The following is a 70,618-nucleotide window of genomic DNA, read 5'->3' on the forward strand; positions in this document are numbered from 1 at the left end:
TATTAATATTACAGTAAGTTTAAATGTGCTTCACTCGTCAGGACAGCCTCTTCAGTGACTTCGTAGACACCCTCACAGAGTACGAGACCAAATCATGCTCGCTACTCCCATCATGAACGGTAAGGACATGGTGGCTGTCATGATGACGGTCAACAAGATTGGCGCTCCTCATTTCACTGCTCAGGATGAAGAGGTAGCATTCACTCATATCACTCTCTGTGATATAGCGAGTACAGCGCTTTGTGTTTATGCTCAGCAATAAGTCGGAGTCTCAGTGAGGATGCCAATTTGAAGCATAAAACGATGCCAGAAGGATTAATTATATGCATTGTGCTTCCCACAGATACTTTTAATCTCACATCCCCAGTGAATGTTTTCACTGAATATTAATACAGTAAAAGCATTTTGATTAAACAGACTTCTACAGAACAGCTGAAGTAAATCGAGCTCTGTGTCTTGTTGACGATGAAGAAATATCTCAACTTTGCCAATCTTGTGCTTCGAGGTTTTCACCTGAGCTACCTGCACAACTGTGAAACCAGAAGAGGACAGGTGGGATTTCTGGGAGATTGAGATTTAAGACACTGACCTGTAAACACTGCCGCTCCATGATCTTGTCATTTTTCCTCACATCTGCATTGCAGGTGTTGTTCTGGTCTGCCAGCAAAGTGTTTTACGAGTTCACTGACATTGAACGACAGTTCCACAAGGCCCTGTATACAATTCAGCTTTGCATCACAGGAATAAATAAAATTTAAATTTTTAAAAAAAAAGTTGTAAATATTATTTCAAAGTATTACTGTTTTTTTTTTATTTTTTATACTGTGTTTCAAATAAATACACCCTTGATTAACATAAGAGACAGTGTTTTTAAAATGTATTTAATACATCTTTTATAACTTTTAATGCATATGTGACCCTGGACCACAAAACCAGTCTTAAGTCACTCGGGTATACTTGTAGCAATAGCCAAAAATACATTGTATGGGTCAAAATTATTGATCTTTTATGCCAAAAATCATTAGGATATTAAGTAAAGATCATGTTCCATGAAGATATTTTGTAAATTTCCTACTGTAAATATATCAAAATGTAATTTTTGATCAGTAATATGCATTGCTATGAACTTCATTTGCACTACTTTAAAGGCGATTTTCTCAGTATTTAGATTTATTATTATTTTTTTTTTTGCAACCTCAGATTCCAGAGATTCAAATAGTTGTATCTCGGCCAAATACTGTCTTATCCTAATAAGCCATACATCAATGGAACACTTATTTATTCAGCTTTCAGATGATGTATAAATCTCAATTTCGAAAAATTTACCCTTATGACTGGTTTTGTGGTCCAGGGTCACATATATATATTTGATTTTTCTAGACTACCTAGAAAGTAAAAATGGGATCCATTTAAAGAAAAGTGCTGGATGGTTCTTTTCAGACACACATGCATTGTTGTTACAATAACCCTCCAGCTGACCAGTGGGCATTAGTAAGTGGACTTCCCACCTACGTTGCAGAGAACGGCCTGGTGGGAGTCTAGACCTCCATTCTCCTCTCCTGACGCCAAAGTAGTCAGACAAGTTGGAAGCTATTATGGTTTCTAATGTTCCTGTCATGTGCACAGCGAGGGGGAATAGAATGTGCTCCCACACTGAAATGATGGATAATTGTAATTTTGTGAACAGTAATTAATCAGAAAGCAATGCCCCTTCTCAGTGAGCATGACTGCTGCTTTCTCTTCGCTGCTATCTTACAGATCTGTAACATCATGAACGCAGCTGAAGACGAATTATTTGACTTTCAAGTGAGCTCACCTTAACTTACACACCTATGAAAGCCATGTATAATAATAATAATTAATGCAATTTAATTAGCAGTGTTTCAAAAATAAAAGCTGTACACCTCAGCTTTTTGTATATATACAATATTTAATTGAAATTTTCCCAAAATGTATTTTGGTTAAAGTTTGTTTTTGTCCTGCCAGAAAGAGCCTCTGGATGAATCTGGATGGACAATAAAGAATGTACTCTCTTTGCCCATCGTAAACAAAGAGAAAATTGTTGGTGTGGCCACATTCTATATAAGGAAAAATGGAAAGCCTTTTGATGACATGGACGAAACACTAATGGAGGTATTTGAGGCCACAGTATAGACCAGTAGTGTGTCATAGCTAAATATATAGTAATGGATAGATCAGCAGACTCTGCATTATTTATGTTTGAACATTTCACCGAGAACATTTCATAGTGTAGTGAAAGTTTACCCTGGTTTCAATGTTTTCTGCTGGGTTGGTTGGATTCAACTAAACTGCTAAGCCAAATCTCTAAAGTCTCTAAAAAAAGTACTTTGTACAAATGTGTCTGTTTTATCATAGTGCTACAGTCCACAGAGACTTTGTTGAGTTCAATTAGGTTCCCTGTGGAGATGTGATGCTTGTTTAGTTTTCCCATTAATTTCCTCCTGATTTGACTAGCAGAATGTTTTAATCCTGTTCTCTTGTTATTTCAGTCAGATAAAGACTCATATCTTTTTATTTTGGTATGAATCTGAGGATGAATCCCATCCTAAATGTGAACTTAAATGTAAATATGAATCTGATTCTGAAGCTGATTCTCAGCCCACAGTAAATGTGAAATCTGAATGAAAATATGAATCTAAACTTGAATCTTAACCTCCAGTATTTGTGAACCTTGAATGTAAATCTGAATCTGAATCTCAACCTGTAGTAAATGTGAACCTGTATGAGAAGTGTGAATCTAAACCTGAATCTCAACTTACAGTAATGAACCTGAATGTAAATGTGAATCTAAATCTAAACCGGAATCTCAATCTACATTAAAGGTGAACCTGAACACAAATCTGAACCTAATTGTAAACTTAAATATAAATGGGAATCTGAACCTGAATCTCAACCTACAGCAATTATGAACCTGAATGTAAATGTGAATCTAAACCTAAACATGAATCTGAATCTCAACCTGAATGTAAAGGTGAATCTAAACCGGAATCTCGATCTACATTAAATGTGAACCTGAACACGAATCTGAACCTTGAATGTAAATGGGACCTCTCAATCACAAAAATGTGAACTGAACAAAAACTGAACCTAATGTAAAATTGAATGTAAAACGGATCTTAACCTACAGAATCTGAACCTGAATGAAATCTCAAACCTAAACAGCAATCTGAACCTGAATTGTAAACCTGAATGTAAAGTGAATCTAAACGGAACCTAAACATTAAATGTGAACCTGAACACGAATCTGAACCTATTTGTGAATGTAAATAAAGGTGAAACTAATGTCAACCTGAATTCTGAACCTGAATATAAAAGTGAATCTGAACCTAAACATGAATCTGAACCTATTTGTGAACATGAATGTAAATGCGAATCTAAACCTGAATCTGTTTCAGTCGCTCACTCAGTTCCTGGGCTGGTCAGTGCTGAATACAGACACGTATAACAAGATGAACAAGCTGGAAAATCGCAAGGACATCTTTCAGGACATAGTCATGTACCACATCAAGTGCAGGAAAGATGTGATTCAGTATATATCTTGGTGGGTTTCTCCATATTGACAGGGCTTAGTCCCTAGTATGCACTAATTAAAATGAATTACACTACATTGGTAAAGCTGGTAATAGCAGGATATCCTGTGGTAAGAAGTATTTTGATCATGTGGAAAAGCAGTGCTGTCATATATGACAGTATGACTGATTGCCTGGTTAAAATGGGTTGTATGAGCATAGAAAAGGAGTCACGGAATATCAGCCTTGTAAAATTGATTTTTTTTTTATGTTCAGAACACACGTGAGGTGTATGACAAAGAACCTGATGAATGTGACGAGGATGAGCTGGATGATATTCTGGTAAAACACAAAAAAAATTCATGCATAGTTTAAAGTCTAGTTGTTTTATAGCTGTGTGTGTTCAGATGTGCTGTCTCTCTCTACAGTACGACACACTGCCAGACTCAGACAATCTTTGAGTTTCACTTCTGTGACTTTAAGTTCAGTGAGTTGGATCTGGTGAAGTGTGGCATCAAGATGTACTATGAACTCAGTGTCGTAGACAAGTTCCATATTCCACGTGATGTGAGTGATAATGGCAACTCAAATCCTGTTGGTATATTTTGACTATATACTGTATCTAGCTAAAGAAAATTTAAGAGGTTATGATTGTTCTGGGATGATGTTTGCTTACTTTACAAGACAAAACAAGCCACATTAATATTCCTGGGGCCAGATTCACAAGAAAAAAAAATGCAAAATACAAATAAAATTCTTCTTAATGCTATTTTCTTTCTAATTTCCAACTTAAAGTTAAGAATATTTCCAAGGAACATTTCTTAAAAATGTTCTTTTCTTATAAGATTGCTCTGAAGTCAAAACCTAAGAAGAATTTGAATACATGGGGGAAAAAAAAACTCATTGTAATACTTACAGTGCATTGTAATAATTGAAACCTTTAACTTGCCTTAAATACCCAAAGGTAAAATGACAAGTCAAGTCAAATTTATAGCAGTGTTTGTTTCAAAGCAGCTTCAGATTCAAATGGCCAATAATACAGTTTATATTTTGAGATGATACAAGGAATCAAGCAGTTGAGAAATGCTATATAGTATATATCGCCCTATGTACAGTATGCGGATATAGCTGGACACACTTGGATATCCAATATTATATAAACAGTTATATAAACAACAATATAGTTACATTTTGCAATGAAAGAAAAAAAAACAATTGAGTTTTGCTATACTATACAGTATATCTCTTCACGTGACTATACTATATAAATGTGGAAAGAGTTTCATACTTTGATGTAACACTAGTGAGCGATAATATAAATAATGACATTTCTCCCTTAGGAAGATTTAGGTGAATCTTCCCTTGGTCTCTAGATGGCTTGGGTCCCTCCTTCAATGAATTTTTACCCATTTTATCATTTTTAAAACGAGATATAATTCGTGTCTACATTACAAACGGGATATGCACCAAAGTTTAATTTTTAAAGTTATCATCAATGATTTATGTACATTCGTCCTACCAAGCATCACTACCTACTGCTGCTACAATGTGTGTGTTTCAGTGCACTCTCTTTAAGATATTTTATTGCACACTGTACAGACAAAGTAAATACAATATTTGCTATGCCTTGTAAGACTTAGCTGAAATTGATTTCTCTCTAGGCCCTGGTGCGCTTTGTACTCGGTCAGTAAAGGTTACAGGAAGATCACCTACACAACTAGAGGCATGGCTTCAATGTGGGCCAGACCATGTTTACACTGCTCATGGTAAGAGAAAAACCTCTCAGAATGATGTTTCAGACATTTCAATTCTACGCGCTGTTAAGGGAACCTAAAAATCTCATCTCAACCACTCTCCAAATCTGTTCTCGCTTCAGAGACAACACCTAATCTTGCTCAGCAAAGGCTAGTGAAGCACTAGCTATGAATACATTTACTAGTTAATTTAATAAAAAATCAACAAACCAGCCATTTAATAAATTTGCCCCTCTTTAGTGGGTGCTAGAGTTGTGGGACTTTTTTACAGAATATGTTTAATGATACAGCCCATCTCCAACACGCATTCTCTGAAATGGCAGACGGCCCCATCTAATTAATCAGCCGAGTGTAAACCTGCTCCTGGTGAAGTCATGTGTAATCACAGTGAGCTGGCCGAGTGTTGGAGGGCTGGAAGAAATGCAGGCCAGGCTGCTAATGAGCCTTTCTCAGCACTACTCCCATGCTTCACTGAGCCTAATGAGCACTCACTAGTCAGCCTCTTGCTCTACAAGAGTAGGGGGTGTGTCTTAAGGAGGCTCCGCCTTGAAGCCTATTAAACCTGCTCTATTGTGTCTCAGACAGGTGACCTGAAGCGCTACTATACGGACCTGGAGACGATGGCGATGGTGACTGCTGGGCTCTGTCATGATATTGACCACCGCGGCACTAACAACCCCTACCAGATGAAGTATGCACTCATTACAGTCAATGTCCCACTGCTCTTACTAAAGAAAAATGTGTATGTATTACAATATATAGAAATACAGTGTGGAGAGATTCTCATTTTTATGTCACCAACATCCACTATCAGGGGTATCATGCACCAGTGGGTCACTATGCAAGATAAGATGAGACTAAAAAACACATTCTTCTAAATCAATATAACTTAGTAGTACTTTATTTAGATGTCAGACAAGTTTTGTGGCAGAATTTTTGTTTAGCGTGCAAACAGATGGGTACAAACCCTGACCTAACATGCGAGGAAAATTGCAACTTGACAGCTACTGAGCAACATTTTCACAGTATGCAAAGACATTTTGAAAAAAAAAATTTTATTTTGTGCTCCACTGAGAAAATAAGTGCCATGCATTGAAATGAAACGAGAGGGGGTAGAGGATGGCGTAAGTTATCATGCCTACAATAATCATGTAATTCAGTGTTCAAAGATGCATTTTTATTTGCATTCAAAATACACCCTAATGAACGATCTAAGGAGCCAACGTTTACATTTGAATTATTTCAGTCGTTAAATTTATGCAAACTGCATAGCACATTGCATTATGCCTATTTGCATTCATTTTTACTGAAAGTCTGTGACCTTCTAGGTTTTAAAGGGGTCATGTCCACACCCTCCTAAAACGCCTCTTTTAAACATGCCCCCACATGTCTACATCACGATGTGGGAAGATTTGCATGATGGCGCCCAAATGTTCACACAAGTGTAACCTTTGATTCTTGCTGTTGCCGCCGCCGCCATGTTGTGGAGACGCTGTTTCATTGTGAAAGTGAAAATACTTTGTTGGCCTTCCAAAAGTGGACACAACTAAAAAATCAGTGGTTAAGTTGCATTTACAACAGTTCAACCCAAATATTCAGATGTGTGCAGCACATTTTATGGAGGACTGTTACCTGATCCTGGGAGACTAAACTACAATGCCGGCTGTTTTGACTCACAGTCTGTAAGTATGTTTATATATGTAAAGGATTTGCCACTGATGATTCAAACACGAGTTTTGAGCAGTGTAGAGTAGCGGTTGTTGTTTGTCGTTTCTCCAATCACAAATGCAGACATGGTTTAATGTTTACGTAGCACGATGCAATGCAACGCATAACAACACAGTAAAAGTCATTATAATCAGTAATTATGTCCCCACTGGATGCAACAAATGGCTTGTTTGTAATGGGTTTTATTGTTATTGTCTTCTTACGCTGTTGTCACTGTATGGCAAGGGGCATAACGGCTCCGTCACATGCTTGAGGCATTCGGCCAATCACAAAGCACTGGATAGCTGGCCAATCACAGCAGACCTCGCTTTTTCAGACTGATGAGCTTTGTAAAAAAACTACGCGTTTCAGAAAGACAGGGCATAGAGGAGAAACAATAATGTACAGTTTGTGGAAAATAATGTGTTTTTTGAACCTTAAACCACATAAACATTTCATTAGACCAAATACACAAAATTAGCAACATCATATGCCCCCTTTAAGATTCCATTTCTGTGATGAATTTGCCAGGTCTGGGAATCCACTGGCAAAGCTGCATGGTTCCTCCATTCTCGAGAGGCACCATCTGGAGTTTGGAAAAGCTCTGCTTAGAGATGAGGTAATGCTGAAAAGTAATTCCATTTCTGAGCAATTTTCATCATTACATTTTTGAACTCTGCAGACCACTGAGAATGTGCATCTAGTTGATAAGCCCATAAATAACTGCCTCCTCACTCACAGCAAGCAGTTTCCTCGCTGAAATAAATTGTTTTCCAAGGCCTTAAATATCTACCAGAATCTGAATGGAAGACAGCACGAAACCGTCATCTATTTGATGGACATAGCTATCATCGCAACAGACTTGGCCTTGTATTTCAAGTAAGAATTGTATTTTGTGTGGGATGTACTTGGCTTTTGTGAATCATTTATTCAGAGTTAGTCTTGCAGTCAGAGCTGCATAAGCATGATTAACATGAATTTAATCATGATGTGCCTCTCAGGAAAAGGACCGTGTTTCAGAAGATCGTTGATCAGACCTACGAGAGCTGGGACAGTTGGACCAAATACATGATGTACGAAACAACTAGGAAAAAGATTGTCATGTAAGTGCTGTGCAAAAATAACCTGTTAAATAACTAATATCACCTATAATAGCTGTTTGCTCAATCAGCTGCTTTATATACTACAGAAGATAATATGCAGCGGCTTGAATTTGGTGCCTTTTAAGGTTCATAAATATTAATTCACGGCATGGTGTTTTGGTTTTCCACACCGCAGGGCTATGATGATGACTGCCTGCGATTTGTCAGCTATTGCCAAGCCATGGGAGATTCAGAGCAAGGTTAGATATTCCTAATGCATAATGCAATGTCACATGCAAGGCCTGAGTATTCAAACATGTAGGGCAGCCAAGGGTGTGACTGCATAGGAAAATGAAATTGCTGGGCTCTCAGCCGGCATAATGGGTCTGAAACCCCATTCATATGATAATGTATCCATGGATGGGTTGTTTACATGCATTGTTTAACACTCATTATTATATGCGTTTCACAGCAGATGGTAATGTACTGTAGATCATCTTACATGCGTTAGATTTTATCCTGCCGGATGTCATGCATTTTTAAAAAAAATCAACATTCTTCTTTTAGATGTTTTTTTTGGTAATGTTGTTATTATATTCGTGGAAGTAGGTCCAAGAACAATGATCGAGCCAAATTTTATAGTTGCAAATGGGACATGTGCCAGCTCTGTCTCAGTGGGAATTGTTATGTAGTGATTTCTGCTTCGTTTAAGTCATTAATGGTCCCTAATGCACAGTTAATATATTTGAAATCTAGTTACATGTCAAATCCATATTCGCATATCTCCAAATGCATCTATAAAGACTGACTGTGTCCTGTAGGTGGCGTTGTCCGTCGCTGCAGAATTCTGGGACAGGGTGACCTGGAGAGGACAGTGCTGGAGCAGCAGCCTATTGTGAGAAAGCGACTGGAATGAAGGGGCGGGAGGGGGCTGAGAGAAAGGGAATAAGAATGAAAAGTTCCCATGGGTCATGTCGTGATGTACTGCCTATTATGTGGTGCAGTGAATCAGAAAGAGCGGTCACAATGGCCCAGTCAAACAGACCGCTCCCAAACTCCCCATTTTCCTTAGCTGTGATTGAAAATGCAAGAATATAGGCCTATTGTCAACTTTTCAAAAGTGTCTTCGAACTTTCTACTTTAGTTGCATGGCCCTTCATGCATTATATCATTTAGCTTTAAATATTCACAGTATGTAAATGTAATATAAATGAATGTGTGAGGACAAAAGAACCTCTCAGTCAGTTGTACCCTGGAGTAATGTAATGCTTAATGCGTTTCGTGATGTTGATAACAAAGAATGGAATATATTTTAGTTTGCTCTTTGCTTTTCGTAACAATAATCCCATTCAAATCTATATGTTAGATTAAAAGTAGCCAGAATACATTACTTAAAATATTACAAATGTAATTTATAATGAATGTTACTAATTTGTAAGCAATCTGCTGGGAATCGGTAGGTTGTGGTTTCATTTTTGAGAGTGAGTTAAGAACAATGCTGTTTCCTTTCCAGCCCATGATGGACCGGAACAAAGCGGACGAACTTCCCAAACTGCAGTGTGGTTTTATTGATTTCGTCTGTTCTTTTGTTTACAAGGTGAGGTCCTCCATTTCGATTAGTAAACAAAACGACATATGGGACTTCATTGATCTACACTTCTAAATGTTCACAGGATCCAGACGAGAGTCCATCAGGAAGCAGATACATAATCATCAGCATAAATGCACAATGCTGGTCTTGATCAGATGTCTGTATACTTGAGTTTTATTGACCGTGAACGTCAGAATGCAGGCCTGCTGGCAGTAGAGAAGGGCTGGAGGAGACATGGATTCACATAGGATTCTATTTTCTACCAATTCAAATCATTCATACATTTCAAAACTTGATTTTCTGAATGTTACTTAAGAATGTAATTTTGTTGGAACAAAAAGAGGTGTGCAATATGTTTTGTCTGCTACTTTTTGCACGAATCAAACAAAATTATGTCTGTTGTACGTAGCCTAATAGACTGAAGTTAGAATGCATTTACGTTTAGTCATTCTGCAGACGCTTTTATCCAAAACGACTTGCAATTGGGGGAAACATAAAGTGATTCTTCTTAAAGAGGCAAACAGACACAGGAAGTGCTTGTAAAACCAAGTTTTAGACATTGTTCAAATAAGTACAAGCTAGAATGCCAAGGAAAATAGTTCCAAACAAACCCAAAGCGCAACTTGCTTTGATTCAGCCATTTTTTTTTCAGATAGTTGGAATAAGGATTCAGTGATTCAATCAATAAGACAGGGATTTGCTGCCACCTGCTGGTGGTTTTAGCTTCATATTTAAAGTATCATTTCATTTTTTTTTAATCATTTCATATTTTAATAATCAAAATGTTATTTTTAAAACATTAATCTCATAACATTATTTATGCAGTTGTAATTTCAGTGTAAATGCATTCATGCCAACTCAGAGCTGCATTAATCTTTAAAATAAAAAATGCAATAATACAATATCTAGCATGTCTTAGAAGATCTTTATTTCCTAAACATAATGCCCACAATACTCCCACTTTACTCACGTCCAACCCTTCTTGCAGGAGTTCTCTCTTCTCCACTCAGAGATCACGCTTATGCTAGAGCGAACAGGAAGGAGTGGAACGCTCTGAAGGAAATTCATGAGGCCAAGGTAGCCAAGCTGGAAGAGGCTAAAAAAGCTAAAGAGGAAGCAAATGGTGTCAGCTCAGCTGCTAAACAAGGTAGATAGTGGCTGAAATGGTGTCTCTCAGTCTCTTAAAGCAATAGTTCACGATAAAATGTGGAACACAATTGATTTGCTCTTTTACATAAAGTGGGTGTAAAATGGCACTGTAGAATCATAAAAGTCCACATCTACTGAGGAGGACAAGATTCTCAGGAGTAATATTTAAACACTTACTTCACCCCAAAAAAATGAAAATGAGCAGCAAATTTACTCACCCTCAGGCCATCCAAGTTTGTTTCTTCATGGGAACAGATTTGGAGAAATTTAGCATTACATCACTTGCTCAGCAATGGCTCCTCTGCACTTAATGGATGCCGTCAGAATGAGAGTCCAAACAGCTGATAAAAACATCACAATAATCCACAAGTAATCCACAACACTCCAGTCTATAAATTAACATATGGCAAAGCTTTTCACTTCACAAGATGTGGAGTATTTCTATAAAATCTGTTGAAGCAGCAAACTCATCTACATCTTGGCTGGCCCGAGGGTGAATACATTTTCAGCAAAATTCCAATTTTTTATTTATTTTTTATATAACTGTTCCTTTATTCTTGGCACAAATTTACGGTTTGACTTCATATGGACTAATTTTGTGCTTTTGTCCTTATTTGTCCTTTTGCTTTGAATGTATGGAAAAAAGCAGCGTGAACATTCTTCAAAATTTCACCTTTTGTATTTCACAGAAGAAAACAACAGTTCTGGAAGGATTTCCGTAAACAATTTTGTAAAGAATAAATATATATGTATTTAAAATGTATGAACTGTTCGATTAAGGATGCACATTACAAACAATTGACATGTCATTTATTTTCTTTTCCATATCCAAATTCTCTTTCCTTACAGGAAACACGGTCCCAGCCCCATCCCAGTCCAAGACCTGTTTCATTTCCTAGACGTCAAACTGCACAACAACAGACAGTAAGAATGTATGACAATGTACCAATCATTTGGATCGCTTCTATTATTTCTCTCCACATGATGACCTGTTACAATTATTTGCACTCGTCTTAAAACCTTTTAGTGTGATTATTGCAATGACTCAGTGGTGACACCAGATTTTGTAAAGTTATACTTTAGTGATAATGGCTGAAAATATACAGAATAGAGCGTTCTTACATGCTAAACTTGTACATAAGTGTATAGTGTGAATACATTTGGAAAGTCCACGTTACATTGTTTTCATTATTTATATGTAGAAATAAATATAAAAACAGAGAAATCTTTGAACCTAGCCTTATTATTTTTTTAAGCTTTTGTAACCTTGTTGCTGTGCAAAATAAGACTTCTGCCCCTAGGATGCAGTGCACGTGGTTAAACGTGTGTGTGTGTGTGTACGCGCTAGTGCTAACTGTCCCACTGGGACATACATTACATAACAGTCTTACAAAAGCATTGGATAACACCTAGGGGGTGTTGGCCTAATCGACTGGGAAGGATGAGAGCCGATTGGCAGGACAACAAAAAGAGGCGGGCTCAATGCTAGCATTTACGTCATGTCACAGACGTAGTCATTGCACGTCAATGGCTATGATGTCACGTCTTCTGCTACATTTACCTCACTCTCACAGCAAAGAGGTGGAGTCAAGAAGATCTGCAACCACTGCAAAAGCCAAAATTAGCTCTGACGTGACCGCAAATACACAGACCTGCTCAGATATATGTGCATCCCCCTCACACACACACACAAGCACACACAGTGCCGTAGGGAATGATTATTCTGACATCTGAATCACAAACCAGCAGAGCGGCAAATTGCCACCAGCTCTCCGAATGGCTGCATTAACAGTGCTCTCATTCAGCATGTTCTGCTACATACCCTCAGTGAAAGGAACCGCCACAATTAGCTTCACAATCTAAAATTGTAGGCACTCTGCATGGATACAACACAGAATGCCATTTGTCATTGGCTGGCATTTCAATGCGGCAACCAACTAGATGGTTTCCAGCTGAGCTATTCTGTTTATGCAGTGCATAATGTCATTTGGAGCATGTGAAAAAAAGTGACGGCCTTAAAGCATGTGCTGCTGGGTTTTTTAAAATCCTTTTCAAGTTGGTATTCAGCACTTGTTCTAAGAATAGCATTGAATTCTGCGGAAGGTATTATTGCAGTTTACTGCAGCATTTATTTGGCATAAATAACATAATGCAGTGCATTAATGAATCACAAAGTTGAATGTTGGTCAATAATGGATTTTATTTTTTGGAGGCAAAACAATGAATATGTACTTTTTTTTTACAGTATATGAGGATCAGTTTCTACAGTTTAATAATGTAAACAATCTCGGAAGAGAAATGTGTTCAGTTTAAAAGGAAGCCATCATCTGCTTTTTACATGAATTAAAATATAATTTATGACATCGAATAATTTCCACTATATAGATTTGAGCTAGGAAACTAGATTTTAACAATTTAAAAATACTGAAATGCATTTGTCTCCACATTCTCAAGATGTATGAAAATCACACAATACAGAGAAATAAAAATTGAAAATAAAACCAACACCATTTCAAGACTTCCAAGCTAAGTGGCATATAAATAATAATAAAAAAAAAACTCAAAACATATGTAAAAATATAAAATCTTACTAGCAGTATTTACCAAAAACTACATTAAAAAAGGAAAATCATAACAAATTTGATAGTCATTAGATGTAAATAGTCAAAAAAAAAAGACTGAAGAAAAAAACGTATGCCCTTTGACTCAGATTTTGTTTCCACAAAAGACAAGGTCTTGAAGCAGCAAAACAATGTGACATGGATGTGTGATCCATTAAACGTAATGACACAAACGCTAGATCCACTTCTTGATAAAAATGATACAAGGTTTAGCACACAATATAAACGCTCCTCAAATATATTCACTGCTTCTTCAAGAGGAAAATTCTCTTCTATCTTACAAGAGCATGTACTTTGTGAACAACAAATTGCAGGGCCATAGATGTAGTGAATTAAAACTGACATTTTGTATGAACAGAAAAAAAAGAGGAAGAAATCACATGCGCACGCTTCCACACACACACACACACACACACACACACACACACACACACACACACACACACACACACACACACACACACACACACACACACACACACACACACACACACAGACACAGACAGACAGGGCCAAGCCAAACGATCATGACATTCTTGAAATGGATTTGATGTGATACCTCACTTCTCCTGTATCCAAACATCAAATGTACTTTTTGGTCAACTTGTCTAGCATTGCTAAAATGAGGGCTGGAAAAATGCATTGCATTGAAGAAGGTTCCCTTTGGATTTTTTTTTTCTTCTTTCTTTTTTTTAAATTTTTTTTAATTTATTTTTTTACCATTTTTTATTATTATTTTTAATTTGGATCTATACATTCTAGATTAGTTTTGAAATGTATTGAGGTGTTCTGAAACACTGAATAAAATGGTCTATAACAAATTATATCATCTATATATTTATCTACACAAACACACAAATATATATATGTATATATATATAATCATATCTATGTATATACCTTTCATAATATGGCTGTATTGAAAAAGTTTACTTACTTCAGTAAAGAAAACACATTGGATTGTAAAGGAGAACAGACAGGACTGATAGCTTTGTTTTCCCCTAAGGTTTAAGGCTCTCCCTGTGAGATTGGGCTGTCTGTGTATTTTCCAAATAAAAAAAGTCCCTCTCGGTCAGCGATTCTAAACGTCGACCTTCTTTTCTACCATCTGAGCCGTCTGCAATGTACAGTACAGGAGCTGATTCTCCTTAAAGCAACCAATCTCTTCAATAAACCCTTCCGTTATGAGGAAGGCTTTCTTAGCCGTATTGCATCTCAATTGCATAAAAAAGAAAAACATATTAAAGTTATTAAAAAGAACCATTTCTAAAGGGACATTTTATACAACAGTGTTTGACTTATGAAGCCATATCAATGAAAATTCCCTTCTGGATCTCCCTGTATTGCTTAACGCTGCTTCGTTGTGTTCACCAACAACCAATCAGAGCCACGCGTTACCACATCGCCGTACAGCACATAACCATACATCTCATGTTTACACAAGACACAGTGCTATATACACATTATATACTTCTCCATATATATATATAATCATGTAAACCAGCACATCTCTCGCTTATTTAGTAGTATACATACTAAGCACAAACACTCATTCAGTTTAAGATCTTATAGGGCGAATTGGTCAAAAGCGGCTGTAATATTCAGAGGCCGGGTCCACGTAACAGCTCAGTACCGTAAAAGGGAAAGCCGAAAGGCACGTCCTGATAGGGTACTTAAACGCTGAATAAGGCGTTCTGTACTTAGTGTGCGCTCTAGTAAAAGTCGAAGGAGAATTCAGTCATGTAAACATTCAGGTTTGGGGTGTGTTTCTGGATAAAGGGGGGTAAAGAGAGGCCGCCGGCGCTCCCATACATGCACACACACTCGCTCACAACTGCACTAGATCCACAGGCCGAAGGTTGGAGGAGACCCCTGCAGAACAAAAGCAATGGGTCCCGGCATATAATAAGGGACGGACCCATCCCTAGACCCCGTAAAAGACACGGACGACACGCAGTTATACACTGGAACACGTTTAGACTTCAAAAAACACACACGAAGGACAAAGAGAGAAGTAGCCACAAGGTAAGAGCTAGAAAAAACCCGCAGATCGTCCCCTGTCGGAAAGGAGAGAGTAAAAAAAGAGTGTTTGAGCTTATAGAGAGAAAGAGTATGAGAGAGTGACATGTAAACAAAGCAGAGATACGACCGTATCTCTAATGAGATTGAGCTCTGGAAAGATCTTCCTCTTAGTTTACCGCCACCCTTCTCTCAGCAGCGCTCCAATGCGTCAACCGCATGGATGTCTGGCAGGGCTCTGCTACTGGGAGAGTCCAACCGCTCCACTGTACTGTCAAATCAAGACTGATTGGATGGGCGTTACAATCACATTTGTGATGGATACATTCTTGAAATACGTTTCCCTCAGATTGCGTTTCTAATCCGGATCGGGTCGCGTTCTGACAAGTAACAGAAACTGGTGAGGTAAAGATGAAGTGTGTATTTCTGTGCCAATCATAATGTCTGTTTTCAAACAGGTTTCCAGTTGACCCTTTGTTCGACATTACAGTTGCTATGTCTGACAAGCCATGCCGCTCATCGTTCTCATGCAGTGCAAAATACATCACGGCAGAGACAGAGCAAGTTACTTAGCTTTCAAATTAGGTCATTTTTAAGAAATTCAAACAATAAATACGCATTTTGTTGCGCTTTAATGTGTCGTGACAGATCGCTGTAGCGCCTCAGTTCAAGCGGCACGTGAAGCGATCATCTCTTCTTCTTTACTAGTTATAGCATGAAATAAACATGAATGAACATCAGAAGGCATCTTGCTTCAACTGCGATAAGATGTCAATACACACCATTTTTCAAGTTCAAGTCCACCAATGTTAATTTACTCTGGTTTGTTTCGGACAAAAATTACATTATGATTGGTCAGATTGGCTGTCAATCAAACTGCCTGCAAAGGGTCAATTGGTCAGCCAAAGACAAAGCCCCGCCCATAAACTCAAACCGTTGGCTGTGTCTGGCTGCTTAAACAAACAGATCAATGTTTTGATACATTTGTGTTTACTTGAACAGTTTTTAGCTTGGATAGGAGTATTTTAACATCAAAAAAATGACACACTTCAGCTTTAAGGAAGTACAGTCGAGTTTGGACTCGGTTGTGTCTGACAGCCAGCAGCAAAAGCCCCTTCCACACCAGAGGAGGGCAGAGGCCAGACCAAAGAAGCACTACCTCGTTTGAGTGCATAGATGAAATCAAGGAAGCACTAAAATTACAAAAAGACTACTTATTGATTTGTAAACTCTACCTTGTAGGATTTTTTTGTTTGTCGTTTTTTTAAATCCACTTTTAATCCATTGTAACACACGCACACACACACACACAGAGAGTTGAACATCCACAAAATTTTGCTAATACAAAGCTTGTTTATATATTTGTACGACAAAATGGTGAAAGCACCTTGCAGGTCTATGAAGAGTGACAAAGGGGTACAAATAAAAAAAAACAGCACACGCACGTCACAACAACTGATGGAAAAGAGTGCGGTTTGCTACGAAGCCCGAGCCGCTCGCAACGTCATGAATGGCATCAAACACACACAAGAAGCAGCACTTGTGTCCGGTGTCTCAGAGCTGATTCTGTTCCTTTGTAATCCTCCCGCCCCATTGTCCTCCGATCCTCAGAAGCGACAAGGTCTATTTTTTATTCCAATGTTCAAAATGTAAACATGAAGAAGTGCCTTGTTTGAGGTGCTGAGGCGAGTCTCGGACGGGGCGTGACGCTGGAGGCGTGGTAAGGCGCGTGTCAGCGATGCAGGCTCCTCTGGGCCTCTTTCAGCAGAGCATCAAAGTCCAGTGCATCATACTTGCTCTTCACCGGACCGGGACCCGCCTCATCTGAACGGCAAAACACTCACAGTTAGTTTGTTACACTAGGGCCATCTGCTAAAAGCAATTTATAGATGTTTGAAAATATTTCATGTAAAAGCAAAACATAACCATGATATGAAACCTATTGATGGATATTTTTTAATTAATATTTTATAGTTTTATAATAATATAATTTTGTGCACATCTCTCTAAATTAATCTCACTAAATTATTAAATGAGTTCTACAGATACATTCTATATATTATATTATATTATTATACAAGTAACATAATAAAATACAAAAAATACTATAATCATGCATGGAATAGAAAGATAACTTGATTCAAAAGAAAATAAAAAAAATGCTTCCCGTATTTTTTGATTGTTGATGTCAAACTCTAGAAAATACTGGAGCAAAATTACCTGCCACTTGGTAAGTGTTATTTATATGCAATTATAGTAATTATACATTTTGAATGAGCTTTTTAATATTTTTATTTATCATTTCAATTCTACTTTGTTTAAATAATTTTATTGTGTGCTTTTGTCATTTTTATTTTATTTTGACATGCTTTTTTATTTCCATTTAAGTTTTTCATTAATTATTTGTATCTTCCTTTATCTAGCTTTATTTTAGCTACCCTAAATTATTTGTAGAATTTATTAATTACTTGGCCCAGTGTCTGTTATATTATATTTTAGGATGGTAAATCACACTTGTGCTGTTGTTTATGCATTTCTCAATTGACTTCAATAAATCTCAGTTTTCCTATTCAGTGTATGCATGTCATGTTACTAATCTGCACAATGAGCCTGTGCATTTTGAATTGAATTGTGCTGGGAAGCAAAACCAATGGAGAATCACTGACCTAAACACCAGCATCATTCATTTACAAAACATATTATCATCTGACCAGCATTCTTCTCACCTTTTTAACCAAATTTTGACATAGACTAGATATAATCTGACTCAGCACACAGAATTAAGACGATAAATTGTATTTAAAAATGAACAAATCACCAAGCAAGCAGCTTTTTCATTGACTTCACACGTTATTTCGTCTGTGGACTTGATGTAATAGCAAGCACTGCGGTGCACTGGCCTGACTATAATTAAAACTGCACCCTGATTTTTCAAGTGGGTCAACCAAGAATCAAAAAGTCTTTTTTTTCCATTTAAATGCAAATGAAGTCGAATTAGGCCATTTATTAGCTTAGAAATGAGAAGACACCTTCCTCTGACTTCAGCTGACTCAGAACAGAGCACCAGACGTCTGATGCAAAGACGACATTAAAGAGACAGGAAGCTCTGTGTTCTCTTACCCAAATCTATGTAACGCTTCTTGCCGAACCGCCGGCCACCGCTCCCTCCGTTCAGACCGAGTGAGTCCCACCTGTGCCGTGAGGTCTGGCCGTTCTGAGCCGGTCTCAGCGTGATCACCCCGCAACGCTCCCTACACAAACACACAGAAACATCAGCGCGCCATTCTCCAACTCAGAGCACGATGAGGCCAGACAACTAGACGCTAATGGAACCCACTCGTTTTTGATGACCACTTTACAGTCCTCCGGACCCCCGAAGGCCTCGATGCGCTTACGCAGCATGGACTGAGTGACGTTGCTCGGAAGGTTGTGAATGTAGATCACTTGGCACTTTTTCTGCGAATGCACAGTGGATTAGAACAAATACACTCAACGCCACTTAAAGGAAACGAATAAGACCTCAGATGCATCTACGGCTTGGATAATTAGGTTAGTGCTGCGACTGATAAAATCGGTTAGAAAACACGACCTACCACATCATTCTCTTTTTCAGCTGCTCCGTGGCATGACTCTGAGCTCTCATCGCTGAAAGAAGGAGAAGAGGGCTGAGTTATTCAAAATGGCTAACAAATGGAAAAAGTAAGTAGTTAGCATCCTGCTGATAGCAGAGCGGCACTGGGATTTGTGCTGCATTTCATTCAAAGGCAGATGCACAGGTAGGATATTTCTACCTTAACAAAAATTAACCATGCTTTTACTACAAATATTATAAAAAAAAACATGGTAACAACAAATAAACCATGGTTTTGCTACACTAACCATAGTTTAACCATAGTATTTGTAGTAAAAATGGTAATCTATACACCAAAAAACCATGGTTACTTCACTTTAACTGTATAAAACCATGGTTCATTTGATTTCCAAACATAGAGGTGTTTCATTGCTTGACACTGGTGTCACATGGATTATTTTAACAATGTTCTTAACATGTTTCTGGGCCGTAGTCTATGCAGGGTCAGAAAGCTCTCGGATTTCATCAAAAATATCTTAATATGTGTTCTGAAGATTAACAAAAGTCTTCCAGGTTTGGAACGACACGAGGGCGAGTAATTAATGACAGAATTATCATTCCTAATCAGACTAAAAAAAAAAATTGGGTCGACGTTTAGTCAACTATTCGGTGGGCAGCTATACATTTATTCATTTAGCAGACGCTTTTATCCAAATACATCAAGCGATTGATCTTAAAGAGACAAATAGACACAGGAAGTGCTCGTAATACCAAGTTTCAAGCATTGTTCAAATAATAACGAGCTAGACAGGGAATGATTAAAGAAAAGAGAAAAAGCAGATAGCGATGAAAAAGATGAGTATTCAGCTGTCGCTTAAAAAAATGGTCAGGGAATCAGATTCCTGATAGAACTCTAGACATTATACACACATTTGGGCTTCAAGATTTAAGTGGCATCCTATTGCACTTTTCAAAGTCAGAAGTTCAACATTTATGAATTCAACAAACCACAGGAGCGTTCAGTACCTGAAGGGGAGTTTGCAGCCGGGGGAGGGGGGCGAACAGGAAACTGGGGACTGGGCGTCCAGCTCTGGGGTGGGAGACCGGACAGGTGAGGGCTGACTGGTCTGCTCTGGACCGGGCGAGGACAACGCCCCGGGCGAATCAGCCTCAGTACTTTGCTGGCAATTGTTTAGGAGCCTCTCCTCCTGTCCCTCCAGCTCTCCGTCCTTCACAGCCATCTCCTCCTCCTCATGCACCTCCACACGGCACGTCATCGTCGTCGTCTTGCAATTCTCTCCCTGACCCAACAGGCAGTAATCGTGGTCCCCGTACGCCCGGTGCGTCCCACTCTTAGAGTCTGTGTCGCCCGTTTGGCCCATCCGGCGCAGCTGGGCATACAGCTCGGTCTGCTCTGGGAGCTTGCGTATGTGCGCCCGAGTCAGGCACGAGCTCTTGGTGGTGAGCTCAGCTTTTCCGTCGGGTTTGAAGAGCTCGTCCTCCACTGGTTTATGGGGGGGTGTGGTGGGGGGAGTCAGGCCTGGAAAACACACACACATTAATCACCACCAAACGCACTCGAATATCACCAAATGCTCTGTTATTAGTCGCAACGCACAACGGGCAGAAAAAGAACATAATTAATGAAGCTTACAATAGGAGTCTTAAATAATATTAAGCATGTGTAATATATAATAATGAAAGATTAACTTAAATCAGTTATTATTAGGGGTGGTTGCTGAGGCAATTATCTCCAGTGCTATTCAACTTCAGAAATCTTGCATATATACACAACACTGTTCAAAATGTTGGGGTCCGGAATTTTCTATTTATGTATTTATTTTTTGAAAAATTATTACTTTTATTCAGCAATAACACATTAAATTGTTTAAAAGTCACAGTAAAGACATTTATAATGTTGCTAAGGATTTCTATTTCAAATTAAATGCTGTTCTTTTGAATTCCTATTTATCCTGAAAAAGGAATCCTGTATAAAAGTATAATGGTTCGCACAAAAATATTATGTAGCACAATTGTTCTTAACATTGGTATAAGTATGAAATGTTTCTTGAGCAGCAAATCAGTATATAAGAATGATTTCTGAAGATCATGTGACACTGAAGACTGCAGTAATGATGCTGAAAATTCAGCTTTGATCACAGGAATAAATTACATTTTACAATATATTACAATAGAAAAAAATTATTTTAATTTGCAATAATATTTCACAATATTAATGATTTTTACTGTATTTTTGACCAAATTAACAGCCTTGGTGAGCAGAAGAGTTTCTTTCAATAACATTTTAAAAAATCTTACTGACCCCAAACTTTTTAACTGTAACATAAATATACAGAATACTCTTTTAGCCTAGTTTAGACATGTCATTGTCTACATTTTAAATCCTGTGCAACTGGCAAGCTACTAGCATGCGTGAGAACATGAGGTGAATCAAGTGCTGACAGCTCACACAATGCCAAAAACGGCACACTTATAAAAATACCCCTCCCTGAGTACGTAATATTACCTGCTGTGCCACACAGTTCCACAGAGAGAGTCTGCTCAAAGGGCTTGTTGGCATACTGTGCATCTCTGATCAGAGAAATACAGAAAGAGATCGCATCTATTAATCTCTATTAAACTCTTACATGAGCAAGAAAAACAGAGAGAGAGAGAGAGAGGAAAGGATACAGTCTGCATCAGATTTACTGTTTCAGAGGGTTATATTTGTCTTCTAATGACATTTGGAGCAGGGTTTGATTGATCTTGGTTGTTTTACTTCACACCACGTCTGAGCTATGCATATGCAGAGAACAACAAATGACTGTAATTGGTAGAAGAACCTCAGGGCTATTTATAGAAAAGTTTTACTGCGTGAGACCGAGTGTTTTGTTATGTAAAAACAGCAACTCTACAAGCCTCCTTTAGGCAATTTTGGAGATGGACGGAGTCCAGCGGTGGTCTTAAACTGCCGGACTGGAATTGTTCCAGGGCTCAAGTATAGATTAGATATGAATGGAACACACACCCGTTGGATTTGGATGCCAGCGGCAGACAGAGGCAGGAGCGTTTCTCTGAAATCAGAACAACAGACAGCATCACAGTTAGAGATCCCAGCAGAGCTCGCAGCTCCTAAACTGAAAAATCATGCTTAATGCACATCACAGGCTGTTTGGTTACTGGCTTTTTAAAAGCATCACTAAACAGATGTAAAGAACTACCAAACAAAAAGTTCGTAAAAGTTATTTTGGTAGGTGACAAGAAAATACAACTTCCTGTGAGTGCACTACCAGTGTGACCACAAGTTTTCTAAATATTAATATTTTAATATTCATTCACATTTAATTACTTTATTTTTCAGTCATTCAATGATACATTTTAAATTTCAATCTCAAGACGGAAGAATATCAAATTTATTCAGAATTTCACATTAAATCTTCAAAATTAATTAATGTGGAAACACCATAAAGATGGTATATTGATATTGATCAATACTGCTACTGATATCTCTATTAAATGCATTTTCGGTGCCAGAGCCGAATTAAGTTCTCTTTTGCATCTTATCAAGCTTGATAGCATGGTTATAAAGTCTACTGCAACACTAGTGAAAGGATGCCAGGAAAAAAATGGATGCTGCGTGCTAATTTGAAAAATAAAAAATAAAAATAAAAAAATAAAATAAAATCATTGCACAATTAACCAGGTAATTCTGACTGCCCCAATATAAATCTAAACTGATCTTTGGTCACATCTTAATTAAACAACTGAATAAACCATGAATCATGAATGACTGAACCATGAATCATGAATTACACAATTAAAAATAAATCAATAAATAACAGCTTCAGAGGCAAACGAGTGTGAGTGTTGTTGTGATGTGAAGCTCCACTTTAAGGAGTGCAGCGTATTTGTAATGACTCATGTCTTACCATCACTGCAGCAGGGGTTACGGGCCTCAGACGTCTTGTTGGAGCTGCTCTTCTGGCTGCTATCGGAAGGAGGCTCAGCGGGAGGACGCTTGACCGCGTTCTCTTCTTCGCTCGATTGCCCAACACTACTCTCTGACCGGCCGCAGTTCACACGCACTCTCTTAGCGAATCGGCTGGGGAAGGAGGCCAGCCGGCGAGAACGCCTGACCGAAAAGGAGCCTTCCTCTGGCTCGGGGCTCTTGGGGCGCTTTGCGGCCTTCTCCATGTCTTTCGGTTCAGCTTTGGGGGAGGAAGAAAGGTCAGTGTCGAGCCGAGCCATGGCCCCTCTGCAGTGGATATAAGGGGGGCTGTGCATTCTGTAAGGCTTGCTTACGTCAAAGGAGCTGACGGCCTCCAGCAGCTCCTTCAGCAGGGAGTGGGCTTTGATTTCCCTGCGGCGAGTGAAGGGAGCCCTCGGCTTGGTCTGGGGAGCCGGTTTCTGAGGGTTCACAGGAAGGCTGCGGGGGACCTGCGGGCTCTCGGGCTTGGCCTTACGCTCTTTGCGATCCCAGCTGGCCTGTTTGCGTATGGGCAGGCAGTACGTGTGCATGTATTTGATGAGCTCCACTACAGAATGCAGTTCTTTCTCTGAGGAGAACTGGGGCTTCGCCGGCTCGACGCACATCATGCTCTCGCCTTCGCTGCTGGACGACTCCTCCTCTTCCTCCTCCGAGTCACTGTCCTCTTCATCTTCCTCCTCTTCCTCGGTCTCGTGTGCGGTGGTGAGGTGGCGGTGGAGTTCAGTGTAAAGACGACCGGAGGGCCTCGCCGGCCGTGGCTTGCGCTCCTGTGTGCTCGATTTGTCCTTCTGCGGAGGGAGGAGGAGATGTTTCATTTAATCTTTTGATATTAAACACAATTGAAATGTAATAAAGCAATAAGGCTCAAGAGGTTGTGCATCACTTGATTTTATTATGCTGCTAGTCGCAGCGTGAAGCGGAGCGGTAAAATCACTGTTTCACACAGTCAAGTGAATTACTGTTTTTATGAAAAGCTGTCAACAGCAATATTGTAAAGGACATAAATAAGAGAAATAAAGAAATAATTATTTAAAATATACACTACTATTCAAAACTTTGGGTTCAGTAGGATTAATATTTTAACTCAGCAAGGACACATTAAATTGATCAAAAGTGACACTAAAGACATTTATAATGTTAGAAAAGATTTAGATTTAAAATAAATGCTGCTCTTTTGAAATTTCTATTCAAGTATGCGGCGTATCAAAGTATCCTGATGAATATGAAGCAGCACAACTGTTTTCAACACTGATAATAATCAGAAGTTTTTGTTTGCATAATATATGTATGTGTACATTGTATATTTATTATGCATATAAATACACACACGTAATGTATATAGTTTACACTTACATTTATATACATTTATATTTTTATATTATATATAAATATATTTAATATATAAACATAACATATTTTTCTTAAATACATACATGCGTTTGTATTATTATACATAATAAATATACACAGTACACACACATATATCATGTAAATAAAAACTTTTATTTTGGATGCAATTAATCGCAATGAATCATTTGACATCACTATCAAAAATGTTTCTTGAGCAGCAAATCAAAAAGTATCACTGAAGTAACGATGCTGAAAATTCAGCTTTGCATCACAGAAATAAATGACATTTAAAAATACGTGAAAACAAAAACTTATATTTTAAGTAAAGCTAATATTTTAGAATATTACTGTTTTTATTTGATCACATAATTGTTGAGAAGATTTATAAAAACCTGATTTTTTGTCTGAATTGTCTGAATTTTCAATGACATTGTTTTAATAAATTGCACATGCACACATAATTTGACACTATTTATATATTTTTATGTATTTTTAGTATTCTGACCTTATTATAGTAGTATATATTACACATTAAATTATTAATAAAATATTAATAAAATAAAACATTAAAATAAAATAAAAATAAATTTCTAAAAAATAAAATGAAATAAAAATAAACTGCATGTGCCAAAACTGTTTTAGCACTATAATGACAGAAGCAATAAATATGCAAAATAGCCCCTTTGCTCATGGCATTCGTCAGCAGTATGTAGCGAGCTATCTTTTGTAACGCCCTTCTGAAAGAGCAAACACAGGAGGCACGCAGGGCAGCTGAACCCCTAGAGTCTATTTGAGAGTGTACTTCGCTCTAAGGTTACTGTGACGAATGTGCCATGGTTAGTTGCAAGATATTCTCTTGGTATCTGAAGAACTACTGCTTGTTCTTTTAAGTAATCTCAAACCCAGTGAGCATTGCCCTTTAGGCTGGGTAGAGGCTGTGGCTTTGCTATGACAGATGGCTGCATCAACTCTAATGCGACAGCGGCCATAGCCAAAGCCGAGCGAGTGAATGAGGAACCGCAGGCTTCACAGGCTTCGAAACTTTGAAGCACAAATCCTCAGCGTGGTTTCTGAAGGCTGGCATAAGCTAATTAGGCATTAGCATTGTGGTGGGAATACGCCGCAGTGTAAATGGGTAGTGAACAGCATACGTGCTAACACTGAGGTAGTTAAATCCATTTCCCTTTTACGGCGAGCCTCCTTTGCCTTCTTGCATCACATGTTTTGAGTTTAAACCGCATTCACGGCGGCTGGAACTTCTTCTCACCTTTAGCACAGGCCTCACGGGTTTGACGTGTTGGCTCCTGCTGCTATGGCGATGCACGTCTTTGTGCGATACTAGACCCCCACACACACAATAGGGCGACAACAGGAGCTTTTTAAGCTGTGGAGGGAATGAGAGGCCAGGGGTTATAATTTGATGACACACGGTGCATTTAAAATAGCACACAAAATCTAGAAAGGTTTGCATTTTGCACTCAAGTTTCAAGCAGTTCTGTGCTATAGCCACTGTAAGAACAAGATGTTCAAGTTACTGGAAAATCTGAAATGCAAGTCCTAAATGACCAGCGCAACCAGAGAAAGCAAAGTAAGAAGCAGCACAGCGTAGCCCATTAACCTAAGCTATTGTTAATGTGCCAACTTGGCAGGTCTGTCCATGTCTCTCAGCGTCCATTGAGGAAACTGGAGGGGCGCTGAGGGTTTCAGCTTCTGTGGACCAAACCGTGTTGGCATGCACTGGCCATCTATGTCATGAAAACATGTGCTCTGCTGTCCCTGTTCCTGGTTCTTCAATGCACCCCTTGTTCTGCACACAGACTGGCCTCGTTAAGGGGTTGAGGTGTAACTGCGGCCATCACCAGCAGAGGGGGTTCTCAGCTCTTACACCCGGACTAAACTCTTGCACTGAGACTCAAGGAGGAAGCTTAATTACACTGGAACAATTCCATTCTTACTGAATCATCTAACAGGGAAATGCATCTGTCTAGACTTCCAGGGAAGATTGCAAAAAGACTAAATAACTGACAGTTACTTAATTAACCATGTTTTGTAACTTTATAAGATTCCATTTTTTTTTTACATTAGTTACTGAAATAGTTAACATGAAATAGCCATAACAATGCTCTCCTAGAATTTATTATTCTTGATGAATGTTATTTTTTTAATATATATATAAACTACCATTCAAAAGTCTGTGATCAGTAATATATTTTTAATGTGTTAATATTTCTTATTAACACATTGTGCTCACCAAGGCTGTATTTATTTGTTAAAAATGCAGTAAAAGCAATAATATTGTGCAATATTATTGCAAATTCAGTTTGCTATTTTAATACATAACATTTTAAAATGTAATTTATTCCCATCATGGCAAAGCTTTATTATTCTTCAGTGTCACACAATCCTTCAGAAATCAACAGACTTTGAACAGTAGTGTATAAATAGTGTATAAATAATAAATGTTTTCACTTCAAGTTGTAGTATATTTATAAGCCAAGTAAAAATTGTTCAGTGTCAGTTCATGATAACTAATTTGTTAATGTTAATATATTGCACCTTATTGCAAATTATTACATTTCAGAATGAACACTTCTGTGTAATGCTTTGTTTAGAACATTTTTCCATGTTGCATGAATGTAAATTATAGTTTTCATGGAAAAACTACTAACATTTAACAGGTTGTATTACTGGTATTTTCAGCCCTAGTGGCACCATAAAAGTAGTCATATTCTCAGATGGATACACATCATTTTCATCAATTTAAAAATAATCTGTCCCTCCTTCAGACATCTCTCTTGTATAATTTGGTTCTACACCCTGTAAGTTAGCCTTTTTTGGTATCTCTGAGGCGATGATTATCTCAGTAATCAGATGGAGGCCTTTCATCAGCGCCAAACAATGCCATCCTAGAACAATGTGAATTGTGAAAGGTATTGAGTGAAATGTAAGACAGTCATTACTGTAAATACTACTAGTCTCTATGGTAGAAATCACAAAACGCACATGACAAGCTGGAAAAACAGCTACAGTACAATACAGGCCATGCACAACCAATTGTTCAGGAAAAAGCAGTGGGGGGGGGGGGGGGGGGAGTAGAAATGAAAAGCTGTCCAACAGGTAATAACTGTTATAACTGGTTTCACAACGTACACAGATGAAATTGTTGGGGTTTGTGAGCTGAGAGGGACAGATAACAAACACACCAAACTTGTTCCAGTAAGTGGCGTCTTAAGAAAGAGATGAGAGTTGAGTCCTCTCATAAAAAGGTGGGAAAATGGAGCAAAGAGAGCTGCTGTTGAAGTCCATTTCGTGACCTGAGGGAATCAAAGATCTGGGAAGTAGATACAAGCATTCCCTTAAAAAAGTACCATGGTATTACCAGGTTTTTGGTCATTATCATGATGGCAATGCCATGGGATTCTTTGAAGTACACTACTGTTCAAAAATTAGTTTGTTTAACTGTTGTTTTTGAAATAAGTCTCTTAGGCTACGTTCACACGACAACGATGTAGTCAAAAACTGAAAAGTTTTCCCCTTGCGTTTTAAAAACGTTTTACATATACACGACGACGTTATCAAAGCGATTCACGTTTACACATATCCGCAAAAACGGCCAAAAACGCTGTATTACATATGCCAGGCCAGTAGTTGGCGCTGTCACTTTGTTAGTAAACAGTAGGGAAGTGATGATTATATGATGCATATGATGCGTCTCCGTTGTTGGTGAAGTAAATCCACACTTGGCTGAAGAAGCATTAGCAAACTCTTGAGCAGAATCAACAGTACCATGTACTCAGCCACTGTTGTGTATGTTTGTTCGCGCTTGCCTTTAAAATCAACACGTACTGCGCACATCTACACACCTAAAACATACTATGCACACGCATGATGCATGCCATTTTCAAAAACTTGCACTTTGAAACTTGTTTTTAAAAATATGCGTTTTCAGTCCCCAAAACACTGTTGTCGTGTAAACGAACAGGCAAAATGGATAAAAAGTTTAACGGCCCTTAGGCTCACCAAGGCCACGTTTATTTGATACAGTAAAAAGGTAATATTGCAACATATTATTACAATTTAAAACATGCTTTCCATTTTAAAACAGGGATGTAACGATGCACCCCAAGCTGGTTGAAAATCAATAAAAATATGTGACATTTCAAGTCGGTTCAGATGTTAAACGAAGCGTGATATAAGGGTTTATATGAATGTATCTCAGAGGGGAGCTGACTGTCCTCAGAACAGAACAGATGGTATTTTCTTTTCATCTTGCCTCTGTATAATGCATAATAAAGTAGCATTTAAATGTGGAACCAAGCAAACGCAGACCATTCTGTTTTTGCTTCAAATTTAGAAATTGTAAAATTGAATTGAAATAAAAAACTGTTGATGATGCATGCATACATCATCTTCTCTTTGGATCGTGATTAAAATGCAGTGCTTGTCTTTAATATTAAATGGAAAGCGCACAAGCAAAGACTTTGTTTATACGAAGAGATTTTTTTTTATTTGTATTATTTATTTATTTAATTTGGGATTTGTTTTAAAATTATAATTTACTTTTGTTAGTTGACATATTTCGATTTCACAAAGGAAAGTCCAGCATTTTGTCTGAGAAACAATAAAAGGGCACCTTTTCATTAATAATTTGTCTTTAAAATTGTATCGTGACTCGTGTCGCATTGTGAGTTGAGTGAATCATTACCTATTATCCCTATTTTAAAATATTAATTATTCCTGTGATGGCACAAATCTTACTGACCCTCAGTTTTGAATGGTAGTGTACAATTTCAAAGCCATGGTATTCATACACTGCCATGGAATATGTCAAAGTACCATGTTATTGCCACCAGAAACGATCACAATACCATGGTATCGCCACGGTACTTTCTTGTAAGGCTCAGAAAAAGATAAGAGTAATGGAATGTGTGGGAAAATGAAAGTTCATAAAAACAGTGTCCACGTTCCACATCCCTGCCTGTGAAGAGGATTCTTGTTAGATCGGTTGCTTAAAAAGAAACAAAAAGCCCAAAATGAGAAAAATTCAGACCTGTGTTGCCTATCATACCCATGCTGTGGGGTAGTCAGAGGCCCATCCAAATCCACCTTAAACAGGAAGGAAGGGTTCTTACTAGAGATGGGTCTTCTGTCTCTGGGCTCAATGAGCCAGGGAGGGGCTCACTGTCCAAAGGGAGGTCATCTTCCTCCTCCTCGCCCTCCTCGGGGTCGTCCCCCAGTGAAGGGAACACAGACAGACCCCCGACTCCGTCCTCAACAATGCCGTCCAGGCTGTCTGTGAGGGCAGCGAGCAGTGCCGCATTTTCTTCCTGAAACAACCAGAAAGAAATGAAGGCAAGTGCTCTGCAAAGCAAAGATAAGGAAAACCCAGCTTGTATATGTCTAGTGTAAGTCTTTTTAACACAGAAACAATGGAGAATGACAGAAGTTATTCATAAAAAAGGAGAAAATCTAAATTTAAACCGTTGCAGGCCAGACTTGAACCTGCAACACCCACATAAGCACCATGGCTCAAAATATCACCAGATGTGCATTTATCGCTATGCCATGGCTTTTACTAGCACTTAGATTAATCTTACACCATTATAATTTAGTGAACGGTTTACTGAACTAGACACTATATCTAAATTCTGTCATAATTTACTTACCTTTCATCTTTGAAACACAAACAATAGTCTTAATAGTTTAATATTGTCTAGTCATTAAAAGCCCATGCAATCAAACTTTCACAAATCAAAATGTACAAAAAGACATTTTACGTGTAAAAAGCTTTTTATAAACATATAGAAAACATCGATCAACACACACACATAGATCACATCAAATATGGTAAACAGAAGCTCAAACCTGCTTGTTTGAGTGAGATGAATGAGAACCAGTGATGTTTATTCTGGCATAAATCAAGCATGTTTGATCTTCCATTTATCATATTTGATGTGCTCTATGTATGTACATTTGATCAATGTTTATATGTGAATAAAAGCCTAAATTAAATCTTTAATCCAAGTCTTTTCTGATTAAAGTGCTTTTTCATATTGATTATTTCTAAAATGTCTCTTTGTACTTTTTGATGCTTGAAAGTTTTGATTCCGTGGACCTTCATTCATATATATATATATATATATATATATATATATATATATATATATATATGTGTGTGTGTGTGTGTGTGTGTGTGTGTGTGTGTTTAAATTAAGACAGAATTTTCATTTTTGGGTGAACTATCCCTTTAAGACTAATGCCCTTTCCCAAATTTTGCCCTTAGCCCTTACGGCCCTTCAAGTCCAATCAATTCTGAAAGGTTTGTTGGGTAGTAAACACAAAAAGGCCTTCAGACTGCAAGTGCATCATTTGAGACAGTGACCTACTGAGGCCTGTCCAACTAAAAACCACCAATCAGAGGGCAGAATTACGAATAGCACTAATCATGTGCACAATCCAGCAAGTAGAGATGATGGTTCCCACCTCGAATAGCTCTGGGTCTCCGCCGCTGTACTGTATGGAGGCAGGGGAGTGATCTGAGTGCTCGTTGCACCAATGCAGCTCACTGAGGCAGTTCACTGAGTCAAAATCACTGGCGTCCAGCTGCGAGAGGTCAAAGTCAGGGAAGTCAGCATCCAGGCGGTCTGAGGAGACCTCCTCTTCCCCATACTGAGAACGAAAGGGAGAAAAAATGAAAGGTCAAAAGGCCAACATCAGAGGACACATCTAAAAAGAAAGCACTCGGCCGTAAACACTGGGAAATCAATAGACATGTCGTGACTGTGAAGATCCTGAGCTCATCTGAATCAGTGCTAACCCTCAGCACAACTTCATTTCAGCTAATGAACTGAGAGTTAAAAGAAGACAAAAAGCTGAACCTGGATTTAGCAACGGTTGCACATCCTTGGATTTAAAACCATAGCTATGGGTTTTGCGGCAGAAGAAACTGTTAAGAAAGAGGAATAAGTCATGCAAAAAGTGACTCGTTTTAGATGTTTTTTAGTTTTAGTTTTTGTATTTAGAGCGTCTACACTTTATTTAACATGCTGACAGTGTTAGACTGTTAGCTGTTAGACTGTTTTCATGGTAAAGCCCTCTCGCTTGTGCCTTTAAAGCAGCATTTTTGTGAGTGTTTTATGCTAAAAATAGTCTCCAAATGACTTTTCTCAAGACCCATTTTCTGTTTCAGCATGCTGCACTCCATCTAAACATAAGAACGTGTCTTACGTAAAGGTCCCTTTGAAACGTGCGTCTGATTGGGGTCAGGTGAACTCATTGGTTGACAAGTTGTTCCGGCAACCCACATGCAAGCTGATTTAGAAAATATGCAGTTTTGCACACCCTTTGCATGTTTGATCGAGAAGAGAGATAAAGTGTGTGTGTGTGTGTGTGTGAGAGAGAGAGAGATATAAAGAAGCGAGCAAGTGTGTGTGTCTATGTCAGTAAGTACTGTGAGAAGGGAAGTGGTCTAAACCCCAGGGGTACAGCAGAAAACCACACATGCCTTAATATGAGCATACTGTAAAATGTGAGAGGAGGCGTTAGCATGTTGCACTCAGATCATTTTGCTAGTGCACCCGACCCGTGCCTGTCTGTCTGTGGAGAGGATACCTGGAGGACACCTGGTGCGATGCTGCCTCGGTTTACATGAGTATTCTTCAGGGCCACTGCGATGCATTTTTGATGACTTCTTGCACGAATTCTCCCCTCTCTGTTTCACAAAGCTGATGATTGCGCTTATTCAGTTCCCTTTCTTCTCTTACACTAGGCCTGGTCGAGCGGGTGCGAAAACGAGCAGGCAACTTACAGGGCGCCATTTATGTCGCTGTTTTAAAATGCAGCGAAGTGCGTGGAATTAAGCAGCAAAGATTTTACAACGAGTCTCTAAAGCACATATTACCAGCTGCTGAGCTCTGATGAAATGAGGTCACATACTGTAGCCCATACCTCCGCACCGTTTCAGCCCAATCTTATTATATCTGCAGTATTTTAATCCACCTCGCTAAGCTATTGTTGAAAAACTCTTCAGATGAAATCTGTTGTTGAAAACAATGAGACCAGAGAATGATACCAATACATATACCTAAAACTGACCAGTTCAGGTATAGAATAAACAATGCATTTAATACAATTTTTAATAATTTATAAACATTATTATTACATTGATTAGTCATTTATATAGTATACACTAACATACAAAGTCTGGGGTGGGTACAATTGTTTTTGAAAGCAGTCTCTTACTTACAAAAGCTGCATGTATGTGATCAAAAATATATTAATAGCAGTAATATTGTAAAATATTGATACATTTTTTAAGGATTCTTTGATTAATAGAAAGTAAAAAAACAAAACAAAAAATTGCATTTATGAAATAGAAATCATTTTGTAACATTCTAAATGCCTTTATTGATCAATTTAGAACAACAAAAATATAAATTTCTTAATTTTTGTTTTCATTAAAAAAATTTAAAAATCTTACTGAGCCAAATCTTTTAAACAGTAGTGTTTTTCATATGCTGTTATGCAATGCAAATGTTTTTCAGTCTTAAAGGTAACAAACTGATTCCAGTTTTTACTTGCAAACAATATATCACATGCAAGTGTGAATACGGTCCAACCCATCATCAGTCTATCTCTAATAATACTGTGCGATCTGCTTATAGAATTAATGCAGGTTTAAATCAATGTCAGGAATCACAGCAGGAAGTCTTCTGCAAATGTAAAATATTTAAAAAACATGAAGTACATTCCTGCCTGCAGCATTTTAAAGACCACTTGAGAAGCCCTGAAGGTGTTGTGCATGTGCACACGTGTGTAATGAAGGTGTTCACTTAACACGCACACAGACAGCATGCAAACACACACACACATAGCACTCTACGCATCCCCCTCACATGCCACTGACTCATCTCCATCCTTTGAGACCCCCTCCCCAGGAGCACAAGATCTCCAGCTAATCAATCTTTTTTTTTTTTACCAACCTTTTTATTCTCTCTTGCTCTCACTAGCTCTCTTTTTCTGTGTTATGGAGAGTCTCAATATCAATCAATAAAAAGCTCCTTGGGCTCTGAATGTTTAAGGTCACGAGTGCGAGCATGCATGCTGCAGTGTAGGTAGGGCTGGGCAGTATGACCGTATATGCCATGAAACAGAAGAAGTGACTTTGCTTTTCCAGTTATGCTGTCAGTATATCCATATGACCATCCATACAGTATATACATACCATATCAATATGTATATCAATTTCAGGTATATTGCAATACATACTATTTACAGTAATATGAAATTACTCATACTGTGAGTAACGTGCTGGAATCACCTGCATAACTCACATGCTGATAAAACCTCCGGTTCACCCCATTAACATTAAGTCCGCTGCACCCAAACCTCTCATGATCATCATGCTATTATGAGGCCACAAAATCCAGCCACATTTTCAATGCACCAAAAAAGGACACATCCCACCATTTAGCGCTAGACTGATGTTATTAAATGAACAAAAGTTAATGAGTGTAGCTGACCTACTCAAGGCAAAAGCAGTAAAGACTAATCAGTGATCTGTATAGTCAAGAATGACCTTTCCATTCGCTCTCCATTAAAAAAAAAAAATGTTCCCCGAATCTCTCATAACAAGAAAGGTCATTACACACAACAATCAGGCAGCGAGGGGTGATTTGCGTATGCATTTGACGTATACAAGTATGCACAGCGAGGCCGAGTCCAAGGGCGCACCAAGATAACACTCAAAAACAAGCACGTAACTGCATATAGGTTTACTGCGTCAGCGTTATTATACGCCACATGGTGCAAAAAGCAACCCGAGTCATGTGGCCCAAGAGCACTTGATCCACAATACACAAGCTCTGCAATCTGAACACCCCACCAAAAAAATCTGTTTTATTCTGTTCTTTCCATTTAGATTTTTCTGGATTCCATTTTTTCTGTTATAGTTTTTCTAGACTCTGTTTTAAAGGTTGCATTACATTAAATGGATCAAAAGCCATTCATTGAAATCACGAAACGTACAGAATTTGACAGCATTTCATTTAAAGTTAAAACAATTACACTTTAAGGGCCCTATGAAATATGTTTTTCTCTCTCAAATTCAGTTTTATTTTTACCAAATGATGCTTTCTAGATTTCCATTCCATAATGGTTTCATTAAGTTTGAACAATGAAAAACATATTTAATTGATTGATTTTAAAAAAGAAAGAAAGATTTATTATTATTTCATTTATTTATTTTTTTACTCAGAAATAATGTTTGTTAAAATTGTTCTGGTTTATAAATTCTAGCGAATAATTTTACTGGTAAATATTCCTTATAATTATTAAAAACAATATTTTAATTATCATTTTATTAGTAGTAGTATTACTATTTCTGTCATAGTTTCTTTAAGTTAAACCAAACTTTTATTTTGACAGAGGGTTGCAGTGAAGACCTTTAAGTCTCTGTTTGTATGTGATATTACCATAGATTTTCTCGAATGAAACTGTAAAATCCTTACAAACAGGCTCTCAAATTATTATTCATTATGATTATTCATGTGCTCATACTGTATATTGAGCCGGCAGAGGCTGAAAACACCGCGAGCGTCCTACCCCCTTTCCATATTTGTGTAGTAAACAAAACTGTGCATCTGCGCCATTCATTCACCCAGAGACACACTGAACTTGCAGGACTGAGGATTCATATTTAAATAGTATTTTTGCTGCTTTATATTCACAGACACTAGTCCATATCGCATTTTGATTTCATGGACTGAGCTACTTTTGGACAAACATCCAAAATTTAGCAAATTCCGTGAAATTCTGCGTTATACGGTAAATTCCATTTTTATGACTGGATTCCATGTTTTCTGCATCGCGGAAATCATAAAGCCTTAACATCCATGCAAGGCTGACCTACTGTTGACAGTGTACTGGCATGTTTTCAAGCTATCTGAGGAATTTTATGAATAAATCTAAGGATAATTAGAGGCAAAGCATGTAAAAAGCAAAAGAAAAGACATAAAGTGTGACCTTTATAAGTTTGTTTGTCATTTCCTACTGCAGGGCGATCGAATGCAGCATCTGAGACACCACTGGGATTACGGATGGAGAGATAGACCGATTGATCTGAGCACAATTCAGTTACGCCGCTATTCTAGTAAAGCTGCAGGTTACTCATTCATTCCTTGCATTTACGAGCTAATAGGCTCTTATCTGGGTGCCCTGTTCCCTTTGAGCCTACTGCTATCTAAGATATGTTATATATAGCTGTTATCCTCAGTCTCATGACTGGCTCTTACACAAGCTGCTTGTGACGGGCCAGGCTTTGAATGCTGCCCATGCCAAATGCAGATGGAGCTAGTGGCTCTCTCCTAAGACTCTTTCCCCAGAAACAAAGACACAGACATGTACACATGTGGCCCTTTAAATGGATTCCCTCACGACTCAATCCATAAAAAACTAGTGAGGTATCTAGCCGGCCTCAAACAGGAAGGAGTTTGTAGCACCGTTCCTCCAGTAGCAATGGGTACATGAGGTGCAGCATACATCCTGTCGACCTCTACTGACTGTTTGACCCTTCGCCACATGACTGTAAATGAAATAAAGATGTAAGACCGTAGTAAACAGAAACTTCTGAATGAAACCTGCATCCCACGGCCTGGCTAAACTGAAACAGGAGCGATTAAATTAGCTGGAGTTTTCCGCCAAAACCCATACTGAAAACCCAAATTAACAGCGGGCCGTTGGATGTAGGGCAGTTAAAGGAAGATCTGGGCCACTCATGTACAGTTGAATGAGACCAATAAAGGGCAGATTCATGACACCTTATTGGCCAGGAACCTTTCTTTTCTATCTACCTAGGAATTAATTGTCCACAACCTCACTATCCCAGCAGGCCACCTTTATCTTCTCCATTCTGAAACCAGCCTAGCCCTATAAATTTAGTGCTTATTAAACCCATTCATCCTTCAGACCTTTTGCTAACAATTCCCATGTAGTAAATTTCCTCATACTTTCTGTTAGACATCCTAGACAAAGTTTCACAATCAACTGTTGAGACACTTGTTGATGCAAGCAAAAATTACAAAAATTCACGCCTTGTTTTTTTACCGCAATTTGACCCTTGTTATCAACTGAGTCAACGGGAGTATTACGTTTGGATTTTCTACAATCCATGGCCGTTTAGATTTCAGTTCTTCTAAATTTCCCTTATGACTTATCAGATATTCCACTCCTCAAATCCAGCTTAGAATCATTAACTTCCATCAGAAACATCCGCTGTATAGATTTTTAATCACAAAACATCTCAGCATCAGCTTTGACAAGTCTGAGGCTGTGTTCTGGAAATTTTCTGAGAGGCAACCTAACAGCCACAGAGCCCAATTTTAATCCTGCTTAATTGTTTTCAGATTGGCCGTCAAACTCAGTCTACATCTTCTAGGCTGAGACGTGTATCAGGTGCAAACCAAGGACAACGTCACTGGTCCGAGTGAGATGCTATTATGCAGAAAGTCTGAGAGCTAGTGCCCTCGAACACAACCCCACTTCAGCCAGGTAGGACAGTAATGAGATCTGATTAGAGAGCGGATTCTGTACTTAGAGACAGGGCTTTGATAGACTGCCAGTTCAGTTGTGACTTTAGATTCACATGGGAAATGGAAAATAGGCTTAAATGTTTAAAGGCCCCATGTCCACGTCCCAGCTGGACAGAAGATCCACTGCTATAAATGAATGAAAGCATCAATGTTTTGTTTGAAATCACCCTGTATAAAAGAGTGTGAAACCCTCATAAACAAGTTACTTAAGCAATGTTTTATGGTAGTCAAGATGTGTTTATTACATTGTTACATACACCGATCTAGGCCTACTTGTTCTTCCTGTCACATGTGTTTTCTTATGCATGACAGTCATTATTATTCTTAACTGACATCACTTGATAATCCATAGACACTAAAGGCATGTTTGTAAGTCCTTAACAAGATTTAGAGGTGTAATAAGAAACCTGTAAGTTAGGAGAGGGCAAACATCACAAGGGTTAATTAAAAATAAAATAAAATAAAAAAATAATCAATCTTTAGAAATACTTTCTAACTTCACTCTGACAGCTTATGAAGATGGTCAAGTGTTATGTCTTTTTTTTCCATCTTTCTAAGGACATTTCCAGACAATATTTTAAGTATGGTTCATTATGATACTGTATAAATCCTCACACTGACTCTGTTCAGACCGCAGCAGTAGTCTCTAGAGTTTGGTCCTCGGGTGTTACAGTATGTACTTCAGTTGAATGACAGGGCCACGTTAATCGCAAATTGATAACATAATATTCATAATGTTCGTAATTAAAATGATCCTCTGAGAAGAGCTAAAAGAGGTATTCAAAGATTACCACTGTCTCTTAGACATTAAATATGGTAATGCTGCACCACACCAAACATTTGGCTGGAAAATGGTACTACATTTATTGAGAGCGCATGAATGCATGAGAAAAAAACAAATGAGAAATGAGAAAATGTGTGCGAGTTGGCTGGTAAAGGGGCCATAAGTGCATAACAACTTATTGCCATTTTTCTGCCTGAATATCAGCACTGATGTCTAATTCATTCAAGCTCACTGATCTAAAAATAGGTGTTTTGGTTAGAAGATGATCCTAATAGGACAGACTGCTGCCAGCATCCGTTCTTCCATAAAGTCATCTCAGAGAGTGGGTGACCAAGGGGAGGGGTACAGGGATGCTTGAACACTTAATAGAAAATCACAGCTACTGTTATTAATTTGTAGCTACTCTCATGCTCAGGAAATTTGCTATTCTTATCATGTGTCACATCAATATTGTGTCTCAGAGTCTCTAAGTGTCCAGAAAAATGAATCTGTTCTGTAGACAAGCAATTAAAAAAACATTAGGGATGTTTAAAACTAGATATTTTCAAAAACATTGGTAACACTTTGGTATAGGGACCAATTCTCACTATTAACTAGTTGCTTATTAACATGCATATTATTAACATATTGGCTGTTTATTAGTACTTATGAAGCACATATATTCTACATATTCCACATACCTAATCCTACCCAATACCTAAAGTCAACAATTACCTTACTAAACCTAGTAAGCTGTAACCTACTAAACCTGTAAACTAAAAAAAAACAGAGGACAAAAGGATACCTTAGGTCAAGATGGAAAAAAACAAACATTATACATATAATTGCATACAATTATACATTAAATTGCATATATGCATAATGTGTCTTGTCTATGGCTGCTAATACAGACATAATCTTCATCTTAAATATATGACATTCAGTCCCTGTGAAACCAAAGCTCTCAAGGTCACCTACAGTTCAATATGCACACCACAGCAAACATGAAAGCATACCCAGCACTGATGTAAATATAGGCACCAGTGCATACATTAGAAGTCAATGCATGCCTGCAGTACAAAAAAAAAAAAACACACAACTGGAAAATCATCAGGAGATCCAAAAGGTAGTCAGCGATTCTTCCTCTGCTTCTAACCTGGATCCATTTCACTGACACAAAGAGAGCACTAGGCTCGGGTTTTGGAGCCTTGTATAAGGTTGTTGACTGGTGTCACATTTTCCTGCATGCAATGCAGAGACCTTGTCACAAGACTGTAGGTTTGAACCCCTCATTATCTCCAACGGGGGTCCGTCGCTCTTCAGACTGAGGTCATTTTACCTGCAGTCACGACTGTGGGTGAGGGGGGCTGCAGGACAATACAAGCACTGTTTCCAGGCAGAAACCAGCTGGCAGTATCTTAGGTAATTCAAACAACCAAAGAGAAATATCAGACTCACCTTGATTACAAACTACCAGCTGACTTTGATAAAGACTTGAAAGCAAAATAAGGCGAAATGCTCTCACTGGATTACGGGTAGAGCTGCTCTCATTGTGTCTAATGTGTTCAATCTGTCCAGCTGACGCAGAAGGGATAAAGGGAATATCACCTGAGAGAGAAAGTTAAAAGAAGGTAGACGCACTGAGGCAAAGATGCAAAATGAGTCTTTTCAGACTTGGGTGGCCACAGACAGATCACGATGCCTGAGGAAGATGGCATCAACCCAACTTGTTTCTAATTCACTGGGAGCAGTCGGTGTCTGAGCTCTTAGAAGACGTGCATGCGGTAATTAAATCAAAATGCTTTTCTTGCTCACTCTGCTCGAGCGTGAGGGCAGAAGACATTGTTCTGGATATAAGTGGCCGTCTAGAGTGACCATTCCCTGCAATCCGGTAATAAGGTTAACCTGAGGCTGTTCTGTCCTTGGCGTTTTTCTCCATGATGCATGTTTCATACCTCCACTGTGTCCCTAGACACCAACTCCATTTAGGAATCACAGCCTTTTTGCACACACTACTGCTGCATTTCATGCAGTTCTGCAGTGAACGTACATAATACAGATAATGCATGCTGCATTGATGGGTGTTTAGCAGTAACACTGGGTTAATAGGATTACATGCCCCTTGTTTCCATCTGTTGCGAAGGTCATGAGTCTGGGTCAACCGATATCAGCTCACGACCACCGCTAGGGGCCAGTCGAAACCCCCTATATCCTCAGTAAACAGTCCCTCATCTTAACCATGCAGACAACATGTGCCTTGACATGATGGAGAACACTTTAAAGCAGTTATATATAGATGCATGGTATCTATTTCAGAGCATGCATATAAACTTGCGTGCAGTGTCAAGGAGAGAACCATGGCTCACTCCCGCAGGTCTTTGCTTCAGATAAAGAACCCCCAATTCCTCCTTCGACTGCATCAATTACTGAGTGTGCATCTCTTAATATGGAAAAAAAATTCCATTGCAGTGGTCCAGCGGTTGCTCTCCAGCTGTCCCTTAGGAGAATGTTCCAATGCAGCGAAGTGAAAAAAGGCGAGAGAGTTAAACATTAGATCCTGAATTCAACCAGGCTATGCACTGCATGGTGGGTATTCAAAGGGGACAAAAGAACAAGGCTAAGTGCGCTGGTGCTAAAAACACTGTCGTGCAGAATGTCATGGCTACCGCCATTAATCTTGATCTGCAGTTTCTCTCACTGCTGGCCAAGAAATCGAGGTAAAGAATATTCCCATCTCTATTTTAGGGAGTCATTCTGCAAGCACAGGGTTTGTTTTGAAATCCAAGAATAGACCCAAATGCCGAGGTGACCTTTGCTTCTTGCATTCAATGGCTGAAAGGACAGTGCTCCGACAGCTGTTCAAGTCGCACACCGAACTGCGCGGCAGTGCTCTGATGTGAGAGGTTGTATTAAGAAAGCGATACAAAAATATGAACAGGCCTAGTCATAAGTAAAACTTATGACCATTGTGAATATATAAGATGGAACAAATGCCGTTTTGGATGTTCAAGGCAACAAACACACAGTCACGTTTTGAAGAAGATGCACAAAACATCTACACAAACAAGGTAACATGTTGTAATTCATACTAAAGACATAGACCAGGGATAGCCAACCCTGCTCCCGAAGGGCTAATGTCCTGCAGACTTTCAACTCTGCTTCAATACACCTGCCTGTTATTGCCAAGCATTCTGAACAACTTGATTAATTGGTTCTGATGTGTTTGATTGGTGTTTAAGCTAAACTCTGCAGGATGGTAGTCCACCAGGAGCAGAGTTGGCTACCCCTCATGTAGACTGTGCCATCAACAAGTGACCTTTGAGAAAATTTTCATCTATAGAAAACCTGCCTGGCAACTGCATCCATGCTCCTACTTTTCTATCCAACGAGGCAGTGTTTAGCTTGCTTAACCTTCTCCCTGAATACTCACTGCTGACTTTCTGAGTCAGCACTGCTGCATGTGGTCTTCAGGCAAATCTTGAGTGGTCCACGGGACATCTCTGCGCTGGCTTTCTGGGTGAGCTCTGAAGCGGGAAGATGACTCATCCTGAATTCCTAATGCTCAAACAGAAGGCAAAGCCATCTGCCAGCCCTCATCTTTAAGCCATTGCTTTAGCGGCAAACAGAGTTTGTTACTGTGCGATGTTCTGACATGAATTGTAAGCTAAGTGTGGTATCTTCTGGCCTTCACATGCTGCTCATCTCTGAATCCGAGCAAATGTTAAATGATGCTGATTGCTTGCTTTATTCCAATAAATGTTGGGTTGAAATATCAAACAGACTGCAAGGGAGTGTTTTTTTTTTGTTTTTTTTTGAGACATTTAGCACTAACCATCTAACTGGTAGTGATGTTGACAGCATTGCAGGTTTTTGACTGGCGGAATGTGTCAGCAGTGACAACAAGCTGCATTCGAACATTAATGTATTAAGGTTATTAAGGGTAATTACGGTGGGGTGATTCTTCAGTTTCCCTCTGTGATAATGTGAGGGAGCTGTCATGTCAAGGTCATTACAGCAGCATAACATATACGCTAGACTCAACCCCCGAATAGAAGGGGGACTGGAGGTTGTAACAGATGCAGCACTAGGAATCAGCCTATAGAAATACCACAGTCCACTTAATGTTTTTAGCTGCATTCTTACTAGGTGAAATGGCAATTTCGCCATCCACACCACTGTGGTGGTGCAAGGTTAATTAATTCCCCAAAGGATTTCCAAATCCTATACTGTACTACACCATGACAGGAATACAACAAACCATTATCTTACAATTTATTTGCCTCTTTTTCTGACAGTTTTGGCCTGGAAAGTTATCTAGGGCCATAGCAATTCACCTGCTTCCTTGTTTTCTTTCCTGAAGACAAGAATTCCAGAAGCATTTCCAAACACGTATGGAATGTTTGTGATGGCACAAATTCCACAATTTTCCTTTCCGCTATAACTGCCAGAAGTATTCCATGACATACCCAACATTTTATGATGGAAACAGAACTCTTTCTTTCCATGTGTGTCCTACAGATGAAGTGTTTATATATTGTTTCCTTTGTTTACGTGAAACTCATTATTTGGCAGAGCGGCTATGTGAGTAGTGCAAGGTCTGAGGGCCCCTCGTAGCATTTACACTATGTGTACTCAACCATGACAGTTCAAAGCCACACTAATTGCACCCTTTGACAAATTGTTATTAATTCTAATTTTGGAAGCCCACCAAGACAAACCCTTCCACCACATTTCTATGGATATTTGTGTAGCATTGTGCATTCCTTGTTTCCAATCTGATCCTTTAGTGGCCAAATTGGTTAAAATCAGAAAGCCCAAATCTTTTTCTCTAACACAATATGTTAATGAGTATAAATTTAGAGGTTTCTGTGCTAAATGCTTTAGGTGTTTGTTAGTCTATCAAAAGCTGCCAGGTATCATTCTGAAGCCAGACTGTTGGTCTGCCACCTGCACTCTTTCCTCAGTGTGTGTGCGAGTACATCGGATTTTGTACTCCATATCCCTTGACAACCCACAGTGTTAGTCTCAGCATTCCTTCTGGATAAGGTCAGGCCTTTTTGGTGCAAATATCAGGATCTCTGGCTTGGGACTACATGAATAACAGATCTCTCCAAATCTGCTGGCATGACAGGAGAAAGATTCCAGTATTACAGTAACAATACCTGACTTCAAGCACAAAACCCCACCAACCACATCTTAAAGTCCACCCTGGGCAGTATCAGATTAACATGATCTCCTCTCCTCTGGCAGAACCCATTAATAATAAAGAATAAAAGAGCAGGGACTGAATACATGTGTAATTCCAAACAGCACAACCTTCAGTGTATTGTGCATCACTTTGGCCACATAATAAAAGCCTTTAATAGCTCCTAAAGCTCAGCTGATCTCAGACCGGGCTCTCAAATGGAAAACAAAGAGCTTTAATTCAGCAAGAGGTAGTTTGTACCGAGTAATCCACTGGCCTTACGCTCTCCTCTACAATCCAGCATAGCTTTTGTTGTGCAGCTGAGATAAGGAACATGAAAACACACAAGGAACTTGTTCATCTTTGAGGATCTGACATCAGTGAAGTCAGAGAGTAAGCGCTCAAAGGCCACCAAAAGAAAAAGGAAAAACCTTTAATTGACTGATTGTGGGCTTTGAACTTCCTTGCCAGCTTTTCAGCTTGGATGGCTTTGTCGGGTTGTAGTGTGATGACTATGAGATATGCCCATCGTGCCAAACTGCTCTGACCCATTCATTGTTTCACAGTAATTCAATGAGGTTTGGTGTGTTTAGCTACTGATGCCCAAACTTGTTGCTGAGAAACTGAAGTGGAACAAGGCCAAGCCTGTTAACCGATTTACAAAACAAATCCACAATGGATTATGAAGGTGATTAATCTCGACCCATTCAGTAATTCTGCATTCACACACTCAGACTGAACCGGCTTTTCATGATTGGAAAAAGTCTTTCCACTTTTTCCAAAGGTGCGACGTCTGTTATATGGAGAAAAGAAAAAAAATTATGTCACGCAACACACTAAAAATACTATGCTGCCAGTGCGATCACACTTCATATCATATGAGTGCTGTCGAGTACACACTGAATAAGTCAAACATTATTCAGCAGGGTTTGGGCCATGTAGCTTTTTGGTCACAGATGGAGGAAGTAACAGCAGTTGTGCGAGTCCTTCCATCTGACCAAAAGAGTTGTAGAATGAGTGCTTAATTCTTTCAGCGGTCAGTCACTGATTTCACATCTTAGCAAGGCCCTCGATTCAGCTGCTTTGGTCTAAGAGAATGAAAGGCTTGAGGCGGTGCTCATGTCCTCAGCCGACCCATGTACACGTGACTGAAGTGAGAGCTGCATGAGGCAGAGGTACAAGGGAGTGAGGGGCAGAGGGATTTGGTGAAAGAGCAAATGCTAAAAGGAAAGAGATCAGAGCATCAGCAAATAGCGAAGCAAGTAGGCCAAAGCAAAAACTGGATGCCTTCTATGGACAGTTTTTTCTCTCTCACTCTATCTCGGCACCATTACAAGGTGCATCATGTCTGTTCTTTCACAGCTCACTGCTTCCATTCTCTCGCTTTTCCTTTTTTCCCCCACATCTCCAATCCTCTTCTCTCTCTTCGGCATCACAGAGGCAGTTTGTGAGCTGCTATCTGCAGCGCTTGTGTCTAATAGACAGCTGTCGCCTGAGGTGACTCCAGATTCCCTTCTGGGCTCCCAGCCCAAAGCGGGACATCACCTACCAAAATTCTGCTGATGCGCACAAAGCGTCGAGGGCAAACTCAGTGCAAGGACGGCATGTGCTCTGTCGTGTGGCAGCCTGATCCGCATTACCTGTCCTTCCGCCGTCTGGTAAGAGTCTTGAGAAAGTGTTCCTCTTCCCCCAAGACCTATTACACTTGTACGGCCCAGATTCATTGTATGAGGATCTCATGAACACGTCATCTCCTCTTCCCACTGTAGTCTCTCTGGACATGAACCAAAACAAATCCTCGGTTGATGCCATTTCTTTAATCTCGTCCTCCAACATGATTATCAATTACTCCATTGGAAGTGACTTAATGAATATCAACACATTGTTGCACCTGAAAAACAAAGTTAATTAGACAGTGAAATGGATGAAGAGTGCATGGAGAGCCCTTAATAGAAGAAAATAGAATTTAAGGCCAGAATATGCATTAGAGCAGCTGATAATGCACCAAATGACTTTGTAATTACCGTGGCCATAAATGACTGAAATGTAGAAATATGAACTGCATAAAACACTAATCAATGATCGAATTACTCAATATTTCCTCTGTGCTGGTTTAAACACCCATCACAGTTGTAATGCTGAATGGTTATTTCATTATACATGCATTTAATTAAGTAAAGTGCCCTTCCAGGCATCTGAGGCCTGCCGCTATCCTCTTGCAGCCATGCGACCCCATTCCTCAAAAAGCCACTGGTGAGCTTCATTACTTCATCAGTTCCTGAGCTGTAATTCACTCAGTTAAGTGATGGCCATGTCAACAGTCATCTGAGGAGGCTCACATTCTTTAAAAATGCAAAAAAAAAAAAAAAACAGCAGCATTTGCAGAGTATTCATTTGCTTTCACTTTCCAACCTTTGTTCGTCTTATCTCTTCAGACCTTTGGTCACTATCATATTCGTATCTTCAAAGTCGGAAGTAATAATTCTAAAATATGTCAGCAATTTTTTGCTAGCGATACAAGAATAGCTTTGAATCTCATGCAGATAACACAGACTGTAACACAAGACACAAAAGAGGGGATAGGAACCATGATTTCATGATTAATGATTTCAGTTCCTTCCCAGTTCCATCAAGAGTTTAAGAACTTGTAAGGAATAAATATTTTGCAAAATGAAAATGCATTGCCTTAAGATAATTTAAAAGTTTAATACAAGTTTTAAGACTTGACATATAAGACTTGCACATATAAACGCACAAACACCAAAAGCATTAAGTACTTTGTGTGCAATAAATCCAGTGGCTGCCATGTTTGGTGAATGCCACAAGGTCATAACAGATGCTGTTCTTTCCTCTTGAGCGCATTCCATTAAATCCTGTCAAGGTCTGGTCCGCTGACACGCAACAGAACCCACAACCCCTCCCAAACCAACCAACCCCCTCACCAAAACAAAACCTCAAACTACTCACACACTAACAAACAAGCAGATATGAAATCACCAGAAAACCTATCATTTCGGGAGATCTTAGCATCTGTCTCAAACCAGGATTTACTTACCTGATGCTGTAATTACTTTAGCTCACCAACCACAATGCATATATGACTTAGCAGGAGATCTTTTCACTATATTACTTTATTTAAACACTAGCTGAGCGCAAACATGTTGTGTCATTTGAGCTTGAAACTGTGCACAGTAGGAGAGATTTCAAACGAAAGTGCGCTCAAATGAGCACCCACCGCCCCAGCTACTTACCAACGTCTAGCTGGGCTTCTGCCAGCACAATCAGCAGAGATGTTGTTGGGAGCCAAACACAACTTGAGGAATGCCTCTGTGACACATCATCACCGAGCTGCCAGGTCATTACTCACCTCTGCTAGTACTGCACTCATCATCTCAACCTGGTAAATCACCACATGCCCACAATACAGCCCTCCACCTGCTCGCCGCAAGACCCTCAACGATCAGGGGATGTGGTCAACATGTAAACAAATTTGCACGTGATTTACACACTTGCGCCTTGAGTTACAGCCCTAAGATTCCCAGCCGCAATGATTCCTGGCCGCAGCTTGCTTGCAGTGTCTGTATCTAAGTGATAATGGATGAAATGAAGCATTGCAGTTGACAATCTGCCTGTATCGCTCTCGGTGGCGATCGGCCTGCATCCGTTTATTTTTGGAGGCTGTGAGTGACATTTGGGTGCTTTTCATTAGTGAGAGATGCGGAGCGATGCGCTCCCTTAGGCTCGCGGCACCACGGACACCTGGAGGGAAGAGAAGGGGAGGAGTGCTGCCTAACCCATCTTCACCTCAGATGACACCTCCACTGAGGAGGATTCTTCTAGATGCAGCATAGAATGCAATGTATCAAATGTATAAAAACAAAGTAGCATGCTTATTTGCCTTACTTTGCAAAGTGGGCAAAGGGTCAAGAAGAATCCATCAAAATAGAAGTTGTAAAGGAAGATTAACCAAATGTGAGGAGATAACCAGTGCTTAGTGGTTAAGCTCTAGCAGTTCACAAGGTTAGGAAGCACTAGGTATTACACTAGTCTTTGCCTAAATTGGCCTCTTCAGTGCCGTTATCCTCTCTGAACAGGTGCAAAATGACTCTTAAACAGTTTCTATCAAAATTCCTTTTAGACCATTACAAGAAGAGGCTAAAGGTTAAGTACAAACATCAGTTTGGTAAAAATATACTTCTGTCTGCAAAAACAAACGATCTGTTAAGTAAGGGGGAAAGGCTGATGGGAAGAGATCAGTGGTGAAAACTTGTTTATACAGTCAAACAGTCCTGTTGAAACAGCAATGTCACTGATCTGTGTGGTCGGCGTGCATGTGACTTTGGAGTTCGCACAGCACCATATTAGGAATAAGTACTGGATTGAGTCAAATAGAGACAAAGCGACAACTCCAGAGCCTCACGGGACAAGGTCCAATCCAAGAAACATTGCGTCAATGGGCTCGAAAAACAGACGCAGATGATAAGCGTTATGTTCTATGATGCATCTGCTATTTAATCGTGTGCAAAAGCACATGTGCTCTTCCGTACAAGGAGGGGTACTTTGAACTTCACAGCTGTCTGATCAAAGGGGATGGTCTTTTGAGTTTCCACAAACAACCAATTCCCTGCTCTGTTGTCCCAATCCGTGCTTTCAAATTCAATCATGCCAGATTACATCCTGCTATAGGGAGCCATAACACATGTAAATATAATCGAAGGACTATGAAACACCTGTTCTTTTTGATGCATCTGCCCCCCTCATTCAGTGACTTCCCTTTTCATCCTGAGCTCATGTCTGAAAAACGATGATAATTCGGCCTTGAAAAGAACCTGACCCTGGAGAGGATTGGAACTGTCCATCTTCCTCTTCTCATAACCACGAAACGGTGTAAAACTCTGCCATTTTCAAAAGCTCTGCAGTAAATGGCTGACAAGCTGGTTCAAACTGCATCAGGCTTTGCGACGAAAGCTGCAGACGCCCCTAAAGCTCGCAGTAAATCATAAGAGACGGCTGCAAGGTGCATCCCTTCCGTCTAATGACTGACTGACCTCACGTTCACCCGATTGGGAATCCAGGGGGAGATTTTTCCAAACAAGACTAAATCAGTGGTCGTCTGGATTGCTCATGCTGGGGTAATTAGGTCTCCAGCAAGTGTCAGCATCTGAATGACCCAAAAAAATTGAGTTTTTCAATTCAATTCTTAGACTCTGTTTTATGGTTAAATTAAAAGAGTTTTCTAGACTCTGTTTTATGGTTAAATTAAAATAATCAAAGAGCAATTAATTAAAATCATGAAACTTACACAATTCAACAGTAATTTTTTTAAAAGTTTAACAAAATTATTATGAACTACATTTTTTTTAAACCAATTTCTGTGTTTTCCCATTCATTTTCTGGATTCCATTTTAATGGTTTCATTAAATTTGAATAATCAAAAATATATCTCTATCACAGTTTTCAAACTGACAGGTATTTTTTAGCTAAGGTTGCTGTGGAGACCTTTAAGTTTCTGTTTTTATATATTACGATAGTTTTTCCCGATGGTAAAAATTCTCATGAAGTGACACTCCGAGAAGTTCTAGAAACTATGTTTATGTGTTCATGTACAGATATATGAGGCTGCAGAAAACAGTATGTTTGTAGTTGAAAAACCGTGTGTCTGTGCCATTCATCAACACAGAGACACAAAGAACATGCAGGATTCACATTTAAATAGCATTTTTAAGGCTTAATATTCACAGGCACTAGTCTATGTTGCTGTTTGATTTAAGTGTACTGACCAAAATCCCATGACATTCCGTGTTATACATTAAAATTAAATTTTTACAACTAGATTCCATGATTCCGTCCACGTTTTCCACATCGAAGAAATCACAGGGCCCTGCATCTACAGTATTTCACTCTGTTTACAACTCACAGCTTGTGTTTGAACATGTAGTAACAACATGGATTCTTTCCTGCGTCCATATAAGAGATAAGAGCGGTTGCAAAGCAGCGTCGTGTTGTGTAAGCCCTGTGGGACTTCTTTACAATATAACACAACTCATCAGTAAACAAATCAACACCAAGGCCTCTTTATTATATCACCCCACTCATCAGCAGATTACCACACCCAGCCACAGCTCCAATCGTCACTGCACAGACTAGTTGTCCTCTGCGTACAATCGGTGTTCCGGTCGGCCCCAGCTGAGGTGGATCTCTGGGGCGCATCTTCTCTGGGACTAACAGCCAAGCCATTCTACTAATGGCTCCCTCAGGCACCTTCCACTGATAGCAGTGAACTGTGCATGTCTATTCTCTTCTCCCTATGTGCTTTTAATGCAAGACATCTGATACCAAACCTCTGTATAAGGCTTTACATATTAATGTGTGTTACACACTGTAATGAAAGCAAAACAGTCCCCCCCCCCAGCAACGCAGATGCTCTACCGAAAGGTGCCGCTTAAATCAGGAAAGCTCTGTGTCACCTTAAGAGCAACTTGATGTATTTGTGGAAGTGAGTGGGAGTTTGCATCTTTAGGCTTTCTGTCATTGTGAATTAGTGAGCGTCAGGCACTGTAGGATGCACTTATACGAGTCAAAAGCTCTGCAATTGGAAAACAGGATGCCGTTTTTAGCATTCATTTGCACACAGACGCTTCCTGCCCATGCAATTAGACATACATTTTTATACTTGTATATTTTTAAACAGACGCTCATTAGAATAATTTTAGCGTAGTCTTTAAGTCTGTATAGACATCCAGTGTTGACAGCTCTGTGAAGGAGAGAACGAAAACTCCTTCAGGTCCACAACAATCCTGGCTTATGTGTCTTGAAGAAACAAACACTCTAGTGTGCCTCACCCATCCTAATGACCCTTCCGTAAGAGACGCCCCCAAAAACATTCCAGTCACTCCAAAAGCAAAAGACAATTCTGTTGTGACGCCAGCAAAACAAAGCTGTACAATTCACATGAAAGACCATCACTACAACCCCTCCATGACCCGACTTCTAAGTAGGCAGGATTATATGAGCTACCACCAGTTGGCAACTGTCCCGTGTCATGTGACTGGGTTCTTGTATGCCCTCATGCTGGCTTCCAGAGTCGGTGGGCATTTAAAAATTCGGATTTCCACTTTAAAGTAGAGAATTCGACAGGAAAGCAAAGTTTTCCATTAAGATCTGAGATGTAGCTTGTGAATCTGCAACACAAATTTTGTATTGTGAAATCTTCAAAGCCTGTCTGAAGATCTATAAGAAAAGAAGACGACACATTTCTAGAGACCTGTCACAAAAAGAGCGTCAGAGGGTGAACTGTTTTCTTTGGGTGAAATAACCTGAGGAAAATACATTCAAAGAAATCAATAACCCATCACGGGCAGCTTAACTTCCTCCATGAACCTCCAGCAATGTTTGTCTTCCTCACAAGAGAAATAACTCAGACTTCTGCTTCATTCATTATGTGAAAATATGACATATGTGTAATATATAAACTTCATATTACTAAATTTAGATCTGGTAAACACTTAATATTTCATACTTAGGTTCCAAAACAACATGGGTTTGACCTCCTCTAGAGGTTAGGTCTTCTAACCAAATCCATCACATGAATCTGGTGCAGTGGTATCATAAAGGCAAGCAAATATTCAAATGACTGTAATGAAAATGCTAATGTAACCCAGTGAGATTACTCCTGCATTCGTCCAGGCACAGAGTCTACAAACAGGGTCACACACAGCTGCGCCGCATCAGGGGAGACTCTGAAAAGCACATAGAGTACTGTGAAAGTACATGAAAGAAACACATTCTGTATAGTTGGTAGAATTCAAGTGTTTGACATAGAATAAAACTGACTTTTCTCTAGCGATTGCTGATATTTTGCCCTGTGGCAATGAACAACTACTGTATCCAGAGCTTGTCTTAGATAGTTTATCTCACTCTGTCTGTTTGAGAAGGGCTGCTTAAGCCACAGATGGAGTGGCATCTCCACAATTTATCATTTATTTATTAGTGGCACAAACACACACACACATAGTAGGGCTGAAGAAATGATTAATCACATTCAAATAAAAGTTTGTGTTTACATAATATAAGTGTGTGAATTGTTTATATTTATTATGCATATATATATATATATATATATATATATATATATATATATATATATATATATATATATATATATACACATACACAAACATATATATTAGGGCTGTCAAGTTTGTGTTTACATAATATACGTGTGTGATTTGTGTATATTTGTGATGTATATATGTGTATAAATAAACAAATATGCATGTATATTTTTTTTTTCTTAAAAACACAACATGGCAGCCCTAATATATATGTTTGTGTGTGTATGTGTATATATATCATGGACTGTGTGGAGAGATGTGTGTGTACTATAGACATAAACAAATGTTACTGCGCATGCATGCTTTTGTGGCCCTAACTTAACTTTCCGGTAGACTTCCAGATAAAACCAATAACAACAGCTAAGTAGTCCCTCCAGAGTAGATTATTTTTGATAACAAGCAAAATATGTTTGCTGCGTAAATCAGATTTACTGAACATGCAAATTCATTCTCTGCCAGCAGGAGGTGCTTTAAAGCGGAGAAACAGAGGTTTCCCCAGTAACTGCTGTACACAAAGCAGCGCTGAGCTCACAAATGCTGCTTTATCAGGCTAATATCAGCAAGATGAAATGCAAATGACATTGAAAATGTAATAGACTAATTAAAGATAGTTTTCAGAAATACAGTAATATAAAAACACCCGCACCTCGTTTTGATTTTTAAACGTGCACTACGTGCTCATGTTTATTCAATTAAGCATTTTAGAAAATCGTTCAGTTTTGATATTGTGAGCGCCACAAATAAAAAAATGTATGGGAAACACATCCCACAGCACAACCACCTGAGCCCACCTTCGGTCTACTCATCCCCTTAAATTTAACTGCGTTTGTAGACGGCGCCATAGCAGACTGATAAACAAACACAGACCGGAAGTTAACTTCGGGCCATGCGCGTGCACCCAATGAAACTGTCTATATATATATATATATATGTGAAGGTGTGTGTGTGTATATTAAATATAAATATATATATATATATATATATATATATATATATATATATATATATATATATATATATATATATATATATATATATATATATGTATATTTACAATTTATTTTTAATATATTTTGCTGTGTTCCTGCTTTCACACACATTTCCCAAATTACATCATAACACTCACTCCTTATTTAGACATTTCTGATACCTTTTTGGGAGTGTCGAAAATCCAATCATTTGCAAGTCCTCACTAGTGAAAGGAATGCTAGTGTTTCAAAACAGTCTTTGTACCCACGTTTGACATGTTGAAAACAAACCGGAATGTAACGGAGGGGTGTGTTCAGGTTCTTTTACTACGTTGAAACAGCAGGGAGGAGTGCTAACCGGAGTGTAGGGCAGTCGTGACCTAATGGTTAGGGAGTCAGACTTGTAACCCAAAGGTTGTGGGTTTGAGTCTCAGGTCCGGCAGGGATTGTTGGTGGGGGGAGTGAATAACCAGCGCTCTCTTCCACCCTCAATACCACGCCTGAGGTGAGACCCTTGAGAAAGGCACCGAACCCCCGACTGCTCCCTGGGTGCCACAACATTATGGCTGCCCACTGCTCTGGGTGTGTGTGCACTTGGATGGGTTAAATGCAGAGCACAAATTCTGAGTATGGGTCACCATATTTGGCCACACTTCACTTCTTTAACAATTACTGCGACATCAGAACGAGACTTAGAATCAGTTCAAGTTCAGTTCACAGAGCGAGAATGGAAAAGTGAATAAATGTCACGCAGTTCAGCTTCTAACGCAGACAGCTGAAATTGCCCAAGACTGACTGAGATCTTCAGAACAGTAGTCAAAAGTGGGCAAAGGTTTGAATTAGGTCATTGTCACAGAATGTGTGTTTGGAGATGCTGGTGAAACTTAAGTTTTCTTATAGGTTTTCAAGAGTGAGAGAGTCTCGCAGTATTACAAAAGGACCAAGAGTCGATGAACAGGCTTCTTTGGATTGGTAACTGTCTCAAGTCAGAACATTCTGTGAAGGAACACTGTGTATTCTTGTTGCTGTCATGGGAGCCAACAGCCTTCTCAGACTTTGTCTGGCTCTTTCATCTCTTACAACTGAATTAAAGATTCTTCCAAATAATTTTGTTTAATTGCAGGGAGACTATTTAATTGCTTGTCAAATGCTTATTAACACACATCACAGAATGCAATTCCTAATGAGTTTGTCTCACAGGATCTTCTAGAATGCAGTCTGCTTTAACATTACATAAAACATGCAACTAAAGTATGACACAGCAAAAACATCTACACTTAGATAATTACACAATCATCAGAGTGATATGAAAAAGACCAGATGTGGGTCCATTCCTGATGTTTTAAATACAGGTAACTGTTAACCAAGAATATATATACTTAACAAATGACAAACAGCTTTATTATTCATAATTACTCTTAAGATTCATGATACAAATAAATTATATCATAAATGTGGTCCATACTGTATGAATATAAGATTTACGTGTACCACATATCACGTATGGACCACTTTCATGACACGTTTAAGGTGTTTTTGAAACCCTGCATAAGTCCAGCACCTACATCAGAAAGAATATAAACAAAATTAATTAAGAATCATTCATATTCTTAAAAAAACCTTTATAAGTGGAGTGCTGGGCTAAAGATAGAGCACTAGTTTTCTCCTGGGTTCATATAATCCTGCTGATTCTTTTGTATACCTGTGTCATTCATTAGGTGCTGCTTGGTAACCACTCTTTATTATCATCATATAATAATCCACATGACCACCAATTAGTATCCACCAAATCAGTATAAAATGACTAAATAGACAAGGAATATGAAGAATATTTACAGCATTTTCAAAATTTAGGCTAGCAGGACACACCTACAGCAGGTCTGTGTTTCTGTTACCTGCTGTTACGCCATAGACTTGCGTTTTATGATGCCTACATGTTCCCCTTTGCCCACTGGGAGTCCCTGCCAGTCTGAGCATGCCCTTCCCTGATGTCACGTTGCTATGAAAAGATTGGTACGATCCCTTCCTATTCAAAACATGCGGAAATTTCTTTACCCTCACCTGCTTTCTCTGCTGCATCTGATCTAAGACACAGGGCTTAACATACCCGTGCCTGAATACAGGAAAAGAATCAATCACAGTTCTTGCATTATCTAAATTAAAGAAAATAGTTCAGGAATGTAATCACAGATTGCTGGTGATATAAAACTAAGCACAATTGTTAATAAAACAATTATTTTAATTTGGCCAGTAAGTTTCCTTAAAACTGAGTTGGAAGGTTGAATCAATTTAGTGAATCAGACTACTGATTCAAAACTACTGATTCATTTGAGACTCTTTTAAGCCATTTTGGAGCAAACACATAAAAACAAAGCTATCAAATATCATTTTAAGGCTGAAAAATATTGAGATATCATTTTTAGCCAAACCACTCAGACTCACTTAGGATGTGTGTGTGTCATCTATAAGATCGAAAGACAGGGACCAGATAATAAAGACCATCCAGAGTTTTATAGTCAGGTACATTTGATCTAAAGTACACTTTGTGCGTTATATAATCCCCAAATGCACTCGCCAGAGGAGAGGCTGAATCTAACACAAAAAGCTTTCTGTGCTTTTATTTTCACCCAGTGTACAGGTGGGGGTTGATTTGATATTAGAATAACACACCTGCAACTTTGTTTATCTTGCAAATATACAGGCCAACCTGCACCCATGCAAATGCCTCCTACAGTTGCCCTACTAAACTCATGCATACTACATTGATTTATACCACTTTAACTGCGACAAATCAAAACACATATCACGCTAATCTGTGCCATGTGACTAATGTGAGTGCTTCAGAGATTAAGATATAACCTTACGTCCCAGAATACAAAGCTTGCAACTTCTTTTTTCTTCAGCTGAGGTCAGATTAGGACACTTTAACAAGAGCGTGCAACTGCTGAGACTTAATACCGTAAAATAAATTCTCCAGGATACACTGCCTCTAAAAAATGAGAACTATTAGCCAAGACATATCCAAGGTGATAATAGTGGACTGAGAAACTATAGCATAAAACTAAATGACTGCTTCCATGACAATAATGATAGTTCATCCAAAAATTAAAAATCTGATCATTTATTCACACTTTAGTTGTCCTTGAACTTGTGTAAATTACTCTATACCAGGAAAGACAAGATGAAATCCAAAAAAGGTGAAATTTTTAAGAATACCATGGTCTTTTCAACATATCACCAAGGACAATAACTATAAGGTTTAATCGCTCCAATTGTATGAGAACAGTGAAGTCCACACCACAGCTATAACAATAACAACACAGAGTAACAATATTGTTGGAATCAATTTCAGAACCACTTTATGAACAATTAAAAACTGATATAGAATCACTATCCAGCCAAAATTTAAAGAAATTAGCAAATACTCAAGCATTTTAAATGAGGAGCATGACAAAACAGCAACAGGCCTTTATATTAAACATTACTTTAATGTCAGTTGGTGTGTATGGTACAATAATTATCGCTATAGTTATCTTTATAATTATTGCTTGTTGTGTGAACAGGTCTTTACTCTCTTACAACTGAAGGAAAGGTTTTTTGTAGCAACAAACATGGGCATGGTGAATTGCTGTGAAACTTGTTAAATGCCGTTATCAAATTCTTAGTCATGCAACACTGCAGTTTTGGTCTTACAGTCTTGTTGCACAGCATTCTCTTCTAGAACGATTTTAACGTTTCGCAAAACATTAGGACACAACAAAAACACCTAAACTCAAACAGCTACTCGATCATCACACTAAAAAGACCAGGAACTGGGCCAAAGATGTGTACATCTATAGATCGTCATCCAGATAATCTATTTAAGAGAGTTTATGTTACAGGTTCCATGGAGAGGAAACATGTGTGTTTGGAAAATTGTGAGCGATTTTTTATTATATTTTTGGGAGAATGACCCTAAAATCATTACTGCAGAACGGTGTACATAAATTCTAATGTAATATAGTTACAGAAAACATCCTACCCTTGGTCCCATGGCCAGACATCTATAGATCGTCATCCAGATAATCTATTTAAGAGTTTATGTTACAGCAGACTGAGGCCTATAGTTACAGAAAACATCCTACCCTTGGTCCCATGGCCAGACAACTCAATGAAAGGTTTTTTTAACCTTTGATGCCAGTTGAGCTCTTAGCTGATGATGGATTCGTATGGGTGCATTATTGGTATCAAGGCCCTGTCTTTCCACAGTCTATCCCTTTCAGTCCGAAATTGACATTGATCTCTTACAGAGCATTCCCAGACTTCCTCACGTCCCCAAAGAGAGATGGAGGAGCCAGATGATGGACCCATAAGACTTAACAACACTTAAAATAAATACAAATAAACACAAATCAACCCATGAGCAAAGCACGATACAGCGCTGTAAAGTAATAGGAGTGAAAAGAGCAAAACATAAACTGACGATCCAGAGGCTGCAGCCAATTTATTGAGCCTTTCTGTGAAAACCAAATCAAATTATATTCCTGTGATGTTTTATGGTATCTCGTTTTCGCTCTCAGTGGACTTCAAATGAATAGACTAAAAATGTGCAATTTCTTCAAATCTGATGTCAAGTGAATTCCAACCAGAACATCTAAAGCATCATTTCATTGCCGCTGATTTGATTTTATGGTTTAACTTGACAGCGATAAGGCAAATGATAGAGAAAATGCTTCAGTAAACAAGCAGACAGAGAGTCAACTGTCTGAAGTCACTGTAAAGACCATGTCAACCCTGCATATTTATGATTTCAAACGAGCATAAAATTATGAGTGGAAATGAGGGGAGGCACAGCTGACTGACACGAGCTGGGGTGGAGGGACTCATTTCATGGTGTAAATACATTTGCCTGACTCTGTCAAGTTAGGTGACTCAGCCCATATCACGAAAGCTGAACACATAGCACTGCAGTACATCACGACAGCCGCCTGAGAACTGGTGCAGTGTGATGGATTCCAAAACCTTAAAATGTTCCGATTTTATGTCAGCAACAGAATATAAGGATGCGCACTGAGGGGGAATGCCATGAAGGTCTTTTTCCCCCATAGCACTAGTAATAGACTGACAGGCTGATAAATTGGCTGACATCATTAGCATCAGCCAACAATCTTAGAAAATACACCTTTTTTTGAAAGTGATATTTGAGTGAACTCCAAGTAAATACAGTGGAACAACTAGTAGGATATTTACTATCTACAATTAGCCTTTATTGCACAGGTCAATCACATGAAAAATAATTTCAACCTTTTAATGCGTGTAACAACCGGACATGAGCAAAAATCTATATTTCTCTCTCTGGAATACTCACTTCTGTTACACCTCATACAATAATATAAACTCAAATCAATGTTCTTCGTCAATAAAATCAATACTCTATATTCTAGTTAATAAAATGGTAACAACAGCAGTGTAATAAGCGGACGATGCTCTTTACATTTCTCCGCGTAATACAAAACAGGTAATACGTTGTAGCTACTGGATAGGGAATTTTGCAGATTGAATATACAGTCTAAATCCAATTGTTCATTCCTCGAATACGTTCCGGAACGTTTGGCAATTTTTTTGCATGAATATAAATACGGTTTATAAATCAAAAAGGTGCGATGCTCCTAGGATGGATGGTGAATTATTAGTCGTGATCTGGACTGCTCCACTTTGCGCAGCCAGCGGCAGTCAGTCAGTCACATGCTCGCGCGTCATGGCCCCGCCTCCCGCTCGTTCTACTACGTTCAACGGAGAAGAGCACATGACTGCAGTAACTGTGTTCTGTAACTCCAGTCACGAGGATGGAGTACTATTACACTGACCAGACAGCGAGCTCAAGCACATTTACAGCGCTCACAATATTCCCGCTGACACAAGGACAAAGGACAAACAGCAGCGAGCGTTTCCTCACAGCGTTCACATGTTCTAAGAAGTCTGAAAACGAGTCGTCAACCTTTCAGTGACACCTGACACAAAGTAAACGGAGCGCAATGTGTAAACACGCACAACTGACTATCTAATTTATGATACAACATTTATACTTTTACTACCAGCATGTGGCAGTTTTTGAAATTGAAATAATAAATAAATGTATTCTTCTTATTAACCTCATCTTTCTCCTAAGTGTATCATTCCAGTGACCAAGTATCCGCATGTTTCAAAGTAACGTTAGGTTTTTTAAGCGTTATATTGTAACTAGTCTACGCGTATTGTATCTATAAATAAACACTTTGCGGTGCGACAACAGCCTGTTTGACACGACAAGCACGAAAGTGGAAAATGCACAGCGTTTATTTATTAATATCAACAGCAGCACACTGGCATGATGCAAAGATCGTTTGACTACCTCTAATTAGCATCAAGCTCGTTTTGTAACAGTTACGCAAACGCTTACGAAAACGATGCATTTCGTCAATTGAGCAAGAGTTCCGATCTCATCACTATAATGTACAGATAGATGGATACATTTCGAATAGGCCTACAACGCTGCGTGTTAGTTTCTCAACTTTATAAGTGACAATGCATTAGGTTTACAGCTTTTTTAACAGCTCATCTAAAAAAAAAAAAGCAGGCCAGTTATGAATAAAAATAATACAAACACCGATCGCATTTAATAAGTGCATTAATAGTAGTAACATCTGCACCGACTATTAATTACGCAATGCATAGCCTAAAGACTGAGAAAATACCCATCTGAAAAAACCCAGTTTACTTGATCTATATTACTTTTCATCTGCCTCGCAGTCAACTCGTACGGAACCAGAGCGCTTTCGTTATATATTAAAACTACAAGGAACCAGCAAGCAACTTAAAGTCAAGTTCACTAGAGCACCCACGTGTCACACACACACACACACACACACAGACCGGGAAATTGGTGTGTTTTTGGCAAACTGGTGAACACATCTGAACTCATTCTATTCCGCTTGAGAACTTACTAACCTCCCCCTAATCGCTAGCCCCCGAAAGCACACTTCAAAAGAACGATTATCTGTACAATATTCGTCTGTAAGTCACTTTTCGCATTTATGCATCATTTCCTGTGAACTCCACGTGAAGCGCAGGCGGCAGGGACTCCAGACGCCGGCTGAGACGCTCTGACAGCATCGATGAAATGATGCGAGTATATCGCGCCACAGACAGTAACGTGCAAAAATACACCCGGGGAAAAACAGCCACGCTTCTGCTCTATCAGAAATGGTGCATGGCTTACCGGGCTGCCGGAGTTTTCAGTCAAGTAATTGAAGACAAATGAAGAGAGCTCCTCATCTAACAGTGAAGCGCAGTCCGCCATCTTCCAAAGAATGAGAGGAGAGGAGCCAGAGAGCGCTGCTATACTACTCTCCCCGCGTGCAGTGAGGATCTCCAACCGACCGAGGGCAGTGTGCTGAGGCACATCAGCGCTTCCCAATCATGGCTGGGTTAAGTAAAACAGCAGAAAAGTGAATTATTTGAAGGCGCAGGTGGGTTAAACACAGGTTGGTGCTGTCTGAAGAAGGATGTCGGGACTAGATGCAGGATGCATTTTCCCAAATGTAACCGAACCTGCTTGTGCTGTCTAGATTACAGTGTCTATGACTCATTTATGATGCTAGTTCATGATGTCTAAAGTCCATGCTTTGCTCAGGTAATATATACTGACCATGTGTATGTGGGGGCATCCTTTATATGCACAATGCAGTAAACGTTTTTTTTTCTGGGCATGCTGCTTAATGGTGCCCAAAACCTAAACATAAGCTAATATTTATGCTTGCTTGGCCCATCAACTGAAATACAGTTCGCTCCACATTTTAAAGACAGCTTTTTTAATCATAGTAAATACTTAGTATAATTTAAATGTATTATTATTTTATTATTTGAGTGCTTGTTTGTTTTAACAATCATGTGCATCTTATTAGCCATCATTACATTGAATCAATTATTATTAGGGCTGTCAAATGATTAATCACGATTAATCACATCCAAAATAAAAGTTTTGTTTACATAATATATGTGTGTATACTGTGTATATTTATTATGTATATATAAATACACACACATGCATGTATATATTTAAGAAGAATATGTTATGTTTATATATTAAATATATTTATATTTAATATAAAATATAAGAATATAAATATATAAAATGTATATACATGTAAATATTTTCTAAATATATAATTTATGTGTGTGTATTTATATATACATAATAAATATACCCTGTACACATACATATATTATGTAAACAAAACTTTTATTTTGGATGTGATTAATCGTGATTAATCATTTGACAGCCCTAATTATTATATAAGCCTATCAGAATTATATATAACAACGATATTCCAGCAATATCGTCGACTTGATTGCACAGATACTGTACTGAGCTGGATGATGACATCACTGAATTCAATGATGATCTGCCTTTAACTGAAAATTAAGTGTTTACTATTGTCCTTTTGCATTATTGACACACTATTTTCCTATTTAATACTGTAAAGCTGCTTTGACACAATCTGTATTGTTAAAAGTGCTATATTAGTAAAGGTGACTTGACTTGAGGAAACATTTAGCTTATCTAAATCTAACCCTAGTGCTACAATAATTAAAATAATGATAGATAAAAAGCAGGTGCACTGCTGACTTTAGGCCTGGACCTAGCTTGTTATGGTGATAAAGTCTGATATATGAGTAACACATTAAAATCTATGTAAACAATTAGGGTAATTACTCTCTAATCAGCAGATGCAGATTGGCTGCTCTTGTCAAGTGCAGTTTTCCTACAGTCACTCACAGAGTTTCACTATGATGTGGGGATTTTGACTGGTTGAAGTAACCTTAGTACATTGAGACGCTTAACTGAAGCCAGAAATCACCAGCTGACTGTTAGTCAAGAGAAGAGGCAAGTCTGCTAAAGAAACCTTGATTCACACTGAAGACAAATCTCATAGATCTTAAATTGTTTAAATGGTGTGCAAATCCAATGCATCTAAATTGACAAGCCCTTGAAGGACCATTACAACTTCTCAGTCAAATCTGAAATTACCCCAAGGTCACATCGGCCTATTGAACTGTGTGCTGCCTACTGGCTTTCGACCAAATGCATGCTGTTTGAATGTTTGAGGTCAGAATGAATGTTTGCCTCTTTGAAAACACACTGTATAAAAAAAGACATCCTATGCATGCCCTTAGATGCTTGATTGTTAAACAGACTAATTCTTAAAGCAAAAAAATATATATATAATAAGAAGAAACATACAGTAGATGGAATTAAAGTGGAACAACATTTTTTTTTTTTTTTTTGCATCAAAAACTTCCAGTGACATTCTGAGCTGTTTTTAGAGAGGAACTTCAAGATTGTTACTTAAGCCAACAAGCCTACCTTCCATAAGAGTGTGAAAGGTCACTGAAGGGATTTGACAGCCCTGAGTGTCTGGTGGGTGTCTCTGACAGCTGTCAGACTGGAGGAGTTCATTCTGTGTTGGAGTTATCAGTCAAGAGAAGAGTCTGTTTCATCAGTCATATCATTTCATTGATTATGCCCTGATGTATGGAGGTCAACAACATTGTGCCTTCAGCTGCAATTGTCCAAGGACAGCAATCAATAGAATTCACACATTGTTTTATGACACTGAAGCATGCATGATGCTTTTTTTCATGGTCTTTGTTTGCTACCACTAATAGGAGAGCATGTTGCTGGTGTTTGAGTGCATGTGTGTCTCTCACTCTGCTTTATGGCTGGAAGGTGATTTAAATGGGGGCTTCTGTGTGAATGGATAGCACTCTGAGAGAAAACAAATCAAAGAGCACACTTACTAATGCACCGACATATTGTCATGTAGGAACACTTGGTTCAGTTTCAGAGCCCCGAAGTTTTGAAAATGGCAATTGTGGTTAACTGTGAAATATATTCGGTCACACTTTAGTTTGGGGACCAGTTCTCACTATTAACTATTAACTATGACTTTTGACTCAATAAACTCCTAATTTGCTGCTTATTAATAGTTAAGCTTAGGTATGGGGTAGGATTAAAGGATTTAAAATATGCTCATGCAGAATAAGGCATTAATAAACGCTTTATAAATACTAATAAACAGCCAATATGCTAGTGATATGCATTTAAATAAGCAACTAGTTAATAGTGAGAATTGGACCATGAACTAAAGTGTTACGATATATTCTATACTCGTAATTACGACTGCATCTTAGTGTTTAGTGTCATTCTTATTCCTCATCTCATTATTGTTTACTTGAATTTACTAAGAATAAATGTATATGCAACAGAGGAAAACTGCATTGCAGGGATCAGTTCGTCTTTTTTAATCCAAATAAATGCTTTGAAAAAACTTGAATGAGAAAATGCAGGCAACTAAAGCCAGCGTGTAACTTCTGAAGACGACATCAAACACTCTTCATTTTGCCTGCACTGAGCTATTTTAGCATCTTAACAGTTGTGTCCATGAAAACAAATGTTATACTTACACCTTGTATGTGAAGAATGATCATCAGCTGGTCAGATAAGTCAAACGCCACAGACAGAGTGTTAGAGACAAACAATGCAGTGTTTATTCAGTCTTAGATTCAGTTATACTATGAAGTTTCAGTTACAGAAGATCCACCATGTATTATATATTATTACACAGTAATATATACTGTAAATTCAAAATGTTTGTCAAGACTTAAATGACTTGGTCATATATAATATAACTTAATATAATACATAAAGTAATATACTGTGTATATATATATATATGAATTGTATATCACATATTGTTGATTTTTTTTGTTTGTTTGTTTTCTTTTGCTAAATTGGGAATGTGAACACTGCTAAGATTATGCTCTCAGCACCTCAGAAAAGCAAGTTGATCCTACTTCAGGACTATTGTAGCATTTAACTTCAGAAATATGTGACTTCATTATATCCTCAAGGGTAAAGTCTAACTCACAGAATGACCGAGTCACAATGTGCCACGGTGTATGCAGCAGTTACAAGCAATCTGAACTCAAGGCACAGTTCAAAAAAAGCTGGTTCGTGATTGGAGGAAATGCCCGGGACACAACAGATATGCAAAGCATGCAAGCAGAACACGCTGTGATTGGCCAGAGCTCCTCCTGTCTCTGTGCATAGTAGGAGAAGGAGTGAGTAGAGTAAAGCAGGCTTGCATTAGAGACTCGCTTCCTCAAGCAAACACGTGCCTGCTCGTCACATGACTCCCCTTTTCACTGCCGGCGCCTGACCGTGTATAGTGCTTACGCTTGCTGTGTAGGTTAGATGAAAAGACAAGGATGATTGCACAGGTGAAAGCTGAAAGGAAAACTGTCTAATCTTACAAAAACACCCAGGATCAAAGGTGAAATACAATTTGACCAGGCAGATGACATTTTTCAGTAAATATTCATTTTAAATATATAAGGAGTAATGACAAAAAAAGCCTGTCAATGTAAAGTGTAAGATACTACCAGTGTTTAGGTGCACGTATGTGGGAGATATATAGAGACCTACAGTATATTGAAACAAATCTTACCAACCAGTAAAAACATTATTTTTGCCATGTAGCTTAATTCCGAAAAAATAAAAAGTATATATAGTCAGATATTCCTGGATATAATATAGCCTATATTAGAATGAGTATTTATGGATAAAATATATTAAAAATAATAGAGCACCCATTTACTGTGCATAGGTGTAGTACCTGAAAAAGCAACAACAAATACCATATGATCTTGTATTTGACTAACCAAACCTTAGTTGAGTGAAATATGTCTTATGCAACATCTCTGTTGTGGTGTATATTGATCTTGAGTACACCCACACACACAAAAACCCTCTACTACAGCATTCGTTTATACAAATAAGTGATTGATCCCTTCCTTAGCAGAATTCACATTCTGTGCTTTAAGTTAAATGGAGAAAAACAACAAAATCTAGAAATCATACAAAACCCAAAGGGTAAAAGCCAAAATGGAAGTTTTGTTCAAGAAGCTTGAATCCTCAGACCAAATGCTTCACTTTTATCTTTGACCTGAACTATTTGGAATTCTGCAATATTCTAGCACACATCAAAACAAGGGGTTGCATTGGACAAAGGGTAGAGACCTTTTCTGTCTGGGTCTGTGGGCGATTGACCTGTGGGGCCATGTGCAATGGTTTGAGAGTGTCTGGGCCTTAGTCATCACAGCATGTGTGTACACTGCTGCATGTGTGGCATTCCATCACTAAACCTACAAGAGTCTTCAAAGACACACCCATCAACGCCTTCACAACTTTTGCTATTCTAATGTAGTGTGTTTGTGAACTAGGCTGTGTGCAAAGTGCCGAAATTCAATGTAAATTATGCATTTACCAAACTTGTAGCAACCTCCCCACCTACATGCTCCACTTACACTTATGACCGTTTGCAGGAAAGAAGATGGCTGTTGCAGCGGCTGAGTTAGTACCATGTCTTGCATCGATATGGGTAGGAATGGTTGAAGCCATTGCTACAAACCATCAGAAAGCACTGTGACACTGAGATAAAGATCTTAGACCTGGTGTCCTTTTGAGAGTTGTTGACGTGACGGTCACAGTTTTGGACAGCTGCGGGGTAGAGACCAAAAGGAGATGCCAGATCAGGATCTGACAGATTTGGTCTCCTACTAAGGTGCCATCTGAGTTTTCTAGTAAGGCCTCCCTTTGGTCTGTTGTCCACCCAAGCAATTAAAAATTAATGAGTATGAAATTTCCCAGACAAGGGTTTCCTTTCCAATGGATACAAGTCACTGGAACAAGACCCTTCTGGACTGGATTGCTAGTGTGTTTTAATGGCAGTGTTGTAACAATTAGACATTTAGCAGATGCCTTTATCGAATGGCACAAATGTTATCCTTATACATGCACGTGTTAACTGCCTGCCATTTTGAAATGGTCGCATCGCACAAGGTTGATTTGGGTCTCAGCTGGGTCTTTGTTTTGTGGAGGATCTAGTGTTATCAGGCCATGGGAAAGGTTAAGCTATAGTCTGTGCTGATAGCCCACCTGCTGAAATGCTGCGCACACAGCCAGATGCCGCCCAGCCAAAGTAGACCAGATTAGTATTGGAACCAATGTGCAGTCTAGTGTTCCTCCATTCTCGCTCTATACGGCCCAGCGCTACGTTACTCGGCCTCCCCTGAGACGTGTTGATTTATGGCCATGAGCACCAAGAGGGACAAATGGCTCTGATCCCGACAGCACAATTTCACAAGCTCAGTGACAAACACATTTAGGAATATTGGGAAAATGCTTAACAATCAGAGTCATAAACATTGATCCTGTTCAATGAGAAGGAAGACCTTGAATTCCAAGCTCTTGGATACAAGCAGAGGCACACACACGTATGAACGCACCGCATGAGAGAGCCCACACTGAAGTGCTCTATAAAGCACCAGGATGTATAATGTGCTTTTTGAAGGACATTATATGAGTTTGATAGACTGTCACCTCAGAAAGAGGATAGATGGAGTAGTAGGCAAGAATGGGAGGAAGATGGGTTTTTTACATTTATGCAATCTTTGGAAGCCCGGGGGCATATCTGGAGATATCGTAGGCACATCTTGACATTTACACGATGGAGAATCATAAACAGAGCCAAGCTTGAAGGAAGGCTAAACAGTGCAAAGGGAGTCTCTCTCCACATGTGACTTTCACACCAATTTCGTAGGATCACAGTCTCACACTCTCAAACACATTTAGCAAAAATGGACTACATGCAAATGAATTCCACACAATAGCCAGTGATTAGCTAAATGCTTGGTTGCTTTGAGCCAGTCCCAACAGTATAACTGCAGATTGATGGAGGGAACTGACCCCTAGCCTTTCCCTTTCTCTTCGCCTCTCTGCACTTCACTGCCACATTGGAGCCTCGATAACCCCACCATCTTATCACAAAAGCACACTCCCTTGGTGCTGAATCCGTAGGTAATTGAATCACGCACAAGGCTATTTGTCTGATTGTGAATGGTATTTAAAAAGTGGATGGTTAGGTGGTGACTGGGTTTGCAGGCTTCCTCTTTCAGAATGATGCTCTTGGTCCAATCCTTGCTGCAGTGGTTAGTCACACAGGGATTATACAACAGCTTCAACTCCCTTCATTCCACCTTGTGCTCACCAAGCAGGAAAATGGAGCTAAATATAAATGCAGACGGCAGCATCTCTGGAAAGGTCAACAATGCATTTGCAGCAATGAAGATTATCGCATGTAAACGTGACTTACTTGCAGCATTTAACTCAGACCAATGATGGGAATCATGTATTGTTTCATAACTCTTATGTAAGAGGCTTCACAGATGAGCTTTTCCCTAAAGATGATCTTTCCTCCCGTTCACATCTAAAGAGCTTGATGTGTAAATTTCTTCAAAACCCCTTTTGCTGTGATGATGAAACAAGATTTTGACACTTGATTGAGGCTATTGGGTGAGCTCCAACTCCATGCTGTTTGAAATATCTTATAACTTATATTTAGTCTCTGCATTACCGTCCCATGTGACTTGGATAATCCTTGACAACCAAAACAAAGCCGTTCATCTTTTATCAGGATGCCACGACTGGAGGCCACGCCGCTTACATGCCCACATGCTGTCAAGTGCCATACCCTCAGCAACTATCTTAACACAGAAGAGTCTTCCAGCAGACAGAATTGCTTATCAAACCAACAAACTAATGGGGTTTCCATTGGGATTCATTGTATATGCTTATCCCTTAAGTGGAACATAGATGTTTTGCTTCATTGAGAATACTACTGCAATTAGGAATGGGTCACTATTCTCGTTTCTGCATATGGGGAAAAACGTCTTATGCAATGTCAGTGTCTTTGATTTCCTTTGTGTGTCTCTCTTAACAGCTGTTGTTGGAGGTGGACCAGAACAACAGTTTACAAAGTCTGCTTAATGTTAGCACAGCTCCGAAGGGTAGGAGGATGATTGGTTCTTTCTGCCCAGGGGACGTCAGCCATGGCAATGTAATTAATGTGTATTTGCTCATCTGTTAAGGTACATCCTCTGACCTTAAACCCCTTGCTGTTCTCCTTTCCAGTTGGCCAGAGAGTTTGGGGGCTGGGCCGGTGGAAAACTGAGATGAGTTAAGAGGATAGAAGAGAGGAGAGTTGGGGGAAAGGAATGATGCTAATAAAACTGAAAGAAAACAGATAAGGATTAGTCTTAAACTATACCTACAGCACATTGCATACTCCCATTGAAGGAAAGACTTACCTCTTTGTGACCTGCTGCTATGAGATGAGAGCTTTTGCAATTACACAAAGATTATACAGCACATGACCCACTGAAAAATCCGCAACCCAAAAACAAAGCTAGCACAAAAATGCAATAGCAAAACCTGAGCATTTCATAAAAGTAAAGCCAAAAAGCCAGAATACTAGGGAAGTAGGATTTTCCCTCCTGAAGGGAGTGTGAGAATCAATCAGGCTGAGACAGGTCTATGACAAAACATTCCCACAAGACAAGGAAGTGAATCCTGATTCATCGGTGAGGAGGAGGAAGTGCAGCGGGTTCAGGCAAGATCACACTTGCAGCGCAGACATGGTCATCTAATACTGTAGTAGATACATTCATCTTCATGTTTCTTTCTTTTGGACACGTCAAGAATAACACAGTAACATAATTCTGCAGCCTTTGACGAAACAGATTTGATATTGAACATCGAATTAAGAACAGTCTATCTTATCAGACATTATTGTTTTCAATTTCTGTTCCCACTGAGGTACTTGAGACTTGTCTTTAAGCAGGTTAGTTGACCTCTGGTCACTGTGATAGAGAGTCCGGCCCATCCTTTTTCAAGAACTGTAAAACTTGAGTTTATCTGCAGTGTAATTGAATACTTATCAAATTTCAAAGCAGTATTCATTCTTAGAAATGATAAAATCAGTATAAAATAGCATTTGAAAGAGACCAAAGGGTAAAGTGCATGTGTGCCAATAAAGACTGTGTTTGCATCACCTTTCACTAGTCAAGCTTTGTGATGTCCCAGATATCTGCAAGAAAACAAGTGAAAGCCAAAATGAGAATCAAAGGAACAGAACAACACACAAAGAGTCAACTGTCTGTGCATGCCATCATTCTTCTTCCCTTTTGTGTATTTCCGTGTAGATGCTGTATGCATATTTATTTCAGGCTCTGAACAACAGATGCAAATGCAGCTAATGGGATTTATTTTACTCTCAAATACTACAGGTTTAGACACAGAAACAGAAAAGCATCCTGATTTATAGTTACTAAGCTAATGGCAATACTCTAAGCATAAAAAATATAGCAAAAGAAAATATTTGGTAAAACAGAAAATTTTAAACTAAATGTTGTTTTTATTGATACTTTTCTTTTGAATAAGTACACACATTATAGTTAACAATTGTTTTTTTTCTTAAATATAAATGTAATTTTTTTTTCACACTGGGATTGCCTTTTCCACAAAGAATATGTGCAATGCTTAGAAATTTCCCATAAGAAAGCATCTTGGAACAGCCTCTATTGTCAAACATAATTTTATTGTGTGTCTTATATGATTTACAATTGAATTGTATCTTTCTACTCGTCTCTTTTTTCCTCTCTCCTTTTTTTATTTTAATTTTTTTATTTGAATTAATAGTAGGGTGACTGGTGTGGCATCATGATTTATTTATTATTCCTCTGAGGGGATCCAAGGACAGCGTTCATTCAGCCAAGTCCTATGATATTGAAGACTGCCAAGTTCTCTGCTGTCCTCCACACCATACAACCTCTGTGACTTGGAATGTTTGCATTCATTTTCTTCATATATCCTGATCTAAATCAACCTAGTAATAAGTGCTGAGGCACGGAGGAAACGCTGCATACATCACAAAGAGAAAACAAGTCATAAAAGCCTGTTGGCTATTGTCTACAAAAGAAAGTGGAGCGCATGAAATGATTCCAAGATGCTGCTCTAATTCCTTTTATCTGCAGGTCATTATTCACTAATGCTTTACTGCTTTCTGGATGAATACCTCAGAGAGTGTCTGATTAAGAAATCATTTCACATGGAAGTCTGGAGCTAATGGACACCTGTGAAGGTACTGAGAGGAAATGTGGATTGTTTGAAACTCTGTTGACCTCTGAGCTCTGTTCCAGATGAGGGAATAGGTGTCACAGTAACTGCACTCGCATTTTTTACAGCCGCTCGAAATCACAACTGTCAGCTTCTCTCAGTTCAAAAAGGATCAAATTGAGATTTAAGAAAGCGCTTGTTGGTTTTTGTTCATTTAGTAATCCGCCCTGGCTGAGTCAGCCTGCTTGGTCCTACGGCACATGAAAAAAGCATCTGTCAGCAACCCAAGCTCAAAACACTTTCATTACTCAAGGACAACTGCCACAAGTAGAAGGTTAGTTCCGCACGAATGGCCCAACATTCCTGGGGTGTTGCTCCATGTCTCAGAGTCAGCTGCTCAGAAAGGGTGACCTCCAAGCACCATTTACATTAGAGCGCCGCCTGCTTCCTGGGTCACATGTGGCTGTCCCATTTCACCAGCGTCTTAAATGAGGATCTCTTTTAGGAGCAACCCTCTCCTTTCCTGAAGTGGCTCCTCTCTTTCTCCCTAGGGAAAGCACTGAGAGAGACTCTTGTTTAAGTCAGTGGAGCAGCAGCCCACAGATCAATGGCTGTCCACTGTCACATGGGGAGGGCGATACCGGTGGAAATGATAAGCTTCCATCTAACTACACAGGAAGGCTGTTTCAAGGCCGCTCAGACCCTTATTCATCATGCATTCCAATGCACTAAAGCAGGTGATTTTAACAGCAAAACAAAAAAAACTAGATTTTATTTTCTCACCAATACAGAATGTTGTGTAATATGTGCTTTATTCATACTAATAAACAGCCAATATGTTAGTAACATGCATGCTAGTTAAAAGTGAGAATTGGACCTTAAAATAAAATGGAAACACTATATATTATTATCTGGATTATTGGTAACACTTTATTTCAATATGTCCTTGTTATGCAGTACATGTATTTATGCACAAATTAAATGCAAGCAACTAGCACTAAACCAAACCCTATCCCTATACTAGGTTATTTAAATTAAACAAAACAAAACTAATTTGTAAAAAAAAACACACTAAAAAAAGAAAACAAAAAAAAAAGTGACACAATATTAAAAAAAATTTGTATTTTATTTTCTTTTGACCTTTTTTTTTACATTTCTGAATTTGTCCAAATAGTTTATTTGTTTTTATAAATTCTGCAGCATTTTAGATCAAGTTTTGTTTCTGTTGTACAAATTAATTTATACTTGACCAATGAAAAATAATATATTTTTAAACGTAACATTTTTAAACAGCATTTACTAATCTAGGCTAATGTTAAATATTATTTATACTGTATATGTGACCCTGGACCATAAAACCAGTCATAAGTAGCACAGGTGTATTTGTAGCAATATCAAAAAATATATTGTATGGGTCAAAAGTAACAATTTTTCTTTTATGCCAAAAATCATTAGGATATTATGTTCCATGAAGATATTTTGTAAATTTCCTACTAACTTTATTTTTGATTAATAATATGCATTGCTAAGGACTTCATTTGGACAACTTTAAAGGCGATTTTCTCAATATTTAGATTTTCAAAGAGTTGTATCTCGGCCAAATA

The 70,618-nt window shown here is 38.7% G+C and overlaps 1 protein-coding gene and 1 pseudogene across 2 annotated transcripts; one reads left to right on the plus strand and one right to left on the minus strand.

Annotated features, from left to right (window-relative positions):
- Positions 1-3,704: 3,704 nt before the first annotated feature.
- Positions 3,705-12,113, plus strand: LOC109101384 (annotated as a pseudogene).
- An 880-nt stretch (positions 12,114-12,993) lies between these two features.
- LOC109101387 (peroxisome proliferator-activated receptor gamma coactivator 1-beta-like) lies at positions 12,994-59,569 on the minus strand. 2 transcript variants are annotated; one of them, XM_042738618.1, is made up of 12 exons: positions 59,217-59,569; positions 30,846-31,031; positions 29,495-29,689; positions 25,630-25,746; positions 22,954-23,800; positions 22,053-22,098; positions 21,552-21,616; positions 20,051-20,564; positions 19,047-19,098; positions 18,791-18,909; positions 18,574-18,704; positions 12,994-17,277 (listed from the first exon to the last, which is right to left on the minus strand). In XM_042738618.1, the coding sequence occupies exons 1-12, from the start codon at positions 59,295-59,297 to the stop codon at positions 17,186-17,188; spliced, it is 2,445 nt and encodes an 814-aa protein (XP_042594552.1). In that variant the 5' UTR covers positions 59,298-59,569; the 3' UTR covers positions 12,994-17,185. The 2 variants fall into 2 exon arrangements, with proteins under 2 accessions (XP_042594552.1, XP_042594553.1); XM_042738619.1 differs by lacking the exon at positions 25,630-25,746.
- Between the last annotated feature and the right edge of the window lie 11,049 nt (positions 59,570-70,618).

The sequence above is a fragment of the Cyprinus carpio genome, chromosome B14 (assembly GCF_018340385.1).
Source record: "Cyprinus carpio isolate SPL01 chromosome B14, ASM1834038v1, whole genome shotgun sequence".
NCBI lineage: Eukaryota > Metazoa > Chordata > Actinopteri > Cypriniformes > Cyprinidae > Cyprinus > Cyprinus carpio.

Coding starts and splice junctions, on each gene's coding strand:
- LOC109101387 (XM_042738618.1), bottom strand. CDS start 59,297: ATGGCGGACTGCGCTTCACTGTTAGATGAGGAGCTCTCTTCATTTGTC. Junction 22,099..22,953: donor TAACCCCTGCTGCAGTGATG/GTAAGACATGAG, acceptor TTCTGATTTCAG/AGAAACGCTCCTGCCTCTGT. Junction 20,565..21,551: donor GGAACTGTGTGGCACAGCAG/GTAATATTACGT, acceptor TGTGTTTTCCAG/GCCTGACTCCCCCCACCACA.